The following is a 72,089-nucleotide window of genomic DNA, read 5'->3' as shown; positions in this document are numbered from 1 at the left end:
CGGATACTATGTTGCCTTCGTATATAATGTCGCCTCAACACAATGTAGCCTCATATACTATTTTCTTTCGGATAGAAAGTCGCTTTGGATACAATGTCGCATTCTGATACAATGTCGCCTTAGATATAATGTTGCCTCGGTTATAAAGTCGCCTCGGATACAATGTAGCCTCAGATACTACATTGCATTCGACTACAATGTCGCTTCGGATACTACGTTGCCTTCAGATATATTGTCCCCTTGTGGTACAATGTTGCCTCGGATACTATTTCGCTTTCCGATACAAGGTCGGTTTGGATACTATGTCGCATTCACATACAATATCCCCTCGGATATAAAGTCACCTCGGATACAATGTTGCCCTTTCGCTATAATGTCGGATCAGATACTATGTTACCTTCAGATATAATGTCTCCTCGTATACAATCTCGCCTCGGATAATATTTTCTTTCGGATACCAAGTCACTTTGGTTACTATGTCGCCTTCGTATACAATGTCACGTCGGATATAATGTTGCCTCGGATATAAAGCCGCCTCGAATACAATGTAGCCTCGGGTGTTATGTTTCCTTCGGCTACAATGTCGCTTTGGATACTATATTCCCTTCGAATATAATGTCGCCTTGGATACAATATTGCCTCGAATATAAAGTCGCGTTGGATACAATGTAGCCTCGGATACTATGTTGACTTCGCCCACAATGTCAATTCGGATATCATGTCGCTTCGGATACAATGTAGCCTCGGATATTATTTTGCTTTCGGATACAAGGTCGCTACGGATACAATGTTGCCTTCGGATATAAAGTCGCCTTAGATACAATGTTGCCTCGGATACTATGTTGCCTTCGGGTACAACGTCTCTACGGATATAATGTCGCCACAGATACAATGTAGCCTCGGATACTATTTCTCCTCCGATACACTGTTGCGTCGGATACAATGTTGCCTCGGATACATTGTTGCCTTCGGCTACAGTGTCGCATCGGATACTATGTTGCCATCAGATATAATGTCGCCTCGAATACTATTTCTTTCGGATACTAAGTCGCTTCGGATACTATGTCACCTACGGATACAATGTTGCCTCAGCTACAATGTTGCCTCGGATACAATATAGCCTTGGATACTAAGTTGCCTTCGGTACAATGTCGCATTAGATACTATGTTGAAATCGTATATAATTACGCCTCGGATACTATTTCGTTCGTATAAAAGGTCGTTTCGCATACTAATTCGTCTTTAGATACAAGTCGCCTCTGATATAAAGTCGCCTCGGATACAATGTTGCCTTGGGTACCATGCTACCTCGGATATAATGTCGCTTCAGATATAGTCGCCTCAGATATAATGTAGCCCTTCTGCTACAATGTCGTTTCGGATACTAAGTTGGCTTCGGATATAATGTCGCCTCGAAAACGATGTAGCCTCGGATACTAGTTCGGTTCGGATACTGTCGCTGTCGCATACAATGTCGCATCGGATATAATGTTGTCTCGGATATAAAGTCGCCTCTGATATAATGTAGCCTCGTTTACTACGTATCTTTTGGCTATAATGTCGCTTCAGATATTATGTTGCCTTCAGATATAATGTCGTCTAAGATACAATGTAGCCTCGTATACTATTTTCTTTCGGATAGAAGGTTGCTTTGGATGCAACGTCGCCTTCAGATATAATGTTGCTTCGGTTATAAAGTCGCCTCGGATACATTGTAGCCTCGAATACTATGTTGCCTTCGGCTAAAATGTCATGTTGGATACAATGTTGCCTTTGGATATAATGTCCCCCAATGTAGCCTCACATACTGTTTTGCTTTTCAATACTAGGTCGGTTCGGATACTAAGTCGCCTTCGGATACAATATCACCTCGGATACAATGTTGCCCTTCGGCTATAATGTCGGATCGGATACTATGTTAGCTTCGGGTATCATGTCGCCTCGGATACAATTTAGTCTCGGATACTATTTTCTTTCGGATACAAAGTCGCTTCGGTTACTTTGTCGCCTTCGGATACAATGTCGCATCGGATACAATGTTGCCTCGGATATAAAGTCGTCTCGAATAAAATGTAGTCTCGGGTATTATGTTGCGTTCGGCTACAATGTCGCTTCGGTTAGTAAATTGCCTTAGGATATAATGTCGCTGTGGGACCCGATCCCGCGAGAGGGGTGGGGCGCGAGGTGCCACGCCTTCTCTTGGTCTCTCGTACCCACGCGATTGGCGTGTGCATTTTTATTATCGATTTTAATTTATCTTTTATGTGAACTTGGGATCACTAAGGCAATCCGAATTCCACACAAAAGAGACTGACAGAGTCGCCACCTAGATGTGGGATCTAGGACCCGAAATTAACCAGAAATCTAGACTCGCTACCTGGTTACAAGAATGGAAGGTATGGGGATTTATCCACCACATGCACCATTCCTGCCCGATAATCGGTCTTCGATTCCAAAAGCTAACTCTTTTAAATTTATTTTAAATGGCTCATTCAACTCTCTGTTAATGTGCTAACTACGGGACATGCATCCTATGATCTAATTTCAATGTGAATCCTAAATGTGTATCTTGATTTCTTAATTTGTCTGGATTCATTCTAAGTGAAAGTTCTCCTAAAATTCTAATTTCATGGAAAATCCTAAGTGATTTGATTAAGCATTTACAAGAAAATTAATATACAAAACACCACAATTTGTTGTGGTGCCGACTCGCGGTTGGTATGCCATCAGACATCCAAGCTGCCTACGTACCCAAGCCTCACTGGGATCAGAGTCGAGCTTTGATGAATTGATTTTCTTCCTTCAATTCCTTCACCTGTTGGACGAGCTGGGCCAGGATTTCTGTGACATGAAAGAGTTGAAAATTTTCTATAGAATCTGCCATAGGTAGGAAAAAGTGGATAGAGAGACTTCCAAAGAAAATGGGGAATTAGCTTCTTCACTGGCCAAGAATAGATTCAAACCCAAGAAGCTTTCCTGGATTTTCAGCAGTGATCCTGACATAGAAATAAACACGAGATGTAAGCATGACATTCAGGGAATTTTTCCTTTCTATGATTGACATGATAATTATGATACGACTAGATAAGGAATGGGAAGTAAAGTGATGGTTCCTCAAAACAAATAAACACAACAATGATGACATGATAGCACGCGGGGAATGCCCCTAGCTCAAGGATTCTGAGAGTGAACTCTGAAGGACTTAGCAAAATAATCTTGAAAAATGTAGTCCCTAGAGGAGGAAGAGACCAAGGGTACAAGCAAGATTGAATCATCTGGACCAGGCATGATCAGATCATGAGATTGCATAATCGAAAGATTGTGAAATTCTGCTCCTGCCAGTTAGGGGATGGCATGAAGATACGATCGAATCGTATGACAGAAGAATGAAAGACGCACGATCAAGAGATTAGATGAGATAGCATAAGATTGCTTTCAACGGATAGATCATGAATGACTAATCCTATGAGATTTTTGGAAATGATGGGATTTATATCCTAACCCCAAAGGGAAAGTTTTTAATCTTCACACATTTTATCAGTGTTACCTTAAGGCATCAACCCTAATCCTAATCTGGCGGAGTGGAGACAGGATCTCGACTCATGACTTTGTTTGTGCACCTAAGGACCGATCGTAGCCATTGGAAGATGGACCACGGCCTAATCTAGACACAAATGGGTAGGATATCCTAAACTAGGCTCACACACGTGATGCACATGTGTTCGTATACTACATGCATGTGTGGGTTAATCTAGGGGTAAGGCCAAGAGTTCCCTTAGCGCGAATCCATGTTCGATATACTGTACCAGTGTCCGGCGTATCAGTACGTGAACAAGAGATCCGTTTACGCACCATAAGGTGCTAGGCTAAGGGTGGAATGCTTCTCTAGCACAGAGGCACCAGGTGATGAAATCCCAGTCAACCATGCTAGATAACACTCCGGGTTCCTAAAATAGGACGTGTGTGCATGTGAGATGCAGGGTTTAAATGCAAGTGATGTAAGTGTGTGCAATAAGTTCGCGTAATCTATGATGCCTTCAGGTTTTGTTAGATTAAGTTCAAGTAAAATGTGATGAGAAAATAAAGCATACAAACTAATCTAATAAGCATAGAAATGATAGAGTTTTTATGAGCCAGTTAAATTAAATTCAAATGAGTTATCTTTTGAAATTTTAATGAAGTTAGGCGGTCCCCAGCAGAGTCGCCAAACTGTGGGACCCGATCCCGCGAGAGGGGTGGGGCGCGAGCCGCCACGCATTCTCTTGGTCTCTCGTACCCACGCGATTGGCGTGTGCATTTTTATTATCGATTTTAATTCATCTTTTATGTGAACTTGGGATCACTAAGGCAATCCGAATTCCACACAAAAGAGACTGACAGAGTCGCCACCTAGATGTGGGATCTAGGACCCGAAATTAACCAGAAATCTAGACTCGCTACCTGGTTACAAGAATGGAAGGTATGGGGATTTATCCACCACATGCACCATTCCTGCCCGATAATCGGTCTTCGATTCCAAAAGCTAACTCTTTTAAATTTATTTTAAATGGCTCATTCAACTCTCTGTTAATGTGCTAACTACGGGACATGCATCCTATGATCTAATTTCAATGTGAATCCTAAATGTGTATCTTGATTTCTTAATTTGTCTGGATTCATTCTAAGTGAAAGTTCTCCTAAAATTCTAATTTCATGGAAAATCCTAAGTGATTTGATTAAGCATTTACAAGAAAATTAATATACAAAACACCACAATTTGTTGTGGTGCCGACTCGAGGTTGGTATGCCATCAGACATCCAAGCTGCTTACGTACCCAAGCCTCACTGAGATCAGAGTCGACGTAGTTCGGTGCACCTAAGCTAAGCTACTTATGCCTAACTCATCTAAGACACCGATCTAAACTGGACTGACTGTTTCAACAGTTTTGAGAGAAGTTATTTAATTCAAGTTGAAGTTTTTATTATCCTAGGACTTCATCTAAGATGTTATATGATTCTTATCTAAATGCAAGTTGTTCCTTAGACTAATGCAGGTTAGCCTACATCCTAGTTTACTAGGCTTGTCCTAGGGAAAGATTGGGTGACTAGTGTAACTAGACCTATGGCACGGTTGCTATTCATAGCAAGCGTCCGTGATGAGGCTGGACTCCTAACTCTAGGACTCCCTAAAACCTAAGACTCCCTAAAACTTAGGACACGACACGACACGACACCAGTGTTCCTAAATTGGGCTCTAATGGTTCTTACGACGGAAACCATAATCCAATGGTTCCGAGAGACACGAGATGAATCGATTTCAGCTTTTGAAGTTAGTTAATTTCAGATTTCAAGGCTTTTCAGTTTCTAGACATTCAAGGATTACCAACGGTTCTAGGGTTCACCAATTTCGACCCAGAATAGCATCCAAGGAAGGGAATCGTGCGCTCTTTCCTTGTGCAATTTAATACTTAGGTTATAGCACCTTATTGCCTGGCATATCTCAGGATTTCCGTGGACAGTAACCTCGGAGCCAACAACGTGCTATAGCTTAAATATTCAAATTGTCAAAGATCGAGTGCAATAGGGATACGATTATGAATGCACTGGCCATTTTTCCAGGGAAATCTAAAGATCCTAAGATTGCTGTTTCAATGGATTAAGGAGTAATATGTGACAGAGATTTAAGGTTCTTTAGAGATTTTCAGATGATTTTTAATTAATTTCGGATTTTCAATGAATTTTATCAATTTTAAACCATATGAGTGATTTTACAAGGGAAACCGTTGCAAATGAATTCGAAATGAGTTGAAACTTCTACAGCAGCAAGATATGATGAGATGTAGCTTATTGAGAGATTTTTACAGATTTTTACATTAAACTCATATTTAATTTTGATTTAACAATTAATTGACCAGATTGCAAAAATAACACAGAAACTACTAGAAATAGAAATTTAAATTCAGTGAAATTTCTACAGAAATAAGATATGAGTAAATATAGCATGCTGTGAGATTGTCATGAATTTTGGAAACTATTTACTATCAGCTTCGGATTTTTCAATTTTCAGCCCAGATTATGAATTAACACTACATCCCATATGAAATAAGATCTAAATCACTTGAAAATTTTACAGCAACTAGAAATATGGAATATAAGAATACTGTAAAAATTTTGAGAATTTTATCTGTGATCTGTTGTCAGTAAAAAGTCTCCCAAAATCTGATAAGTTTCAAAGAAAGTATAAAATGATATGCCAAACCAATTCCAAAAATTCCCAAAAATTTATGGTAGAATGTATCAGCATTATATTATTTTCCTACGAAATTTCATTAATTTTGGAATTCGTTTAGTATATATTTTATTTTTCTTCATCGAAAAGATATTTTTGAAGAGTTTTCTATTTTTTAAACACGATTTTCGAGAAAATTACGATTCCGGAAAACGTCCTCCGACCTTGTTCTGATGTGATGAAAGCAAGAAAAATTTAAAATTCCAAAAAATAGATCATCCTGAGATGGCTATTTTTTCGAATTTCGTAATTACTCAGCCAATATTTAAAATAAAATACCACTCTTCACTCAAATTCTAAAAAACCGTTGATTCAATGTCCGATCCGATCCGATAGTTATTTTACTCTATTCAAGTAGAACATCGTATTAAATTTTGGGACGAAACGGATTTGAAATCCTCATGCAGATCATGATTTTTAGCATACACATTTAATATTCAATTAAATTCAATTAAAGGCTAAAAATAATGCAAAATTCATAATAAATGCCAAATAATTCGGGAATAATCCGAGAATGGGGTACCAACCTGTGATAGAGTTCCCCGCCGAATCCGAGGACCGAAAAATCCAAAAATATCCCGCCGATGTGATCCGCTCCGCTTTTATTCTTCTCTTTTTCTTTATTTTTTCCTTTTATTTTTCTCACGTGAGAGAGTTGGGGAGACGAGAGAGAGTAAGAGAGGCCGAGAGATGAAGAGAGAGAGATGGAGGGAAAGGGAGAAAGAGAGAAACTGAGAGAGAGAGAGAGAGAGAGAGAGAGAGAGAAATGTGACTGCTTATGATCTCCTCTCTCCAAAAAAGAAAACAAACGTCCTCCCCTCGATTCGACAACCAAGATTTCACATAAGATGTGAGTCGGTCACAATGGTTGGGTGCTCACAAGGAGTTCAGCTACCAAGAAGGGGAGTGCAATTCAACCATATGACGAAGTGAGATAAGAAAGGGATGATGGTTCGATGAAAATGGATGTGTATAATCAAGAATTGATGGGAACTGGATATGGACGTTAGATGATGGAGATGGAGTCAGATTTAGGATGATCGGCCATGAGAAAATGGGTGTGGTATATGGGAATAGAAGTGGGATTCGAGAGCCAGGGGAGAGTGAGAAAGAGACCGAGAGGGAGAGTTAAAGAGAGCGTGAAAAAGAACAGAGCACGCGATGCTCTGTTTTTTTCACGTTTTTTTCTTTTTTTATTTTTTTTTAAAAGGCTGCTGTTGGACCAACGTAACAGCCGAGAGAGAGGGAGTGAGTACGCGGATCGTGGGGAGATGGGGGAAGCAGAGCTGGGGAGAGCTAGAGGGATGGTGCCCTGCGGGGATGATCCAGAAGAAAACCGAGCCTCTCCCCTTTTTTCTTTCTTCGTTTCTTTTTTTTTTTTCCTTAGCTGTTGCTCCCCAAAAAAAACCGAGTATCTCCTCCCTCTTTTGTGAAAGTTTTCCTACCTTAATATGTGACCTGCTTGCCCCTTTATTTCCATAGTGAAAGAATTATTTTAGACAACCTTTCTTTTGTTTACTTTATTTAGAACAATTACTAAATCTTTCAACCTGAGCTGCTTTCCATCCTCTTCTTCTTTTTCCAAGAGAGTGCAGACTTGCCTCTTTTTTTATAATGCAAGGATAGTGAGGCTTGCCTTTTAAATACAAGAGAGATAAGGGGTTGTTCGATTTGTTTTTATTGGGAAAAGAAAGTTGTCTAATTTCTTTGAAATATCTCAAAGCATCCCCAATCATACCTTTAACAGAGTTTTTTTCTTTTTCGATGGGAGATATAAGGGAGGTGAAGAATAAGAGTGGTCGGTTGGATTGCTATGGGGACGTGGGATTAACATGTGGATGTGTGATGTATAGCATATATAAAATCCTCCTCAAAATTGACCCCACCTATGATCAACCGAACATCCATTCCATTGTAAATGGGATACATGTTGTAAATGAACGTAGAATGAAATGAGTGGGGCCCTCATACAACTTGGGCACTTTTCCTATACTTATAATTTTATATTTAAAAGCTTAGCGGGCCACACAAGAGATTAAATTTTGCCAGGACTCATCCTCTAGGCATCCTTTATTTTTTTCACATGTAACTCCTAGAGAAAACAATATAATGCACTGATGTCCTTGAGTGGGCCGCACCTCATAAGATGATCTAAACCGTTCACTTTGACAGGCCATGGCATGGACAGCTTGTATCCTCCAAATATCACCCCCATGGGATGATCCAAACCATTAATTTATAAAGTTGTGCCTCAAAAATCATTTCCGAGGGTTATCCGAATAGTTCAACTTGATGGTCACAATAAAAATTGGTTGTTAAAATAACCTCCCTGAGATCTTGACCGCTCCCTTGATGGGCATCTTTATGCATTGGATCAAAGTAGGCTCAACACTCATTTTTCATTAAAACAATATACGGGCCCCCTGCTTGATCCAAATCTACACAAATGCTCAATGCGGGCCCCCAAGCGGGTCCAAATTCTCCCTGGCTTGGATTCTCGCGAATAACCCTTCTCAACACTTAGCGGAAAAATGTGAAACACGGCATAAATGATTGGAAAGATTGAGGAAATATAAGAGACGGACACGGGAATGGAAAACACCGAAGAACCGATAGAAAAACACTAACTTCTCTGTTGACTAAGGCGGAGCAAAATGGGGGTGTCTACAGATGCCCCTCTTTGGTAGAGATGACGTAGTCATCGAATACCAAAGTCAAAATGACAGAACCATTTTGCGTAGCTTTAATCGACAAACGACTCTACACAAAACGGAACCTAGACGCAAACATTTACTACCTAATGCAAGACCCTAAACGAAATCCTAGAATTGGAATGGAATAAAAAATCCCGCTGCGGTGCCGCTCACAAATGGGCAACGAGAGAAATGGGATACCATTTTCAAATGGATTTTTGAAGGGAAAGGAATATCGCTTTTGAACGGCTTCAGAGGAAATGAGACGTCATTTTCAAATGGTCTCAGAGAGAATAATGGATGACTTTCAAAAGATTTTTAATGAAAACACAGCATCATTTTTGAATGGGCTTGGGCAAGATGAAATACCGTATTTATACGGATTCCAAGAAAATGAGACATCATACTTGTATGATGTTCAAAGGGGATACGAGACCATAGTTGTATGGACTTGAAGAGAATGAAATACCGTATTTGTACGGATTCCGAGGAAATGAGACATCATAGTTGTATGATGTTCAAAGAGAATAAGAGACCATAGTTGTATGGACTCGAAGAGAATGAAATACCGTATTTGTACGGATTCCAAGGAAATGAGACATCATAGTTGTATGATGTTCAAAGGGGATAAGAGACCATAGTTGTATGGACTCGAAGAGAATGAAATACCGTATTTGTACGGATTCCAAGGAAATGAGACATCATAGTTATATGATGTTCAAAGGGGATAAGAGACCATAGTTGTATGGACTCGAAGAGAATGAAATACCGTATTTGTACGGATTCCAAGGAAATGAGACATCATAGTTATATGATGTTCAAAGGGGATAAGAGACCATAGTTGTATGGACTTGAAGAGAATGAAATACCGTATTTGTACGGATTCCGAGGAAATGAGACATCATAGTTGTATGATGTTCAAAGGGGATAAGAGACCATAGTTGTATGGACTCGAAGAGAATGAAATACCGTATTTGTACGGATTCCAAGGAAATGAGACATCATAGTTGTATGATGTTCAAAGGGGATAAGAGACCATAGTTGTATGGACTCGAAGAAAAGAGGCACCGTTCTCAAACGGGCTCGAAGAATTTAGAGATTTTTCATGAGCTTGAATTTGACGTAGGATTGGATTTTTTTTTGAATCGGGGATTGGATTTGATAAATTTTTGTTTTATTTTTTTATTTTTGGGAAATGAGGCACCGTCCACAAACGGGCTCAAGGAGAAGACGAGACCATTCACAAATGGACTCGAGAAGTGAAGCACCGTTCACAAACGGGCTCGAAGAATTTAGAGATTTTTCATGAGCTTGAATTTGACGTAGGATTGGATTTTTTTTTTTTTTTTTTGAATCGGGGATTGGATTTGATGAATTTTTTTTTAATTTTATTTTTGGGAAATGAGGCACCGTCCACAAACGGGCTCAAGGAGAAGATGAGACCATTCACAAATGGACTCGAGAAGAGAGGCACCGTTCACAAACGGGCTCAAGGAATTTTAGAGATTTTTCATTAACTTGAATTTGACGTAGGATTGGATTTTTTTGAATTGAGGATTGGATTTGATGAATTTTTTTATTTTTGGGAAATGAGGCACCGTTCACAAACGGGCTCAAGGAGAAGACGAGACCATTCACAAATGGCCTCGGGAAAAGAGGCACCGTTCACAAACGGGCTCAAAGAATTTAGAGATTTTTCATGAACTTGAATTTGACGTAGAATTAGGGTTTGATGAATTGGGGATTGGATTTGACGAATTTTTTTTAATTTTTGAGAAATGAGGCACCGTTCACAAACGGGCTCAAAGAAACAAGATAGCTTTGATTTATGAATTCAACAACGAAGAGTTTAGATATTTTTCATGAGTTTGAATTTGACGTAAGATTGGATTTGATGAATTTTAGATTTTTTTTTTTTTGAATTCAATGAAATCGGGGACATTATAGATCGTGCCCGACAAAGATAATGGAAATCAGGACTTTGACGAATGACGAAACGGCAAACCTTAGGAACGAAGAACCATTACTAACAAGAATGGATTAGGAACACTTTTATGAAACTTCAACTAGATTTTTCTCAAAGAGACAGCTGGTCTTGTCTTCTGGGGATTTTGATAGCTGAAACTTTTAACAAGATACTTGAAATTGGTAATTTAAAACAACGGCTCTCTTGGATATTAACATGGAAAAGCGGGATTTGCTTCTTGACAGGTGCTTAGATAAACATTTCTTGACTAGGATAGTATTTAACTAACTGGAAGGAAATTCTGAACTTTAATGGTTCATCTTTCTGAGAAATTGGCTCAACCACCATTGCATCTGAGGTTTTGCCAAGCTTAAGGTGCCTTCCTGGGGTATGATCTTTTTACGGAAGCTGGGCTTTCTGATGCTTCTACTTCTGAATTTTTCTGAGTTGATCTTCTTTGAAATGAAGGTGTTCTACTAGATTACCGAGCTCTTTCAGGTACGATTGTAGGGAGCTGACGAGGCCGGGCCTCCTTCATCAAGACAGTTGCATCATTTGGACATAAGAACGACGATTGACTCTTTCTAAAGAGAAAACTTAGATGAAAGGCACTACTCAAAGGATTGAGCAGCTCCGAAGGAGTGAACACAGAATGACAAAGATTGACTAACTACACTGACAGACACAGTAATGCTTCTGACTTAGTTAACGTTTTATTTGGTAAGTCTATCCTTTCGAGGAATGTTTTTTTTTCAATTGGTAAACATTGGACTTTTTCCTTAAAACAGTGATACCTCCAGGATTTAATTACAACCCCTAAGATTGCTTAGCTTCAATGTCCCCAGTTTTGAGGATGTCACTTGAATTTGCTTGAACTTCAGTTGCTCTTCAGTCTTGATACCGGCTGTAGCCTTCTTATAACGATTCTCTTACCGTGACCAAGTCACCTCTTCGAGGTTTTTAACTTGGCGGACCGTGCTAGCCTTAACTTTTGCCTGAACCGCCTTTCTAGGTTTTCGATCCAGCAGGCTATCCCCTTAGCTTTTGCCTAAGCCGCCCTTTCAGGTTTTCAACTTAGCAGGGGAATGATCTTAAATTTTGCCTAGACCGCCCTTTCAGGTTTTCAGTCTAGCAGATCTTCAAACTCCGTTCTTTTTTTTTTCATCATTTTTTTTATTACTTATTGTGTCTCGGGACCTAGATCATTAGTTCTGAACACCAGAAGGACTTTATAGGTAGGATAGGGCTTTTCAAAGAAGGGCTTAAGGTTCAACAAAGATTTCGACCGAACCTGTGAACAGGTTACCTACATATCCCAAGGTAGGAATCAGGTCGTGTGTAGTTCAGGGCGAATGCCCCTAGTTTGAAGATAAATTTTTTGAAAGTTAATTGATTTTTTCTTTTTTCTTTTCTTTCTGAAATAATTAACTTCTCTTCTATTGGAACTTGTCCCTCTTTTTTCTTTTTTCTTTTTGAAAGGATTGAATTTCTTTTCCTTTTTGAATCGACCGAACTCGGTTCAACCGAGTTGCCTACGTACCCCAGTATAGGGATCAGGTCTCACGTAGTTCGGGGCGAATGCCCCTACTTTGATGGGTTTTCAAGAAAATTTTATTCAGGCTCAAAGGGTTTGCAAACCGGTATTTGTTTTGACATCGGGTTATGATTCTGGGATTTGTTCGGCCAAAGGAGGCCTTCCAATGTTCAGGTTTGGAATTGATCTAGGTTGATGAGTTCTCTCTGGTAGTGATTATTTTTTTTTCTTTTTTTTTTACGGAGTTTGACGGCATTTCCAGGTAAGAGATAATGGATCTTCTTCTTTCAAGATTCTAATACGTGCTTTCGACTTTCATAGAGCGAAACTTGCTCTTTGACATCCTCCATCTATGAATTTGTAACTCTTGATATCTGATGATCTCTTTTCAACGCTTGCTCTTGAGCTTCTTATCTTGAATTTGTGGGCTTCATGTTATGAATTTGAGAACCAAGGTCATTGATTGGAAATATGAAAGTTGTTTCCGCTCTATGCCCCTTGTATAGCATGTGTCTTCTCACTTTATTCATTCTCTTGAGCTTTCTATCTATGTCTTGCCCCTGGTATCGGTTGTAGCTTTTCTAGACAATCTTCTTATTCTTGAAATAATTTTATCAATTCTTCACACTCTTCAGAGGGTAATGTACTTTTAATCGACATTCACTGAATCAAAGTTTCAGTGCTAGTGTTTACCACTTCAATTTCATCTTTGAAAGGCTGGGATTGGCGCTCCTCCTCTTGTTCAACTAATTGCTGTGACTCAAGTGGAGTTTCGTCAATTTTGTCCTCATTTGAGGAGGGAGTCTTACTTTAAGATCAGAAGCATACTTAAGAAACAGACACAAGTGAACTATTGGAACTGAAATTTTTATTTAAAGAAAAAGCTATTACATCTGACGACCTATCCTGAACATGCTCAGGATTCACAACTCTGAATAAAAAGAAAAGCAAAAGATAACTTGCCTGGACTAGGCATTAACCTTGAACTGTAAGACCGGACCCAACAATTATACTGACCATGATGACTGACTCAACATAAAATAGTAAACGACTAAAACTTTAACTGCCGCAACTGTCTAGCTTCGGAGGCTCGGCGAAAACTGAATCATCATCATAACAAGTGCCTTTTAACATCTGGCTCTTCTCTTTCACTGCAACTGAACCTGAGCTTCTCAAACCCCAAGTGTCTAAACATCATCCAGCGGCGGTACAACATGGTTTTGCATAGGATTATCAACAATATTTGGCACTTGCTGAAGTGGTAGCTTGCGCTCGTCGATCAACTTCTGGATCACATGCCTCAGAGTTTTACACTGATCAGTACTATGCCCCGATCCTCGATGAAAATCGCAGTGCTCTTCCGCCCTCCATGTCCTGGGGAGCGGATTAGGAGGTTCCTTAATGCGAGGTAAATAGATATTGCCGGATTCCAATCCTTGCTGCAATATAACAGATGGCGGAAGCGGGAGGGGGGCGAATTGCCTACCTGGCTTTTGCTGAGGTATAGGTCTTGGTTGATCATATTCGATTACCATAGGCTCCTGTGACCAGTTAATCCCCTTTTCCCTTTTCTTAAACCCCTTCAGGATACCAGATCGTGGGGTAGGCGAATCAGTGAATTCTTTTTTAGGAGTTTCAGATGGTGACTCTTGGTCATATTCAAGAACTAAGGGCCCAACAGAATCTTGCTGGTGCTGGGAGACAAAGTTTCCGGTAACAACATCTTGGACTTTGGTATTTTTGCTAGCGAAATGTTCAGAACCTTAGGACCGACAATACCAGGTTTGCATTTGTTGCTTCATCTGATAAACTTCTTCTGTTAGCGCCGCCATTTGTCTAGAGAGGTTCACAATTAGTTCTTCCGAACCCATAATCATGGAGAGGCTCAGATTTTTGCCCTTAGAAACAACAGTGGTTGGACCAAATTTCTCAGTAAGTTGAGCTTTGATGAATTGATTTTCTTCCTTCAATTCCTTCACCTGTTGGACGAGCTGGGCCAGGATTTCTGTGACATGAAAGAGTTGAAAATTTTCTATAGAATCTGCCATAGGTAGGAAAAAGTGGATAGAGAGACTTCCAAAGAAAATGGGGAATTAGCTTCTTCACTGGCCAAGAATAGATTCAAACCCAAGAAGCTTTCCTGGATTTTCAGCAGTGATCCTGACATAGAAATAAACACGAGATGTAAGCATGACATTCAGGGAATTTTTCCTTTCTATGATTGACATGATAATTATGATACGACTAGATAAGGAATGGGAAGTAAAGTGATGGTTCCTCAAAACAAATAAACACAACAATGATGACATGATAGCACGCGGGGAATGCCCCTAGCTCAAGGATTCTGAGAGTGAACTCTGAAGGACTTAGCAAAATAATCTTGAAAAATGTAGTCCCTAGAGGAGGAAGAGACCAAGGGTACAAGCAAGATTGAATCATCTGGACCAGGCATGATCAGATCATGAGATTGCATAATCGAAAGATTGTGAAATTCTGCTCCTGCCAGTTAGGGGATGGCATGAAGATACGATCGAATCGTATGACAGAAGAATGAAAGACGCACGATCAAGAGATTAGATGAGATAGCATAAGATTGCTTTCAACGGATAGATCATGAATGACTAATCCTATGAGATTTTTGGAAATGATGGGATTTATATCCTAACCCCAAAGGGAAAGTTTTTAATCTTCACACATTTTATCAGTGTTACCTGAAGGCATCAACCCTAATCCTAATCTGGCGGAGTGGAGACAGGATCTCGACTCATGACTTTGTTTGTGCACCTAAGGACCGATCGTAGCCATTGGAAGATGGACCACGGCCTAATCTAGACACAAATGGGTAGGATATCCTAAACTAGGCTCACACACGTGATGCACATGTGTTCGTATACTACATGCATGTGTGGGTTAATCTAGGGGTAAGGCCAAGAGTTCCCTTAGCGCGAATCCATGTTCGATATACTGTACCAGTGTCCGGCGTATCAGTACGTGAACAAGAGATCCGTTTACGCACCATAAGGTGCTAGGCTAAGGGTGGAATGCTTCTCTAGCACAGAGGCACCAGGTGATGAAATCCCAGTCAACCATGCTAGATAACACTCCGGGTTCCTAAAATAGGACGTGTGTGCATGTGAGATGCAGGGTTTAAATGCAAGTGATGTAAGTGTGTGCAATAAGTTCGCGCAATCTATGATGCCTTCAGGTTTTGTTAGATTAAGTTCAAGTAAAATGTGATGAGAAAATAAAGCATACAAACTAATCTAATAAGCATAGAAATGATAGAGTTTTTATGAGCCAGTTAAATTAAATTCAAATGAGTTATCTTTTGAAATTTTAATGAAGTTAGGCGGTCCCCAGCAGAGTCGCCAAACTGTGGGACCCGATCCCGCGAGAGGGGTGGGGCGCGAGCCGCCACGCCTTCTCTTGGTCTCTCGTACCCACGCGATTGGCGTGTGCATTTTTATTATCGATTTTAATTCATCTTTTATGTGAACTTGGGATCACTAAGGCAATCCGAATTCCACACAAAAGAGACTGACAGAGTCGCCACCTAGATGTGGGATCTAGGACCCGAAATTAACCAGAAATCTAGACTCGCTACCTGGTTACAAGAATGGAAGGTATGGGGATTTATCCACCACATGCACCATTCCTGCCCGATAATCGGTCTTCGATTCCAAAAGCTAACTCTTTTAAATTTAATTTAAATGGCTCATTCAACTCTCTGTTAATGTGCTAACTACGGGACATGCATCCTATGATCTAATTTCAATGTGAATCCTAAATGTGTATCTTGATTTCTTAATTTGTCTGGATTCATTCTAAGTGAAAGTTCTCCTAAAATTCTAATTTCATGGAAAATCCTAAGTGATTTGATTAAGCATTTACAAGAAAATTAATATACAAAACACCACAATTTGTTGTGGTGCCGACTCACGGTTGGTATGCCATCAGACATCCAAGCTGCCTACGTACCCAAGCCTCACTGGGATCAGAGTCGACGTAGTTCGGTGCACCTAAGCTAAGCTACTTATGCCTAACTCATCTAAGACACCGATCTAAACTGGACTGACTGTTTCAACAGTTTTGAGAGAAGTTATTTAATTCAAGTTGAAGTTTTTATTATCCTAGGACTTCATCTAAGATGTTATATGATTCTTATCTAAATGCAAGTTGTTCCTTAGACTAATGCAGGTTAGCCTACATCCTAGTTTACTAGGCTTGTCCTAGGGAAAGATTGGGTGACTAGTGTAACTAGACCTATGGCACGGTTGCTATTCATAGCAAGCGTCCGTGATGAGGCTGGACTCCTAACTCTAGGACTCCCTAAAACCTAAGACTCCCTAAAACTTAGGACACGACACGACACGACACCAGTGTTCCTAAATTGGGCTCTAATGGTTCTTACGACGGAAACCATAATCCAATTGTTCCGAGAGACACGAGATGAATCGATTTCAGCTTTTGAAGTTAGTTAATTTCAGATTTCAAGGCTTTTCAGTTTCTAGACATTCAAGGATTACCAATGGTTCTAGGGTTCACCAATTTCGACCCAGAATAGCATCCAAGGAAGGGAATCGTGCGCTCTTTCCTTGTGCAATTTAATACTTAGGTTATAGCACCTTATTGCCTGGCATATCTCAGGATTTCCGTGGACAGTAACCTCGGAGCCAACAACGTGCTATAGCTTAAATATTCAAATTGTCAAAGATCGAGTGCAATAGGGATACGATTATGAATGCACTGGCCATTTTTCCAGGGAAATCGAAAGATCCTAAGATTGCTGTTTCAATGGATTAAGGAGTAATATGTGACAGAGATTTAAGGTTCTTTAGAGATTTTCCGATTATTTTTAATTAATTTCGGATTTTCAATGAATTTTATCAATTTTAAACCATATGAGTGATTTTACAAGGGAAACCGTTGCAAATGAATTCGAAATGAGTTGAAACTTCTACAGAAGCAAGATATGATGAGATGTAGCTTATTGAGAGATTTTTACAGATTTTTACATTAAAATCATATTTAATTTTGATTTAACAATTAATTGACCAGATTGCAAAAATAACACAGAAACTACTAGAAATAGAAATCTAAATTCAGTGAAATTTCTACAGAAATAAGATATGAGTAAATATAGCATGCTGTGAGATTTTCATGAATTTTGGAAACTATTTACTATCAGCTTCGGATTTTTCAATTTTCAGCCCAGATTATGAATTAACACTACATCCCATATGAAATAAGATCTAAATCACTTGAAAATTTTACAGAAACTAGAAATATGGAATATAAGAATACTGTAAAAATTTTGAGAATTTTATCTGTGATCTGATGTCAGTAAAAATTCTCTCAAAATCTGATAAGTTTCAAAGAAAGTATATAATGATATGCCAAACCAATTCCAAAAATTCCCAAAACTTTATGGTAGAATGTATCAGCATTATATTATTTTCCTACGAAATATCATTAATTTTGGAATTCGTTTAGTATATATTTTATTTTTCTTCATCGAAAAGATATTTTTGAAGAGTTTTCTATTTTTTAAACACGATTTTCGAGATAATTACGATTCCGGAAAACGTCCTCCGACCTTGTTCTGATGTGATGAACGCAAGAAAATTTTAAAATTCCAAAAAATAGATCATCCTGAGATGGCTATTTTTTCGAATTTCGTAATTACTCAGCCAATATTTAAAATAAAATACCACTCTTCACTCAAATTCTAAAAAACCGTTGATTCAATGTCCGATCCGATCCGATAGTTATTTTACTCTATTCAAGTAGAACATCGTATTAAATTTTGGGACGAAACGGATTTGAAATCCTCATGCAGATCATGATTTTTAGCATACACATTTAATATTCAATTAAATTCAATTAAAGGCTAAAAATCATGCAAAATTCATAATAAATGCCAAATAATTCGGGAATAATCTGAGAATGGGGTACCAACCTGTGATAGAGTTCCCCGCCGAATCCGAGGACCGAAAAATCCGAAAATATCCCGCCGATGTGATCCGCTCCGCTTTTATTCTTCTCTTTTTCTTTATTTTTTCCTTTTATTTTTCTCACGTGAGAGAGTTGGGGAGACGAGAGAGAGTAAGAGAGGCCGAGAGATGAAGAGAGAGAGATGGAGGGAAAGGGAGAAAGAGAGAAACTGAGAGAGAGAGAGAGAGAAATGTGACTGCTTATGATCTCCTCTCTCCAAAAAAGAAAACAAACGTCCTCCCCTCGATTCGACAACCAAGATTTCACATAAGATGTGAGTCGGTCACAATGGTTGGGTGCTCACAAGGAGTTCAGCTACCAAGAAGGGGAGTGCAATTCAACCATATGACGAAGTGAGATAAGAAAGGGATGATGGTTCGATGAAAATGGATGTGTATAATCAAGAATTGATGGGAAATGGATATGGACGTTAGATGATGGAGATGGAGTCAGATTTAGGATGATCGGCCATGAGAAAATGGGTGTGTTATATGGGAATAGAAGTGGGATTCGAGAGCCAGGGGAGAGTGAGAAAGAGACCGAGAGGGAGAGTTAAAGAGAGCGTGAAAAAAAACAGAGCACGCGATGCTCTGTTTTTTTCACATTTTTTTCTTTTTTTATTTTTTTTTAAAAGGCTGCTGTTGGACCAACGTAACAGCCGAGAGAGAGGGAGTGAGTACGCGGATCGTGGGGAGATGGGGGAAGCAGAGCTGGGGAGAGCTAGAGGGATGGTGCCGTGCGGGGATGATCCAGAAGAAAACCGAGCCTCTCCCCTTTTTTCTTTCTTCGTTTCTTTTTTTTTTCTTTAGCTGTTGCTCCCCAAAAAAAACCGAGTATCTCCTCCCTCTTTTGTGAAAGTTTTCCTACCTTAATATGTGACTTGCTTGCCCCTTTATTTCCATAGTGAAAGAATTATTTTAGACAACCTTTCTTTTGTTTACTTTATTTAGAACAATTACTAAATCTTTCAACGTGAGCTGCTTTCCATCCTCTTCTTCTTTTTCCAAGAGAGTGCAGACTTGCCTCTTTTTTTATAATGCAAGGATAGTGAGGCTTGCCTTTTAAATACAAGAGAGATAAGGGGTTGTTCGATTTGTTTTTATTGGGAAAAGAAAGTTGTCTAATTTCTTTGAAATATCTCAAAGCATCCCCAATCATACCTTTAACAGAGTTTTTTTCTTTTTCGATGGGAGATATAAGGGAGGTGAAGAATAAGAGTGGTCGGTTGGATTGCTATGGGGACGTGGGATTAACATGTGGATGTGTGATGTATAGCATATATAAAATCCTCCTCAAAATTGACCCCACCTATGATCAACCGAACATCCATTCCATTGTAAATGGGATACATGTTGTAAATGAACGTAGAATGAAATGAGTGGGGCCCTCATACAACTTGGGCACTTTTCCTATACTTATAATTTTATATTTAAAAGCTTAGCGGGCCACACAAGAGATTAAATTTTGCCAGGACTCATCCTCTAGGCATCCTTTATTTTTTTCACATGTAACTCCTAGAGAAAACAATATAATGCACTGATGTCCTTGAGTGGGCCGCACCTCATAAGATGATCTAAACCGTTCACTTTGACAGGCCATGGCATGGACAGCTTGTATCCTCCAAATATCACCCCCATGGGATGATCCAAACCATTAATTTATAAAGTTGTGCCTCAAAAATTATTTCCGAGGGTTATCCGAATAGTTCAACTTGATGGTCACAATAAAAATTGGTTGTTAAAATAACCTCCCTGAGATCTTGACTGCTCCCTTGATGGGCATCTTTATGCATTGGATCAAAGTAGGCTCAACACTTATTTTTCATTAAAACAATATACGGGCCCCCTGCTTGATCCAAATCTACACAAATGCTCAATGCGGGCCCCCCCAACCGGGTCCAAATTCTCCCTGGCTTGGATTCTCGCGAATAACCCTTCTCAACACTTAGCGGAAAAATGTGAAACACGGCATAAATGATTGGAAAGATTGAGGAAATATAAGAGACGGACACGGGAATGGAAAACACCGAAGAACCGATAGAAAAACACTAACTTCTCTGTTGACTAAGGCGGAGCAAAATGGGGGTGTCTACAGTCGCCTCGGATATAAAGTCACCTTAGATACAATGTTGCCTCGGATACTATGTTGCCTTCTGGTACAACATCGCTACGGATACAATGTAGCCACGGATACTATTTCTCCTCCAATACACTGTTGCGTCGGATACAATGTTGCCTTGGATACTATGTTGCCATCAGATATAATGTCGCCTCGGATACTATTTCTTTCGGATACAAAGTCGGTTCAGATACTATGTCACCTACGGATACATTGTCGCTTCGGCTACAATGTTGCCTCGGATATAAAGTTGCCTCGGATACAATATAGCCTTGCGTACTATGTTGCCTTCGGTTCATTGTCGCATTAAATACTATGTTGAAATCATATATAATTACGCCTCGGATATAATGTTGCCTCGGATACTATTTTATTTCGGATAAAAGGTCGCTTCGGATACAATGTCGCCTTGGATATAATGTTGCCTCTGTTATAAAGTCGCCTCAGATACAATGTTGTCTCAGATATTATGTTGCCTTCGGCTACAATGTCCCTTCGGAAACTATGTTGCCTTTGAATATAATGTCGCCTCTGATAAAATATAGGAATACTATTTTCTTTCGGATACAAAGTCGCTTTGGATACTATGTCGCATCGGATACAATGTTGCCTCGGATATAGAGTCGCCTCGAATACAATCTAGCCGTGGATACTATGTTGCCTTTGGCTACAATGTTGCTTCGGATACGATGTTTCCTTCGGCTACAATGTCGCATCGGATACTATGTTGCCATCGGATATAATGTCACCTCAGACACAATGTAGCGTCGGATACTATTTCTTTCGGATACAAGGTTGCTTCGGATACTATGTCGCCTACGGATACAATCTATCATCGGATATAAAGTTGCCTAGGGTACTATCTTGGCTTCAGCTACAATGTCGCATCGGATACTATGTAGACATTAGATACTATTTCATTCGGATACAAGGTCGCTTCGGAAACTATTTCGCCTTCGGATACAATGTCACCTCGGATATTATTTCACCTTCGGATCCAATGTCGCCTCAGATACAATGTTGCTTCGGATATAAAGTTGCCTCGTATACAATGTAGCCTCGGATACTATGTTGCCTTCGGCTACAATGTCGCCTTGGATTCAATGTTGTCTCAGATACTATTTTGCCTTCGGATACAATATCGCCTTTGATAAAATGTTGTCTCGAATATAAAGTCTCCTCGGATACAATATTGCCCTTCGGCTACAATGTCGCTTCAGATACTACGTTGCCTTCGGATATAATGTCGCCTCGGATACAATGTAACATCAGATACTATTTTGCTTTCGTATACAAATTCGCTTCGGATACAATGTCGCCTTGGATACAATGTTGCATCGGATATAAAGTCGCCTCAGGTACAATGTAGCCTCGGGTACTATGCTCCCTCCCGGTACAATCTAGCTTCGGATAGTATACTGCCTTTAGATATAATGTTGCCTCGGATACAATGTAGTCTCGTAACTATTTTGCTTTCGGATACAAGGTCACTTCGGATACTTTGTCTCCTTCGGATACAATGTTCCCTCAGATATAAAGTCGCATCGGATACAATGTAGCCCTTCGGCTCCAATGTCATTTCGGATACTATATTGCCTTCGGATATAATGTCGCCTCGGATATGATGTAGCCTCGTATAATATTTTGCTTCGGATACTCTATCGTCGTCGCATACAATGTCGCATCGGATACAATGTTGCCTCGGATATAAAAACGCCCCTGATACAATGTAGCTTCGGTTACTCTGTTTCCTTCAGCTACAATGTCACTTCGGATACTATGTTGCCTTCGTATATAATGTCGCCTCAACACAATGTAGCCTCATATACTATTTTCTTTCGGATAGAAGGTCGCTTTGGATACAATGTCGCATTCTGATACAATGTCGCCTTAGATATAATGTTGCCTCGGTTATAAAGTCGCCTCGGATACAATGTAGCCTCAGATACTACGTTGCATTCGACTACAATGTCGCTTCGGATACTACGTTGCCTTCAGATATATTGTCCCCTTGTGGTACAATGTTGCCTCGGATACTATTTCGCTTTCCGATACAAGGTCGGTTTGGATACTATGTCGCATTCACATACAATATCCCCTCGGATATAAAGTCACCTCGGATACAATGTTGCCCTTTCGCTATAATGTCGGATCGGATACTATGTTACCTTCAGATATAATGTCTCCTCGTATACAATCTAGCCTCGGATACTATTTTCTTTCGGATACCAAGTCACTTTGGTTACTATGTCGCCTTCGTATACAATGTCACGTCGGATATAATGTTGCCTCGGATATAAAGCCGCCTCGAATACAATGTAGCCTCGGGTGTTATGTTCCCTTCGGCTACAATGTCGCTTTGGATACTATATTCCCTTCGAATAAAATGTCGCCTTGGATACAATATTGCCTCGAATATAAAGTCGCGTTGGATACAATGTAGCCTCGGATACTATGTTGACTTCGACCACAATGTCAATTCGGATATCATGTCGCTTCGGATACAATGTAGCCTCGGATATTATTTTGCTTTCGGATACAAGGTCGCTACGGATACAATGTTGCCTTCGGATATAAAGTCGCCTTAGATACAATGTTGCCTCGGATACTATGTTGCCTTCGGGTACAACGTCTCTACGGATATAATGTCGCCACAGATACAATGTAGCCTCGGATACTATTTCTCCTCCGATACACTGTTGCGTCGGATACAATATTGCCTCGGATACATTGTTGCCTTCGGCTACAGTGTCGCATCGGATACTATGTTGCCATCAGATATAATGTCACCTCGAATACTATTTCTTTCGGATACTAAGTCGCTTCGGATACTATGTCACCTACGGATACAATGTTGCCTCAGCTACAATGTTGCCTCGGATATAAAGTTGCCTCGGATACAATATAGCCTTGGATACTAAGTTGCCTTCGGTACAATGTCGCATTAGATACTATGTTGAAATCGTATATAATTACGCCTCGGATACTATTTCGTTCGTATAAAAGGTCGTTTCGCATACTAATTCGTCTTCGGATACAAGTCGCCTCTGATATAAAGTCGCCTCGGATACAATGTTGCCTTGGGTACCATGCTACCTCGGATAAAATGTCGCTTCAGATATAGTCGCCTCAGATATAATGTAGCCCTTCTGCTACAATGTCGTTTCGGATACTAAGTTGGCTTGGGATATAATGTCGCCTCAAAAACGATGTAGCCTCGGATACTAGTTCGGTTCGGATACTGTCGCTGTCGCATACAATGTCGCATCGGATATAATGTTGTCTCGGATATAAAGTCGCCTCTGATATAATGTAGCCTCGTTTACTACGTATCTTTTGGCTATAATGTCGCTTCAGATATTATGTTGCCTTCAGATATAATGTCGTCTCAGATACAATGTAGCCTCGTATACTATTTTCTTTCGGATAGAAGGTTGCTTTGGATGCAACGTCGCCTTCAGATATAATGTTGCTTCGGTTATAAAGTCGCCTCGGATACATTGTAGCCTCGAATACTATGTTGCCTTCGGCTAAAATGTCACGTTGGATACTATGTTGCCTTTGGATATAATGTCCCCCAATGTAGCCTCACATACTGTTTTGCTTTTCAATACTAGGTCGGTTCGGATACTAAGTCGCCTTCGGATACAATATCACCTCGGATACAATGTTGCCCTTCGGCTATAATGTCGAATCGGATACTATGTTAGCTTCGGGTATCATGTCGCCTCGGATACTATTTTCTTTCGGATACAAAGTCGCTTCGGTTACTTTGTCGCCTTCGAATACAATGTCGCATCGGATACAATGTTGCCTCGGATATAAAGTCGTCTCGAATAAAATGTAGTCTCGGGTATTATGTTGCGTTCGGCTACAATGTCGCTTCGGTTAGTAAATTGCCTTAGGATATAATGTCGCCTCGGATACAATGTTGCCTCGAATATAAAGTCGCCTTGGATACAATGTAGGCTCGGATACTATGTTGACTTCTGCTATAATGTCGCTTCGGATACTATGTTGGCTTCGGATATAATGTCGCCTCGGATACAATGTAGCCTCGAATACTATTTTGCTTTCGGAGCCAAGGTCGCTACGGATACTATGTTGTCTCAGATACATTGTTGCCTCGGATATAAAGTGGCCTTGGATACAATCATGCCTCGGATATAAAGTCGCCTTGGATACAATGTTGCATCGGATACTATGTTGCCTTCGGGTACAATGTCGCTCCGGATATAATGTCGCTACAGATACAATGTAGCCTCGGATACATTGTTGCGTCCGATACAATGTAGCCTCAGATACAATGTTGCCTTCGGCCACAATGTCGCTTCGGATACTATATAGCCATCGGATATAATGTCGCCTCGGATAATATTTCTTTCGAATGCAAAATCGCTTCAGATACAATGTCACCTACGGATACAATATTGCCTCGGCTACAATGTGGCCTCAAATATAAAGTTGCATCGGATACAATATAGCCTTGGATACGATGTTGCCTTCTGCTACAATGTCGCATCGGATATAATGTTGCCTCTGATACCATGTAACCTCTGATAATATTTTATTTCGGATAAATGGTCGCTTCGGATACAATGTCACATTTAGATACAATGTCGCTTAGGTTATAATGTTGCCTCTGTTATAAAGTTGCCTCAAATATTATGTTGCCTTCGGCTACATTGTCCCTTCGGAAACTATGTTGCCTTCGAATATAATGTCGCCTTTTATACAATATAGGAATACTATTTTCTTTCGGATACAAAGTCGCTTTGGATACTATGTCGCCTCGGATACAATGTTGCCTCGGATATAAAGTCGCCTCGAATACAATCTAGCCTTGGATACTATGTTGCCTTTGGCTACAATGTTGCTTCGGATACTATGTTGCCTTCGAATATAATGTCGCCTCGGATACACTGTTGCCTCGCATACGATGTTGCCTTCGGCTACAATGTCGCATCGGATACTATATTGCTATCAGATATAATGTCCCCTCGGACACAATGTAGCCTCAGATACTATTTGTTTAGGATACAAGGTTGCTTCGGATACTATGTCGCCTACGGATACAATGTCGCTTCGGATACAATCTATCCTCAGATATAAAGTTGCCTCGGGTACTATGTTGCCTTTGGCTACAATGTCGCATTGGATACTAGGTAGCGATCGGATACTATTTCATTTCGATACAAGGTCGCTTCGGATACTATTTCGCCTTGGGATACAAGGTCGCTTCAGATATTATTTCGCCTTCAGATACAATGTCGCCTCGGTTACAATGTTGCTTCGGATATAAAGTTGCCTCGTATACAATGTAGCCTCGGATACTATGTTGCCTTCGGGTACAATGTCGCCTCGGATACATGTTGTCTCGGATACTATTTTTCCTTCGGATACTACGTCGCCTTCGGATACAATATCGCCTTGGATAAAATGTGGCCTCGAATATAAAGTCACCTCGGATACAATATTGCCCTTCGGCTACAATGTCGCTTCAGATACTACGTTGCCTTCGGATACAATGTAACCTCATATATTATTTTGCTTTCGGATACAAATTCGCTTCGGATAGAATGTCGCCTTGGATACAATGGTACATTGGGATATAAAGTCGACTCAGGTACAATGTAGCCTCGGGTAGTATGGTCCCTCCGGGTACAATGTAGCTTCGGATAGTATACTGCCTTCGGATATAATGTTGCCTCAGAAACAATGTAGTCTCGCAACTATTTTGCTTTCAGATAAAAAATGTCACTCCGGATACTATGTGGCCTCGGATATAGTCGCCTCAGATACAATGTAGCCCTTCGGCTACAATGTCGTTTCAGATACTAAGTTGGCTTCGGATATAATGTCGCCTCGAAAATGATGTAGCCTCAGATACTAGTTCGCTTCGGATACTGTCATTGTCGCATACACTGTCGCATCGGATACAATATTGCCTCGGATATAAAGTCGTCTCTCATATAATGTAGCCTTGGTTACTATGTTTCCTTTAGCTATAATGTCATTCGGATACTATGTTGCCTTCAGATATAATTTCGCCTCAGATACAATGTAGCCTCGTATACTATTTTGTTTCGGATAGAAGGTTGCTTTGGATGCAGTGTCGCCTTCAGATATGATGTAGCTTCGGTTATAAAGTCGCCTCGGATACAATGTAGCCTCCAATACTATGTTGCCTTCGGCTACAATGTGACTTCGAATACTATGTTGCCTTCGGATGTAATGTCCCCTCGGATAGAATGTAGCCTCAGATACTATTTTACTTTTCAATACTAGGTCTGTTCGGATACTCTGTCGCCTTCGGATATAATATCACTTCGGATATAAAGTCACCTCGGATACAATGCCACTCGGTTATAATGTCGGATCGAATACTATATTACTTTCTGATATAATGTCGCCTTGGATACAATTTAGCCTCGGATACTGTTTTCTTCGGATACAAGGTCGCTTCGGCTACTTTGTCGCCTTCGGATACAATGTCGCGTCGGATACAATGTTGCCTCGGATATAAAGTCGCCTCGAATACAATGTAGTCTCGGGTAATATGTTGCCTTCGGCTACAATGTCGCTTCGGATACTATATTGCCTTCGGATATAATGTCGCCTCGGATACAATGTTGCCTCGAATATAAAGTCGCCTTGGATACAATGTAGCCTCGGATACTATGTTGACTTCTGCTATAATGTCGCTTCAGATACTATGTAGCCTCGGATACTATGTTGGCTTCGGGTATAATGTCGTCTCGGATACAATGTAGCCTCGGATACTATTTTGCTTTCGTAGCCATGGTCGCTACGGATACTATGTCGCCTTCGATACAATGTTGTCTCAGATACATTGTTGCCTTCGATATAAAGTCGCATTGGATACAATGTTGCCTCGGATATAAAGTCACCTTAGATACAATGTTGCCTTCAGGTACAACATCGTTTCGGATATAATGTCGCTACAGATACAATGTAGCCTCGGATACATTGTTGCGTCCGATACAATGTAGCCTCAAATACAATGTTGCCTTCGGCTACAATGTCGCATCAGATATAATATCGCATCAGATATAATGTCGCATCGGATACAATGTAGCCTCGGATACTTTTTATTTCTGAAAAATGGTCGCTTCTGATACTGTCACATTGGGATATAATGTCGCTACAGATACAATGTAGCCGCGGATACTATTTTTCCTCGGATACATTGTTGCGTCCGATACAATGTACCCTCGGATACAATGTTGCCTTTGGCTACAATGTCGCATCGGGTACTATATAGCCATCGGATATAACGTTGCCTCGGATACAATGTTGCCTCGGATAAATTTTTTTCGGATGCAAAATCGCTTCAGATACTATGTCACCTACGGATACAATATCCCCTCGGCTACAGTGTTGCCTCGAATATAAAGTTGCCTCGGATACAATATAGCCTTGGATACTATGTTGCCTTCGGCTACAATGTCACATCGGATATAATGTAGCCTCTGATACCATGTAGCCTCGGATACTATTTTATTTCGGATAAATGGTCACTTCTGATACTATGTCACATTTGGATCTCTTTGTTCATTTGTCTCTTGATCCACAAGCCATGTGTTGTGAAGAGTTGTGTAATGGTGATTATGACATGAAATTCCTGTCTACAACACAACACCTCAAAGCAACACATTAGTCCATAAAAGCTAATCAATTTAGTTTGCTAGCATCAAAATGAGAAGGTAAGGTGAATGATTAACCCATGGGAACCCTTGGGCTTACAATGACTGTATAAAATTTGTCCTATTATTCTTTTAAAAAAATATGTTTAACATATTGGTAACAAGCACTTTAACAATGATCATATCATTAATGATGGAGGCCTAGACATAAGAAAAAGTTTCAGACAAAAACTCATAGGACCCCAAAGCCCTAACAGGAACCTCATACCCTATACCACGACAACAACTAAAAAAAATGAATGTGAAACAATTTCATCATAACAACAAAAGAAATCAAGACAGAATATAATAAATTGGCTAAAAGAAAACTTCAAGAAATAACTTTATTATCAAAGTTTTGAATACAATAATTTTCAGGTCTCTTTTACCCATTTTACTAATACATCAAGACCTAGTTGACTCTAACTATTAATAGAATTAGTCAAGCTATCCCACAACTCAAGGATATCAATACAAATTCACATGGAGTCAAGGGAACACAATAAACAAAATTTCAACATTCGACATAATAGCAACTGAAATTTTTTATCGAAAATGTGAATGTGTGTTTTTTTTAAAAAGATGATAATAATTTATCCTATTAAAGAAAATAAGCTCAAGAACATCCACTGGACATTTAACTTGAGAACTGGAATGTCCATTCCCATTGTATAAACACATAATTGTAAGAGTACTCTTCAAATTCATTGAATTTTAACAGGTGCTTTCAAAAGTTACTCTAAACATGCAAGTGAGTCACCAAAAATTATCCCCTTGAAGCTATTTGTAAGCCCAAAGGTTCCCATGGGTTTAATCATTCACCTTACCTTCTTGTTTTGATGACATCAAACCCAAATTGATTAGAAGTGATGGACTAATGTGTTGCTTTTAGATGTTGTGCTCTATACAGGAATTTGATATGTCATATCACCATTACACAACTCAACACAACACATGGCTTGTGGGTCAAGAAGCAAAGAAGGAACCAAGAGCTTGCACCTATATTGGAAGCATCCTCATTTGGAGATGATCAAGTCAAGAAGCTCAAGATAAAGATCCCTCAAGCTACCTAGCAAGTGTCAAGAAATGTCGCTACAGATACAATGTAGCCTCGGATACTATTTTTCCTCGGATACATTGTTGCGTCCGATACAATGTAGCCTCAGATACAATGTTGCCTTCGGCTACAATGTCGCATCGGATGTAATGTCGCCTCAGATACAATGTAGCCTTGCATAATATTTCTTTCGGATGCAAAATCGCTTCGCATACTATGTCACCTACGGATACAATATCGCGTTGGCCACAAAGTTGCCTTGAATATAAAGTTGCCTCGGATACAATATAGCCTTGGATAATATGTTGCCTTCGGCTACAATGTCGCATCGGATATAATGTAGCCTCTGATACCATGTAGCCTTAGATACTATTTTATTTCGGATAAATGGTCGCTTCTGATACTATGTCACATTCGGATATAAAGTCGCTACAAATAAAATGTAGCCTTGGATACTATTTTTCCTCGGATACATTTTTGTGTCCGATACAATGTAGCCTCAGATACAATGTTGCCTTCGGCTATAGTGTCGCGTCAGATACTATTTAGCCATCGGATATAATGTCGCCTCGGATAATATTTCTTTCGGATGCAAAATCGCTTCGGATACTATGTCACCTACGGATACAATATCGCCTCGGCTAGAATGTTGCCTCAAATATAAAGTTGCCTCGGATACAATATAGCCTTGGATACTATCTTGCCTTCAGCTACAATGTCGCATCGGATATAATGTAGCCTCTTATACCATGTAGCCTCATATACTATTTTATGTCGGATAAATGGTCGCTTTGGATACAATGTCGCCTTGGGTATAATGTTGCCTATGTTATAAAGTCGCCTTAGATACAATGTAGCCTCGGATATTATGTTGCCTTCGGCTAGAATGTCGCATCGGATAATATATTGCCTTCGGCTATATTGTCGGATCGGATACTATGTTACCTTTGTATATAATGTCGCCTCGTATACAATCTAGCCTCCGATACTAGTTTCTTTCGGATACAGGTCACTTTGGTTACTATGTCGCCTCGTATACAATGTCGCGTCGGATACAATGTTGCGTCGAATATAAAGCCGCCTTCAATACAATGTAGCCTCGGGTATTATGTTGCCTTCGACTACAATGTCGCCTAAGATACAATGATGCCTTCGGATAGAAGGTCGCTTCGGATACTATGTCGCCTTGAATAAAATGTTGCCTCGAATATCAAGTCACCTCAGTAAAATGTTGCCCTTTGGCGACATTGTCGCTTCAGATAGTAGGTTCCCTTTGGATATAATGTCGTCTCGGTTACAATGTAGCCTCATATACTATTTTGCTTTCGGATACAAATTTGCTTCGGATACAATGTCGCTTGGGATACAATGTTGCCTCGGATATAAACTTGCCTCGGATATAATGTAGCGTCGGGCATTATGTTGTCTCCGGGTACAATGTAGCTTCAGTTACTCTATTGCCTTCGGATATAATGTTACCTCTTATATAGTGTAGTCTCGCAACTATTTTGCTTTCGGATATAAAGTCACTTCGGATACTATGTCGCCTTCGAGTACAATGTCGCCTTGGATAAAATGTCGCTTCAGATATAGTCGCCTTGGATACAATGTAGCCTTCAGGTACAATGTCGTTTCTGATACTAAGTTGGCTTCGGATATAATGTCGCCTCGAAAATGATGTTGCGTCAGATACTAGTTCGCTTCGGATACTGTAGCTGTCGCATACAATGTCGCATCGGATACAATGTTGCCTCGGATATAAAGTCGCCTTGGATATAATGTAGCCTCGATTACTATGTTTCCTTTGGCTATAATGTCGCTTCGGATACTATGTTGCCTTCAGATATAATGTCGCCTTAGATACAATGTAGCCTCATATACTATTTTGTTTCGGATAGAAGGTTGCTTTGGATGCAATGTCGCCTTCAGATATAATGTCGCCTTAGATACAATGTAGCCTAATATACTATTTTCGCCTCGGATACAATGTAGCCTCGAATACTATGTTGCCTTCGGCTACAATGTCACTTCGGATACTATGTTGCCTTCGGATATAATGTAGCCTTGGATACTATTTTGCTTTCCAATACTAGGTCGGTTCGGATACTATGTCGCCTTCGGATATAATATCACCTCGGATATAAAGTCGCCTCCGATACAATGTTGCCCTTCTGCTATAATGTCGGATCGGATTCGATGTTACCTTCGGATATAATGTCGCCTCGGATAAAAGGTCGCTTCGGTTACTTTGTCTCATTCGAATACAATGTCGCTCGGATATAAAATTGCCTCGAATACAATGTAGTCTCGGGTATTATGTTGCCTTCGGCTACAATGTCGCTTTGAATACTATATTGCCTTCGGATATATTGTCGCTTCGGATACAATGTTGCCTCGAATATAAAGTCGCCTTGGATACAATGTAGCCTCGGGTACTATGTTGACCTCGGCTATAATGTCGCTTCGGATACTATGTTGGCTTCGGATATAATGTCGCCTTGGATACAATGTAGCCTCAGATACAATTTTGCTTTCGAAGCCAAGGTCGCTACGGATACTTTGTGGCCTTCGGATACAATGTTGTGTCAGATACATTGTTGCCTCGGATTTAAAGTCGCCTTAGATACAATGTTGCCTCAGATACTCTGTTGCCTTCGGGTATAACGTCGCTTCGAATATAATGTCGCTACAGATACAATGTAGCCTCGGATACTATTTTTCCTCGGATACATTGTTGCGTCCTGTACAATGTAGCCTCGCATAGAATGTTGCTTCGGATATAAAGTTGCCACGTATACAATGTAGCCTCGGATACTATGTTGCCTTCGGCTACAATGTTGATTCGGATACTATGTTGCCTTCGGCTATAATGTCGCATCGGATACAATGTTGCCTCGGATACAATTTTGCCTTCGGATATTATGTCGCCTTCGGATACAATATCGCCTTGGATAAAATGTTGCCTCGAATATAAAGTCACCTTGGATACAATGTTGCCCTTCGGCTACTATGTCGGTTCAGATACTACGTTGCCTTCGGATATAATGTCGCCTCGAATACAATGTAACTTGAGATACTATTTTGCTTTCGGATACAAATTCACTTCGGATAGAATGTCGCCTTAGATACAATGTTGCATTATATACAGTCGCCTCAGGTACAGTGTAGCCTCGGGTACTATGCTCCCTCCGGGTACAATGTAGCTTCGGATAAAATATTGCCTTCGGATATAATGTTGCCTCGGATACATTGTAGTCTTGTAACTATTTTGCTTTCGGATACAAGTTTGCTTCGGATACAAGGTCGTCTCAGATATAAAGTCGCCTCGGATACAATGTAGCCCTTCGGCTCCAATGTCGCTTCAGATACTATATTGCCTTCGGATATAATGTCGCCTCGGTTACAATGTAGCCTCGCATACTATTTTGCTTTCGGATACTAGTTCGCTTCGCATACTCTGTCGTCGTCGCATACAAAGTCGCATCGGATACAATGTTGCCTTGGATATAAAGTCGCCTCTGATACAATGTAGCCTCAGCTACAACGTCACATCAGATATTATGTTGCCTTCGTATATAATGTCGCCTCAGACACAATGTTGCCTTGGATACTATTTTCTTTCGAATAGAACGTCGCTTTGGACACAATGTCGCCTTCGGATACAATGTCGTCTTATAAATAATGTTGCCTCGGGTAAAAAGTCACCTCGGATACAATATAGCCTCGGATACTACGTTGCCTTCGGATAATGTCGCCTCAAATACAATGTAACCTGAGATACTATTTTGCTTTCGGATACAAATTCGCTTCGGATATAATGTCGCATTGGATACTATGTTGCATTGGATATAAAGTCGCCTCTGGTACAATCTAGCCTCGGGTACTATGCTCCCTCCGGGTACAATGTAGCTTCAGATAGTATATTGCCTTCAGATATAATGTTGCCTCGGATACAATGTAATCTCGTAACTATTTTGCTTTCGAATAGAAGGTCGATTCGGATACCTCATCGCCTTCGGATACAATGTCGCCTTAGATTTAAAGTCGCCTCGGATAGATTGTAGCCCTTCGGCTCCAATGCCGCTTCCGATACTATATTGCCTTCAAATATAATGTTGCCTCGGATACGATGTAGCCTCGCATACTATTTTGCTTTCGGATACTAGTTCGCTTCGGATACTCTGTCGTCGTCGCATACAATGTCGGATCGGATACAATGTTGCCTCGGATAGAAAGTCGCCTCTGATACAATGTTGCCTCTGTTAGTATGTTTCCTTCGGCTACAATGTCACTTCGGATACTATGTTGCCTTCGTATATAATGTGGCCTCAGAAGCAATGTTGCCTCGGATACTATTTTCTTTCGACTAGAAGGTCGCTCTGGATACAATGTCGGCTTCGGATACAATGTCTTTTAGATATAATGTTGCCTCGGTTATAAAGTAGCCTCGGATACAATGTAGCCTTGGATACAATGTCGCTTCGGATATAATGTCCCCCGGGTACAATGTAGCCTTAGATATTATTTTGCTTTTCGACACAAGGTCGGTTCGGATACTATGTCGCATTCAGATACAACATCGCTTCGGATATAAAGTCACCTCGGATACAATGTCACCTGCGGATGTAATGTCGCCTTAGATATAATGTTGCCTCGGTTATAAAGTCGCCTCGAATACTATGTTGCATTCGGCTACAATGTCGCTTTGGATACTACGTTGGCTTTGGATATAGTGTCCCCTCGGGTACAATGTAGCCTCGGATACTATTTTGCTTTCCGATACAAGGTCGGTTCGGATACTATGTCGCATTCAGATACAATATCGCCTCGGATATAAAGTCACCTCGGATACAATGTTGCCCTTCGGCTATAATGTCGGATCGGATACTATGTTATCTTCATATATAATGTCGCCTCGTATAGAATCTAGCCTCGGATACTATTTTCTTTCGGATACCAGGTCACTTTGGTTACTATGTCGCCTCGTATACAATGTTGCCTTGAATATAAAGCCGCCTCGAATACATTGTAGCCTCGGGTATTATGTTGCCTTCGCCTACAATGTCGCGTCAGATACTTTGTCGTCGTCCGATATAATGTCGCCTCGGATACTATGTCGCCTGGAATATAAAGTCACCTCAGTACAATGTTGTCCTTCGGCGACATTGTCGCTTCAGATAGTACGTTGCCTTCGGATATAATGTCGCATCGGATGCAATGTAGCCTCAAATACTATTTTGCTTTTGGATACAAATTTGCTTCGGATACAATGTCGCCATTTGATACAATGTCGCTTAGGATACAAGGTTGGCTCGGATATAAAGTCGCCTCGGATATATTGTAACCTCGGGTATTATGCTGCCTCCGGGTACAATGTAGCTTCGGATACTATGTTGCCTTCGGATATAATGTTGCCTCTTATACAGTGTAGTCTCGCAACTATTTTGCTTTCAGATATAAATTCACTTCGGATACTATGTCGCCGTGGATAAAATGTCGCTTCAGATATAGTCGCCTTGGATACAGTGTAGCCCTTTGGCTATAATGTTGTTTCTGATACTAAGTTGGCTTCGGATATAATGTCGCCTCGAAAACGTTGTAGCCTCGGATAGTAGTTCGCTTCGGATACTGTTGCTGTCGCATACAATGTCACATTGGATACAATGTTGCCTCGGATATAAAATCGCCTCTGATATAATGTAGCCTCGGTTACTATGTTTCCTTTGGCTATAATGTCGCTTCGGATATTATGTTGCCTTCAGATATAATGTCGCATCAGATACAATGTAGCCTCGTATACTATTTTCTTTTGGATAGAAGGTTGCTTTGGATGCAATGTCGCCTTCGGATATAATGTTGCTTCGGTTATAAATTCGCCTCGGATACAATGTAGCCTCAAATACTATGTTGCCTTCGGCTATAATGTCACTTCGGATATAATGTCCCCACGGATACAATGTAGCCTCGGATATTATTTTACTTTTCAATACTAGGTCGGTTCGGATACTATGTCGCCTAAGGATACAATATCACCTCGGATACAATGTTGCCCTTCGTCTATAATGTCGGATCGGATACTATGTTACCTTCGGATATAATTTGGCCTCGGATACAAGGTCGCTTCAGTTACTTTGTCCCCTTCAAATACAATGTCGCGTTGGATATAATGTTGCCTCGGATATAAAGTCCCCTCGAATACAATGTAGTCTCGGGTATTATGTTGCCTTCGCCTACAATGTCGCTTCGGATACTATATTGCCTTCGGATATAATGTCGCCTCGGATACATTGTTGCCTCGAATATAAAGTCGCATTGGATACAATGTAGCCTCAGATACTATGTTGACTTCGGCTATAATGTCGCTTCGGATACTATTTTGCTTTCGGAGCCAAGGTCGCTACGGATACTATGTCACCTTCGGATACAATGTTGTCTCAGATACATTGTTGCCTCGGATTTAAAGTCGCCTTGGATACTATGTTTCCTTCGGGTACAACGTCGCTTCGGATATAATGTCGCTTTCAGATACAAGGTCGCTTCGGATACTGTCGCCTTCGGATACAATGTCGCTTCAGATATAAAGTCGCCTTCGGATACAATGTAGCCCTTCGGCTGCAATGTCGCTTCGGATATTATGTCGTCTCGGATACGATGTAGCCTCGCATACTATTTTACTTTCGGATACTAGTTCGCTTCGGATGCAATGTTGCCTCGGATATAAAGTCGCATCAGATACAATGTTGCCTCGGATATAAAGTCGCCTCTGATACAATGTAGCCTCGGTTACGATGTTTCCTTCGGCTATAATGTCACTTCGGATACTATGTTGCCTTCGTGTATAATGCCGCCACAGACACAATGTAGCCTCGGATACTATTTTCTTTCGAATAGAAGGTCACTTTGGATACAATGTCGCCTTAGATATGATGTTGCCTCGGTTATAAAGTCGCCTCGGATACAATGTAGCCTCGGATACTATGTTGCATTCGGCTACAATGTCGCTTCGGATACTATGTAGCCTTGGGATATAATGTCCCCTCGGGTACAATGTAGCCTCGGATACTATTTTTCTTTCGATACAAGGTCGGTTCGGATACTATGTCGCATTCAGATACAATATCGCCTCGGATATAAAGTCACCTCAGATACAATGTTAACCTTTGGCTATAATGTCGGATCGGATACTATTGTACCTTTGTATATAATGTCGCCTCGGTTCAGATATAGTCACCTCAGATACAATGTAGCCCTTTGGCTACAATGTCATTTCGGATACTAAGTTGGCTTCGGATATAATGTCGCCTCGAAAACGATGTAGCCTCTTATACTAGTTCGCTTTGGATACTGTCGCTGTCGCATACAATGTCGCATCGGATACAATGTTTCCTCGGATATAATGTAGCCTCGATTACTATGTTTCCTTTGGCGATAGTGTCGCTTCGGATACTATGTTGCCTTCAGATATAATGTCGCCTGAGACACAATGTAGCCTCATTTACTATTTTCTTTCGGATATAACGTTGCTTTGGATGCAATATCGCCTTCGGATATAATGTTGCTTCGGTTATAAAGCGCCTCGGATACAATGTAGCCTCGAATACTATTTTGCCTTCGGCTACAATGTCACTTCGGATACTATGTTGCCTTCGGATATAATGTCCCCTCGGATACAATGTAGCCTCGGATACTATTTTGCTTTTCAATTCTAGGTCTGTCCGGATACTCAGTCGCCTTCGGATATAATATTACTTCGGATATAAAGTCGCCTCGGATACAATGTTGCCCTTCGGCTATAATGTCGGATCGGATACTATATTACCTTCGGATATAATGTCGCCTTGGATACAATTTAGCCTCGGATACTATTTTCTTTCGGATACAAGGTCTCTTCGGTTACTTTGTCGCCTTCGGATACATTGTTGCGTCGGATATAAAGTCGCCTCAAATGCAATGTAGTCTCGGGTATTATGTTGCCTTCGGCTACAATGTCGTTTCGGATACTATATTGCCTTCGGATATAATGTCGCCTCGGATACAATGTTGTCTCGATTATAAAGTCGCCTTGGATACAATTTAGCCTCAGATACTATGTTGACTTCTTCTATAATGGCGCTTCGGATGCTATGTAGCTTCAGAAACTATGTTGGCTTCGGATATAATGTCACCTCGAATATAAAGTCGCATTGGATACAATGTTGCCTTGTATATAAAGTCGCCTTAGATATAATGTTGCCTTCGGGTACAATGTCGCTTCGGATATAATGTTGCTACAGATACAATGTTCCCTCGGATACTATTTTTCCTCGGACACATTGTTGCGTCTGATACAATGTAGCCTCAGATACAATGTTGCCTTCGGCTACAATGTCGCATCGGATACTATATAGCCATCGGATATAATGTCGCATCGAATAATATTTCTTTCGGATGCAAAATCGGTTCGGATACTACGTCACCTACGTATATAATATCGCCCCGGCTATAATGTTGCCTCGGATTCAATATAGCCTTGGATACTATGTTGCCTTCGGCTACAATGTCGCATCGGATATAGTGTGGCCTCTGATACCATGTAGCCTCGGATACTATTTTATTTCGGATAAATGGTCGCTTCGGATACAATGTCACATTCGGATACAATGTCGCCTTGGATATAATGTTGCCTCTGTTATAAAGTCACCATAGAAACAATGTAGCCTCGGATATTATGTTGCCTTCGGCTACAATGTCCCTTCGGAAACTATGTTGCCCTCGTCGCCTTGGATACGCTGTTGCCTCGGATACGATGTTGCCTTCGGCTACAATGTCGCATCTGATATAATGTCGCCTTAGACACAATGTTGCCTCGGATACTATTTCTTTTGGATACAAGGTAGCTTCGGATACTATGTTGCCTACGGATACAATCTATCCTCGGTTGTAAAGCTGCCTCGGGTACTATGTTGGCTTCGGCTACAATGTCCATCGGATACAAGGTCGCTTGGATATTATTTCCCCTTCGGATACGAGGTCGCTTCAGATAGTATTTCGCCTTCAGATACAATGTCGCCTCGGATACAATGTTGCTTCGGATATAAAGTTGCCTCGTATGCAATGTAGCCTCGGATACTATGCTGCCTTCGGGTACAATGTCGCTTCGGATACTATGCTACCTTCGGCTATAATGTCGCCTCGGATACAATGTTGCATCGGATACAATTTTGCCTTCTGATATTATGTCGCCTTCGGATACAATATCGCCTTAGATAAAATGTTACCTCGAATATAAAGTCACATCGGATACAATATTGCCCTTCCGCTACAACGTCGCTTCAGATACTACGTCGCCTTCGGATATAATGTCGCCTCGAATACAATGTAACCTCAGATACTATTTTGCTTTCGGAAACAAAGTCGCTTCGGAGAGAATGTCGCCTTGGATACAACGTTGCATTGGATATAAAGTCGCCTAAGGTACAATGTAGCCTCGGGTACTATGCTCCCTCCAGGTACAATGTAGCTTCGGATAGTATACTGCCTTCGGATACAATGTAGTCTCGTACCTATTTTGCTTTCGGATAGAGGGTCGATTTGGATACTTTGTCGCCTTCCGATACAATGTCGCCTCAGATTTAAAGTCGCCTCGGATACATTTTAGGCCTTCGGCTCCAATGTCGCTTCGGATACTATATTGCCTTCGGATATAATGTCGCCTCGGATACGATGTAGCCTCGCATACTATTTTGCTTTCGGATACTCTGTCGTCGTCTTATACAATGTCGCATGGGATACAATGTTGCCTCAAATATAAAGTCGTCTCTGATACAATGTAGCCTCGGTTACTATGTTTCCTTCGGCTACATGTCACTTGGGATACTATGTTGCCTTCGTATATAATGTGGCCTCAGACACAATGTAGCCTCGGATACTATTTTCTTTCGAATAGAAGGTCGCTTTGGATACAATGTCGCCTTAGATATAATGTTGCCTCGGTTATAACGTCGCCTCGGATACAATGTAGCCTCGGATACTATGTTGCATTCGGCTACGATGTCGCTTCGGATACTACGCTGCCTTCGGATATAATGTCCCCTCGGGTACAATGTAGCCTCGGATACTATTTTGCTTTCCGATACAAGGTCAATTCGGATACTATGTCGCATTCAGATACAATATCGCCTCGGATATAAAGTCACCTCGGATACAATGTTGCCCTTCGGCTCCAATGTCGGATCGGATACTATGTTACCTTCGTATATAATGTCGCCTTGTATACAATCTAGCCTCAGATACTATTTTCTTTCGGATACAGGTCACTTTGGTTACTATGTCGCCTCGTATAGAATGTCGCGTCGGATACAATGTTGCCTTGAATATAAATCCGCCTCGAATACAATGTAGCCTCGGATATTATGTTGCCTTAGGCTACAATGTCGCCTTCCGATATAATATCGCCTCGAATATAAAGTCACCTCGGATACAATATTGCCCTTCGGCTACATTGTTGCTTCAGATACTACGTTGCCTTCGGATATATTGTCGCCTCGAATACAATGTAACCTCATATACTATTTTTCTTTTGGATACAAATTCACTTCGGATATAATGTTGCCTTGGATACAATGTTGCGTTGGATATAAAGTCGCCTCAGGTACACTGTAGCCTCGGGTACCATGCTCCCTCCGGGTACAATGTAGCTTCGGATAGTATATTGCCTTCGGATATAATGTTGCCTCGGATAGAATGTAGTCTTGTAACTATTTTGCTTTCGGATACAAGATCGCTTCGGATACAATGTCATCTCAGATATAAAGTCACCTTGGATACAATGTAGCCGTTCGGCTCCAATGTCACTTCGGATACTATATTGCCTTCGGATATAATGTCGCCTCGGTTATGATGTAGCCTCGCATACTATTTTGCTTTCGATACTAGTTCGCTTCGGATTCTCTGTCGTCGTTGCATAGAAAGTCGCATCGGATACAATGTTGCCTCGGATATAAAGTCGCCTCTGATACAATGTAGCCTCGGTTACTATGTTTCCTTCGGCTACAATGTCACTTCGGATACTATGTTGCCTTCGTATATAATGTCGCCTCAGATACTATTTTCTTTCGAATAGAAGGTCGCTTTGGATACAATGTCACCTTATATATAATGTTGCCTCGGTTATAAAGTCGCCTCGGATACTATGTTGCATTCGGCTACAATGTCGGTTCGGATATAATGTCCCCTCGGGTACAATGTAGCATCAGATACTATTTTTCTTTCTGATACAAGGTCGGTTCGGATACTATGTCGCATTCGGATATAAAGTCACCTCGGATACAATGTTGCCCTTTGGCTATAATGTCGGTTCGGTTACTATGTTACCTTCGTGTATAATGTCGCCTCGTATACAATCTAGTCTCGGATACTATTTTCTTTCGGATACCAGGTCACTTTGGTTACTATGTCACCTCGTATACAATGTTGCCTCGAATATAAAGCCGCCTCGAATATAATGTAGCCTCGGGTATTATGTTGCCTTCGGCTACAATGTCGCGTCAGATACTATGTCGCCTTCTGATATAATGTCGCCTTGGATACAATGAAGCCTACGAATAGAAGGTCGCTTCGGATACTATGTCGCCTTGGATAAAATGTTGCCTTGAATATAAAGTCACCTTAGTACAATGTTGTCCTTCGGCGATATTCTCGCTTCAGATAGTACGTTGCCGTCGGATATAATGTCGCCTCGGATACTATTTTGATTTCGGATACAAATTTGCTTCGGATACTATGTCGCCATTTAATAATAAGTCGCTTAGGATACAATGTTGCCTCAGATATAATGTAGCCTCGGGTATTATGCTGCCTCCGGGTACAATGTAGCTTCGGATATAATGTTGCCTCTTATACAGGGTAGTCTAGCAACTATTTTGCTTTCGGATATAAAGTCACATCGGAGACTATGTCGCCTTGGATAAAATGTCACTTCAGATATAGTCGCGTCGGATACAATGTAACCCTTCGACTACAATGTCGTTTCGGATGTTAAGTTGGCTTCGGATATAATGTTGCCTTGGATACTAATTCGCTTCGGATACTGTCACTATCGCATTAACTATCGCATCGGATACAATGTTGCCTCAGATATAAAGTCGCCTCTGATATAATGTAGCCTCGGTTACTATATTTCCTTTGGTTATAATGTCGCTTCGGATACTATGTTGCCTTCAGATATAATGTCGCCTCAGATACAATGTAGCCTGGTATATTATTTTCTTTCAGATAGAAGGTTGCTTTGGATGCAATGTCGCCTTCGGATATAATGTTGCTTCGGTTATAAAGTAGCCTCGGATACAATGTAGCCTCGAATACTATGTAGCCTTCGGCTATAATGTACCTTCGGATACTATGTTGCCTTCGGATATAATGTCCCACCGGATACAATGTAGCCTCGGATACTATTTTGCTTTTCAATACTAGATCGGTTCGGATACTATGTCGCCTTCGGATACAATATCACCTCGGATATAAAGTCACCTCGGATACAATATTGCCCTTTGGCTATAATGTCGGATCAGATACTATCTTACCTTCGGATATAATGTCGCCTCGGATACTATTTTCTTTCGGATACAAGGTCGCTTCGGTTACTTTGTCGCCTTCGGATACAATGTCGCGTCGGATATAATGTTGCCTCGGATATAAAGTCGCCTCGAATACAAAGTAGTCTCGGGTATTAAGTTGCCTTCGGCTACAATGTCGCTTCGGATACTATATTGCCTTCGAATATAATGTCGCATCGGATACAATGTTGCCTCGAATATAAAGTCGCCTTGGATACAATGTAGCCTCGGATACTATGTTGACTTCGGCTATAATGTCGGTTCGGATACTATGTTGGCTTCGGATATAATGTCGCCTCGGATACAATGTAGCCTCGGATACTATTTTGCTTTCAGAGCCAAGGTCGCTACAGATATTATGTCGCCTTCGAATACAGTGTTGTCTCAGATACATTGTTGCCTTGAATTTAAAGTCGCCTTGGATACAATGTTGCCTCAGATACTATGTTGCCTTCGGGTACAACGTCTCTTCGGATATAATGTCGCTACAGATACAATGTAGCCTCGGATACATTGTTGCGTCCTATACAATGTAGCGTCAGGTACAATGTTGCCTTCGGCTACAATGTCGCATCTGATACTATATAGCCATCGGATATAATGTCGCCTCGGATAATATTTCTTTCGGATGCAAAATCGCTTCGAATACTATGTCACCTACGGATACAATATCGCCTCAGCTACAATGTTGCCTCGAATACAATATAGCCTTGGATACTATGTTGCCTTCAGCTACAATGTCACATTGGATATAATGTAGCCTCTGATACCATGTAGCCGCGGATACTATTTTATTTCGGATAAATGTCACATTCGGATACAATGTCGCCTTGGATATAATGTTGCTTCTGTTATAAAGTCGCCTCAGATACAATGTAGCCTCGGATATTATGTTGCCTTCGACTACAATGTCCCTTCGGAAACTATGTTGCCTTCGAATATAATGTCGCCTCTGATATAATATAGGAATACTATTTTGTTTCGGATACAAAGTCGCTTTGGATACTATATCGCCTCGGATACAATGTTGCCTCGGATACAAAGTCTACAATGTCCCTTCGGAAACTATGTCGCCTTCGGATATATTGTCGCCTCGGAACAATGATGCCTTCGGATAGAAGGTCGCTTCGAATACAATGTCGCCTTGGATAAAATGTTGCCTCGAATATAAAGTCACCTCAGTACAAGGTTTTCCTTTGGCGACATTGTCGCTTCGGATAGTACGCTGCTTTCGGATATAATGTCACCACGGATACAATGTAGCCTCAGATACTATTTTGCTTTCGGATACAAATTTGCTTCGGATACAATGTCACCATTTGATACAATGCCGCTTGGGATATTTTGCCTCGGATATAATGTAGCCTCGGGTATTTTGCTGCCTCCGGATACAATGTAGCTTCGGATAATATGTTGCCTTCAAATATAATGTTGCCTCTTATACAGTGTAGTCTCCCAACTATTTTCCTTTCGGATATAAAGTCACTTCGGATACTGTTGCCGTCGGGTATAATGTCGCCTCGGATAAAGTGTTGCTTCAGATATAGTCGCCTCGGATACAATGTCGTTTCGGATACTAAGTTGGCTTCGGATATTATGCCGCCTCGAAAACGATGTAGCCTCGGATACTAGTTCGCTTCAGATACTAACGTTGTCGCATATAATGTCGCTTCGGATACTATGCTGCCTTCAGATATAATGTCGCCTTAGATACAATGTAGCCTCGGTTACTATGTTACGTTTGGCTATAATGTCGCTTCGGATACTATGCTGCCTTCAGATATAATATCGCCTTAGATACAATGTAGCCTCGTATACTATTTTCTTTCGAATAGAAGGTTGCTTTGGATGTAATGTCGCCTTTAGATATAATGTTGCTTAGGTTATAAAGTAGCATCAGATACAATGTAGGCTCTAACACTATGTTGCCTTCGGCTACAATGTCACTTCGGATACTATGTTGCCTTCGGATACAATGTCCCCTCGGATACAATGTAGCCTTGGATACTATTTTGCTTTTCAATACTAGGTCTGTTTGGATACTATGTCGCCTTCGGATACAATATCACTTTGGATATAAAGTCGCCTTGGATACAATGTTGCCCTTCGGCTATAATGACGGATCAGATACTATGTTACCTTCGGATATAATGTCGCCTCGGATACTATTTTCTTTCGGATACAAGGTCGCTTCGGTTACTTTGTCGCCTTCTGATTCATTATCGCGTCGGATACAATGTTGCCTCGGATATAAAGTCGCCTCGAATACAATGTAGTCTCTAGTATTATCTTGCCTTCGGCTACAATGTCGCTTCGGATACTATATTGCCTTCGGATATATTGTCGCATCGGATTCAATGTTGCCTCTAATATAAAGTCGCCTTGGATACAATGTAGCCTCGGATACTATGTTGACTTCCGCTACAATGTTGCTTCGGATACTATGTTGCCTCGGATACTATTTTGCTTTCGTGGCCATGTTCGCTACGAATACTATGTCGCCTCGGATACTATTTTGCTTTCGTGGCCATGTTCGCTACGGATACTATGTCGCGTTCGGATACAATGTTGTCTCAGATACATTGTTGCCTCGGATATAAAGTCGCCTTGGATACATTGTTGCCTCGGATACAAAGTCGCCTTCGGGTACAACGTTGCTTCGGATATAATGTCGCTACAGATACAATGTAGCCTTGGATACTATTTTTCCTCGGATACATTGTTGCGTCCGATACAATATAGCCTCAGATACAATGTTGCCTTCAGCAACAATGTCACGTCGGATACTATTTGGTTCGGATGCAAAATCGCTTCTGATACTATGTCACCTACGGATATAATATCGCCTCCGGTACAATGTTGCCTCGGATACAATATAGCCTTGGATACTATGTTGCCTTCGGCTACAATGTCGCATCGGATATAATGTAGCCTCTGATACCAAGTAGCCTCGGATACTATTTTACTTCGGATAAATGGTCGCTTCTGATACTATGTCACATTCGGATATAATGTCGCTACAGATACAATGTAGCCTCGGATACTTTTTTCCTCGGATACATTGTTGCGTCTGATACAATGTAGCCTTAGATACAATGTTGCCTTCGGCTACAATGTCGCACTGGATACTATATAGCCATCGGATATAATGTCCCCTAGGATAATATTTCTTTCGGATGCAAAATCGCTTCTGATACTATGTCACCTACGGATACAATATCGCCTCTCCTACAATGTTGCCTCGAATATAAAATTGCCTCGGATACAGTATAGCCTTGGATACTATGTTGCCTTAGGCAATAATGTCGCATCGGATATAATGTAGCCTCTGATATCATGTAGCCTCGGATACTATTTTATTTCGGATAAATGGTCGCTTCTAATACTATGTCACATTCGGATATAATGTCGCTATAGATACAATGTAGCCTCGGATACATTGTTGCGTCCGATACAATGTAGCCTCAAATACAATGTTACCTTCGGCTACAATGTCGCATCGGATATAATGTCGGCTCGGATAATATTTCTTTCGGATGCAAAATCGATTCGGATACTATGTCACCTATGGATACAATATCACCTCGGCTACAATGTTGCCTCGGATACAATATAGCCTTGGATACTATGTTGCCTTCGGCTACAATGTCGCATCGGATATAATGTAACCTCTGATACCATGTAGCCTCGGATACTATTTTATTTCGGATAAATGGTCGCTTCTGATACTATGTCACATTCAGATATAATGTTGCTACAGATACAATGTAGCCTCGGATACATTATTGTGTCCGATACAATGTATCCTCACATACAATGTTGTCTTCGGCTACAATGTCGCATCGGATACTATATAGCCATCGGATATAATGTCGCCTCGGATAATATTTCTTTCAGATGCAAAATCGCTTCGGATACTATGTCACCTACGAATACAATATCGCCTCGGCTACAATGTTGACTCGAATATAAAGTGGCCTCGGATACAGTATAGCCTTGGATACTATGTTGCCTTCGGCTACAATGTCGCATCGGATATAATGTAACCTATGATACCATGTAGGCTCGGATACTATTTTATCTCGGATAAATAGTCGCTTCTGATACTATGTCACATTCGGATATAATGTCGCTACAGATACAATGTAGCTTTGGATACTATTTTTCCTCGGACACATTTTTGCGTTCGATACAATGTAGCCTCGAATACAGTATAGCTTTGGATACTATTTTTCCTCTAATACAATGTCGCATCGGATACTATATAGCCATCGGATTTAATGTCGCCTCGGATACAATGTAGCCTTGGATAATATTTCTTTCGGAAGCAAAATCGCTTGGGATAATATGTCACCTACGGATATATTATCACCTCGGCTACAACGTTGCCTTGAATATAAAGTTGCCTCGGATACAATATAGCCTTGGACACTATGTTGCTTTCGGCTACAATGTGGCATCGGATATAATGTAGCCTCTGATACCATGTAGCCTCGGATACTATTTTAGTTCGGATAAATGGTCGCTTTGGATACAATGTCGCATTGGATATAATGTTCTCTATTATAAAGTCACCTCATATACAATGTAGCCTCGGATATTATGTTGCCTTCGGCTACAATGTCCCTTCGGAAACTATGTTGCCTTCGTCGCCTCGGACACTATTTCTTTCGGATACTATGTCACCTACGGATACAATGTCGCTTCAGATAGAATCTATCCTCGGATATAAAGCTGCCTCGGGTACTATGTTGCCATCGGCTACAATGTCGCATCGGATACTATGCAGCGATCGGTTACTATTTCTTTCGGATACAAGGTCGCTTCGGATACTATTTCGCCTCGGATATACAGTTGCCTCATGTACAATGTAGCCTCGGATACTATGTTGCCTTCGGCTACAATGTCGCATCGGATACTATGTTGCCAGCAGATATAATGTCGCCTCGGATACTATTTCTTTCGGATACAAAGTTGCTTCGGATATTATATCACCTACGAATACAATGTTGCCTCGGATATAAAGGTTCCTCGAATACAATATAGCTTTGGATACTATGTTGCCTTCGGTACAATGTCGCATCAGATACTCTGTTGAAATCGTATATAATTACGGCTCGAATACAATGTAGCCTCGGATACTATTTCATTCGTATAGAAGGTGGCTTCATATAGTACTTCGTCTTCGGATACAAGTCGCCTCGGATAGAATGTTGCATCTGATATAAAGTTGGCTCGGATACAATGTAATCTTCGATACTATGTTGTCGTCGGCTACAATGTCGTGTTAGATACTATGTCGTCTTCGGATATATTGTCGCCTCGGAACAATGATGCCTTCGAATAGAAGGTCGCGGAACAATGATGCCTTCAGATAGAAGGTCGCGGAACAATGATGCCTTCGGATAGACGGTCGCTTCGGATACAATGTCGTCTTGGATAAAATGTTGCCTCAAATATAAAGTCACCTCAGTACAAGGTTGCCCTTCGACGACATTGTCACTTCAGATAGTACGTTGCCTTCGCATATAATGTCGCCACGGATACAATGTAGCCTCAGATACTATTTTGCTTTCGGATACAAATTTGCTTCGGATACAATGTCACCATTTGATACAATGTCGCTTGGGATACCATGTTGCCTCGGATATAAAATCACCTCGAATATAATGTAGCCTCGGGTATTTTGCTGTCTCCGGGTACAATGTGGCTTCGGATACTATGTTGCGTTCGGATATAATGTTGCCTCTTATACAGTGTAGTCTCCCAACTATTTTCCTTTCGGATATAAAGTCACTTCTGATACTATCGCCTTCGGGTATAATGTCGCCTCGGATAAAGTGTCGCTTCAGACATAGTCGCCTCGGATACAATGTAGCCCTTCGGCTACAATGTCGTTTCGGATACTAAGTTGGCTTCGGATATAATGTCGCCTCGAAAACATTGTAGCCTCGGATATTAGTTCTCTTTGGATACTAACGTTGTCGCATACAATGTCGCATCGGATACAATGTTGCCTCAGATATAAAGTCGCCTATGATATAATGTAGCCTCGGTTACTATGTTTCCTTTGGCTATAATGTCGCTTCGGATACTATGTTGCCTTCAGATATAATGTCGCCTTAGATAGAATGTAGCCTCGTATACTATTTTCTTTTGAATAGAAGGTTGCTTTGGATGCAATGTCGCCTTCGGATATAATGTTGCTTCGGTTATAAAGTCGCCTCGGATACAATGTAGCCTCCAATACTATGTTTCTTTCGGCTACAATGTCACTTCGGATACTATCTTGCCTTCGGATATTATGTCCCCTGGGATAAAATGTAGCCTCGGATACTATTTTACTTTTCAATACTAGGTCTGTTCGGATACTATGTCGCCTTCGGATACAATATCACTTCGGATATAAAGTCGCCTCGGATACAATGTTGCCCTTCGCCTATAATGACGTATCAGATACTATGTTACCTTCGGATATAATGTCGCCTCAGATACAATTTAGCCTCGGATACTATTTTCTTTCGGATACAAGGTCGCTTCGGTTACTTTGTCGCCTTCTTATACAATGTCGCGTCGGAGACAATGTTGCCTCGGATATAAAGTCGCCTCGAATACAATGTAGTCTCGGGTATTATGTTGTCTTCGGCTACAATGTCGCTTCGGATACTATATTGCCTTCAGATATATTGTCACATCAGATACAATGTTGGCTCGAATATAAAGTCGCCTTGGATACAATGTAGCCTCGGATACTATGTTCACTTCTGCTATAATGTCGCTTCGGATACTTTGTTGGCTTCGGATATAAAATTGCCTCAGATACAATGTAGCCTCGGAAACTATTTTGCTTTCGTAGCCTTGTTCGCTACGGATAATATGTCGCCTTCGGATACAATGTTGTCTCAGATACATTGTTGCCTCGGATATGAAGTCGCCTTGGATACATTGTTGCCTCGGATATAAACTCGCCACGGATACAATGTTGCCTCGGATACTATGTTGCCTTCGGGTACATCGTCGCTTCGAATATAATGTCGCTAGAGAAACAATGTAGCCTCGGATACTATTTTCCCTCGGATACATTGTTGCGCTGATACAATATAGCCTCAGATACAGTGTTGCCTTCGGCTACAATGTCACGTCGGATACTATAGTCATCGGATATAATGTCGCCTCGGATAATATTTCATTCGGATGCAAAATCGCTTCGGATACTATTTCACCTACGGATATAATATCGCCTCGGATACAATGTTGCCTCGGATACAATATAGCCTTGGATACTATGTTGCCTTCGGCTACAATGTCGCATCGGATATAATGTAGCCTCTGATACGATGTAGCCTCGGATACTATTTTATTTCGGATAAATGGTCACTTCTGATACTATGTCACATTCGGATATAATGTCGCTACAGATACAATGTAGCCTCGGATACTATTTTTCCTCAAATACATTGTTAAGTCCGATACAATGTAGCCTCCGATATAATGTTGCCTTCGGCTACAATGTCGCTCTGGATACTATATAGCCATTGGATATAATGTCGCCTCGGATAATATTTCTTTCAGATGAAAAATCGTTTCTGATACTATGTCACCTACGGATACAATATCACCTCGGCTACAATGTTGCCTCGAATATAAAGTTGCCTCGGATACAATATAGCCTTGGATACTATGTTGCCTTCGGCTACAATGTCGCATGGGACACTATTTTATCCCGGATAAATGGTCGCTTCTGATACTATGTCACATTCAGATATAATGTCGCTACAGATACAATGTAGCCTTGGATATTATTTTTCCTCGGATACATTTTTGCGTCCGATACAATGTAGCCTCAGATACAATGTTGCCTTCGGCTACAATGTCGCATCGGATACTATATAGCCATCGGATATAATGTCGCGTTGGATACAATGTAGCCTCGGATAATATTTCTTTCGGAAGCAAAATCGCTTTGGATACTATGTCACCTACGGATACAATATTGCCTCGGCTACAATGTTACCTCGAATATAATGTTGCCTCGAATACAATATAGCCTTGGATACTATGTTGCTTTCGGCTACAATGTCGCATCGGATATAATGTAGCCTCGGATACAATGTAGCCTCTGATACTATTTTTCCTCGGATACTATGTTGGCTTCGGATATAATGTCGCCTCAAATACTATTTTCCTTTCGAAGCCATGGTCGCTACGGATACTATGTCGCCTTCGTTACAATGTTGTCTCAGATACATTGTTGCCTCGGATATAAAGTCGCATTGGATAGAATGTTGCCTCGGATATAAAGTCGCCTTAGATACAATGTTGCCTTCGGGTACAACGTCGCTTCAGATATAATGTCGCTACAGATATAATGTTGCCTCAGATACAATGTCGAATCGGATACTATATAGCCATCGGATATAATGTCGCGTTGGATACAATGTAGCCTCGGATAATATTTCTTTCGGAAGCAAAATCGCTTTGGATACTATGTCACCTACGGATACAATATTGCCTCGGCTACAATGTTACCTCGAATATAATGTTGCCTCGAATACAATATAGCCTTGGATACTATGTTGCTTTCGGCTACAATGTCGCATCGGATATAATGTAGCCTCAGATACAATGTAGCCTCTGATACTATTTTTCCTCGGATACTATGTTGGCTTCGGATATAATGTCGCCTCAAATACTATTTTCCTTTCGAAGCCATGGTCGCTACGGATACTATGTCGCCTTCGTTACAATGTTGTCTCAGATACATTGTTGCCTCGGATATAAAGTCGCATTGGATAGAATGTTGCCTCGGATATAAAGTCGCATTGGATAGAATGTTGCCTCGGATATAAAGTCGCCTTAGATACAATGTTGCCTTCGGGTACAACGTCGCTTCAGATATAATGTCGCTACAGATATAATGTTGCCTCAGATACAATGTTGCCTTCGGCTACAATGTCGCATCGGATACTATATAGCCATCGGATATATTGTTGCATTTGATACAATGTAGCCTCGGATAATATTTCTTTCGGGTGCAAAATCGCTTCGGATACTACGTCACCTACGGATATAATATCGCCTCAGCTATAATGTTGCCTCGAATATAAAGTTGCCTCGGATACAATATAGCCTTGGGTACTATGTTGCTTTCGGCTACGATGTCGCATCGGATATAAAGTAGCCTCTGATACTATTTTATTTGGGATAAATGGTCGCTTCTAATACTATGTCACATTCGGATATAATGTCACTACAGATACAATGTAGCCGCGGATACTATTTTTCCTCGGATACATTGTTGCGTCTGATACAATGTAGCCTCATATACAACGCTGCTTTCGGCTATAATGTCGCATCAGATACTATATAGCGATCAGATATAATGTCGCCTCGGATACACTGTAGCCTCAAATAAATTTTTTTCGGATGCAAAATCGCTTCAGATACTATGTTACCTACGGATACAATATCGCCTCAGCTACAATGTTGCCTCGAATATCAAGTTGCCTCGGATACAATATAGCCTTGGATACTATCTTGCCTTCGGCTACAATCTCGCACGGATATAATGTAGCCTCTGATACCATGTAGCCTTGGATACTATTTTATTTCGGATAAATGGTCCCTTCGGATACAATGTCACATTCGGATATAATGTCGCCTTGGATAGAATGTTGCCTCTGTTATAAAGTCGCCTTGGATACAATGTAGCCTCGAATATTATGTTGCCTTCGGCTACAATGTCCCTTCGGAAACTATGTTGCCTTCGTTGCCTCGGATACGTTGGTGCTTCGGATACGATGTCGCATAGGATACTGTGTTGCGATCGGATATAATGTCGCCTCGGACACAATGTAGCCTCGGATACTATTTCTTTCGGATATAAGGTTGCTTCGGTTACTATGTCGCCTACGGATACAATGTCGCTTCGGATACAATCTATCCTCGGATATAAAGTTGCCTCGGGTACTATGTGCCTTCTGCTACAATGTCCATCGGATACTATGTAGCCATCGGATACAAGGTCGCTTCAGATACGAGGTCGCTTCTGTTACTATTTCGCCTTCAGATACAGTGTCGCCTCGGATATAATGTTGCTTCGGATATAAAGTTCTCTCGTTTACAATATAGCCTCGGATACTATGTTGCCTTCGGCTACAATGTCGCTTCGGATACTATGCTGCCTTCGGCTATAATGTCGCCTCGGATACAATGTTGCATCGGATAAAATTTTGCTTTCGGATATTATGTCGCTTTCGAATACAATATCGCCTTAAATAAAATGTTGCCTCGGATATAAAGTCACATCGGATACAATATTGCCCTTCGGCTACAACGTCGCCTCAGATACTACGTTGCCTTTGGATATAATGTCGCCTCGAATACAATGAACCTCAGATACTATTTTGCTTTCGGATATAAATTCGCTTCGGATACAATGTCGCCTTGGATAAAATGTTGCATTAGATATAAAGTCGCCTCAGGTACAACATAGCCTTGGGTATTATGCTCCCTCCGGGTATAGTGTAGCTTCGGATAGTATACTGCCTTCAGATATAATGTTGCCTCGGATACAATGTAGTCTCGTAACTATTTTGCTTTCGGATAGAAGGTCGATTCGGATACTTTGTCGCCTTCCGATACAATGTCGCTCAGATTTAAAGTCGCCTCGGATACATTTTAGCCCTTCGGCTCCAATGTCACTTCGGATACTATATTGCCTTCGGATATAATGTCGCCTCGGATACGATGTAGCCTTGCATACTATTTTGCTTTCGGATACTAGTTCGCTTCGGATACTCTGTCGTCGTCGCATACAATGTCGCATCGGATACATTGTCGCCTCGGATATAAAGTCGCCTCTGATACAATGTAGCCTCGGTTACTAAGTTTCCTTCGGCTACAATGTCACTTCGGATATATGTTGCCTTCGTATGTAATGAGGCCTCAGACACAATGTAACCTCGGATACTATTTTCTTTCGAATAGAAGGTCGCTTTGGATACAATGTCGCCTTAGATATAATGTTGCCTCGGTCATAAAGTCGCCTCGGATACTATGTTGCATTCGGCTACAATGTCGCTTCGGATATAATGTCCCCTCGGGTACATAGTAGGCTCGGATACTATTTTGCTTTCCGATACAAGGTCGGTTCGGATACTATGTCGCATTCAGATACATTATCGCCTCGGATATAAAGTCACCTCGGATACAATGTTGCCCTTCGGCTATAATGTCAGATCGGATACTATGTCGCCTTCGGGTACAATGTCGCTTCAGATATAATGTCTCCTCGAAAACGATGTAGCCCCGGATGCTAGTTCGCTTCCGATACTATCGCTGTCGCATACAATGTCGCATCGGATACAATGTTGCCTTGGATATAAAGTCGCCTCGGATATAATGTAGCCTCGATTACTATGTTTCCCTTGGCTATAATGTCGCTTCGGATACTATGTTGCCTTCAGATATAATGTCGCTTCGGATACTATGTTGCCTTCAGATATAATGTCGCCTCATATGCTATTTTCTTTCGGATAGAAGGTTGCTTTGGATGCAATGTCGCCTTCGGATATAATGTTTCTTCGGTTATAAAGTCGCATCGGATAGAATGTAGCCTCGAATACTATGTTGCCTTTGGCTATAATGTCACTTCGGATACTATGTTGCCTTCGAATATAATGTCGTCTCTGATACAATATAGGAATACTATTTTCTTTCGGATACAAAGTCGCTTTGGATACAATGTCGACTCGGATACAAAGTTGCCTCGGATATAAAGTCTACTCGAAGACATTGGATACTATTTTTCCTTTGGCTACAATGTTGCTTCGGAAACTATGCTGCCTTCGAATATAATGTCGCCTCGGATACACTGTTGCCTTGGATACGATGTTTCCATTGGCTACACTATCGCATCGGATATGTTGCCATCGGATATAATGTTGCCTCGGACACAATGTAGCCTCGGTTACTATTTCTTTCGAATACAAGGTTTCTTCGGATACGATGTCGCCTACGGATACAATGTCTCTTAGGATACAATCTATCCTGGATATAAAGCTGCCTCGGGTACTATGTTGCCTTCGGCTACAATGTCGCATCGGATACTATGTAGAGATCGGTTACTATTTCATTCGGATACAAGGTCGCTTCGGATACAAGGTCGCTTCAGATACTATTTCGCCTTCAGATACAATGTCGCCTTGGATACAATGTTGCTTCGGATATACAATGTACCCTCGGATACTATATTGCCTCCTACTACAATGTCGCATCGGATACTATGTTGCCATCCGATATAATGTCACCTCGGATACAATGTAGGCTTGGATACTATTTCTTTCGGATACAAAGTCGCTTCGGACATTAAGTCACCTACGGATACAATGTTGCCTCGGATACAATATAGCCTTGGATACTATGTTGCCTTAAGTACAATGTGGCATCAGATACTATGTTGAAATCGTATATAATTACGCCTCGGATACAATGTAGCGTCGGATACTATTTCATTCGTATACAAGGTCGCTTCGTATAGTACTTCGTCTTCGGATACAAGTCGCCTCGGATAGAATGTTGCCTCTGATATAAAGTCTCCTCGGATACAATGTAGCCTTCGATACTATTTTCCCGTCGGCTACAATGTCGCATTAGATACTATGTCGCCTTGGGATATATTGTCACCTCGAATACAATGATGCCTTCGGATAGAAGGTCGCTTCGGATACAATGTCGCCTTGGATAAAATGTTGCCTCGAATATAAAGTCACCTCAGTACAAGGTTGCCCTTCGGCGACATTGTCGCTTCAGATAGTACGTTGCCTTCGGATATAATGTCGGCACGGATACAATGTAGCCTCACATACTATTTTGCTTTCGGATACAATGTCACGATTTGATGCAATGTCGCTTGGGATACAATGTTGCCTCGGATATAAAGTCGCCTCGGATATAATGTTGCCTCGGGTATTTTGCTGCCTTCGAGTACAATGTAGCTTCGGATACTATGTTGCCTTCGGATATAATGTTGCCTCTTATACAGTGTAGTCTCCCAACTATTTTGCTTTCGGATATAAAGTCACTTCGGATACTGTTTCCTTCAGGTATAATGACGCCTCGGATAAAGTGTCACTTCAAATATAGTCGCCTCGGATACAATGTAGCCCTTCAGCTACAATGTCGTTTCGGATACTAAGTTGGCTTCGGATATAATTTCGCCTCGAAAATGATGTAGCCTCGGATACTAGTTCGCTTCGGATACTAACGTTGTCGCATACACTGTCGCATCGGGTAGAATGTTGCCTCGGATATAAAGTCGCCTCTGATATAATGTAGCCTCGGTTACTATGTTTCCTTTGGCTATAATGTCGCTTCGGATACTATGTTGCCTTCAGATATAATGTCGCCTTAGATAGAATGTAGCCTCGTATACTATTTTCTTTTGAATAGAAGGTTGCTTTGGATGCAATGTCGCCTTCGGATATAATGTTGCTTCGGTTATAAAGTCGCCTCGGATACAATGTAGCCTCCAATACTATGTTGCCTTCGGCTACAATGTCACCTCGAATACTATGTTGCCTTCGGATGTAATGTCCCCTCGGATACAATGTAGCCTCGAATACTATTTTGCTTTTCAATACTAGGTCTGTTCGGATACTATGTCACCTTCGGATGCAATATCACTTCGGATATAAAGTCGCCTTGGACACAATGTAGCCTCGGATACTATTTCTTTCGTATACAAGGTTGCTTCGGATATTATGTCGCCTACGGAGACAAGGTCGCTTCGGATACAATCTATCCTCGGATATAAAGCTGCCTCGGGTACTATGTTGCCTTCGGCTACAATGTTGCATCGGATACTATGTAGCCATCGAATATTATTTCATTAAGATACAAAGTCTCTTCGGATACTATTTCGCCTTCGGATACAAGGTCGCTTCAGATACTATTTCGCCTTCAGATACAATGTCGCCTCGGATACAATGTTGCTTCGGATATAAAGTTGCCTCGTATACAATGTAGCCTCGGAAACTATGTTGCCTTTGGCTACAATGTTGCCTCGGATCCAATGTTGCCTCGGATACAATTTTGCCTTCGGATATTATGTCGCCTTCGGATACAATATCGCCTTGGATAAAATGTTGCGTCAAATATAAAGTCACCTCGGATACAATATTGCCCTTCGGCTAGAATGTCGCTTCAGATACTACGTTGCCTTCGAATATAATGTCGCCTCGAATACAATGTAACCTCAGATACTATTTTGCTTTCGGATACAAAATCGCTTCGGATACAATGTCGCCTTGGATACAATGTTACATTTGATATAAAGTCGCCTCAGGTACAATGTAGCCTCGGGTACAAATTCGCTTCGGATACAATGTCGCCTTGGATACAATGTTACATTTGATATAAAGTCGCCTCAGGTACAATGCAGCCTCGGGTACTATGCTCCCTCCGGGTACAATGTAGCTTCCGATAGTATATTGTCTTCGGATATAATGTTGCCTCGGATACAATGTAGTCTTGTAACTATTTTGCTTTCGGATACAAGGTCGCTTCGGATACAATGTCGCCTCAGATACTATATTGCCTTTAGATATTATGTCGCCTCGGATACGAAGTAGCCTCGCATAGTATTTTCCTTTCGGATACTAATTCGCTTCGGATACTCTGCCGTCGTATTTAAAGTCGCATCGGATACAATGTTGCCTCGGATATAACGTCGCCTCTGATACAATGTAACCTCGGTTACTGTGTTTCGTTCGGTTACAATGTCACTTCGGATACTATGTTGCCTTCGTATATAATGTCGTCTCAGACACAATGTAGCCTCGGATACTATTTTCTTTCGAATAGAAGGTCGCTTTGGATACAATGGCGCCTTCCGATCCAATGTCGCCATAGATATAATGTCGCCTCGGTTATAAAGTCGCCTCGGATACAATGTAGCCTCGAATACTATGTTGCATTCGGCTACAATGTCGCATCGGATATAATGTAGCCTCTGATACGATGTAGCCTCGGATACTATTTTATTTCGGATAAATGGTCACTTCTGATACTATGTCACATTCGGATATAATGTCGCTACAGATACAATGTAGCCTCGGATACTATTTTTCCTCAATTACATTGTTGCGTCCGATACAATGTAGCCTCCGATATAATGTTGCCTTCGGCTACAATGTCGCTCTGGATACTATATAGCCATTGGATATAATGTCGCCTCGGATAATATTTCTTTCAGATGCAAAATCGTTTCTGATACTATGTCACCTACGGATACAATATCACCTCGGCTACAATGTTGCCTCGAATATAAAGTTGCCTCGGATACAATATAGCCTTGGATACTATGTTGCCTTCGGCTACAATGTCGCATGGGACACTATTTTATCCCGGATAAATGGTCGCTTCTGATACTATGTCACATTCAGATATAATGTCGCTACAGATACAATGTAGCCTTGGGTATTATTTTTCCTCGGATACATTTTTGCGTCCGATACAATGTAGCCTCAGATAGAATGTTGCCTTCGGCTACAAAGTCGCATCGGATACTATATAGCCATCGGATATAATGTCGCGTTGAATACAATGTAGCCTCGGATAATATTTCTTTCGGAAGCAAAATCGCTTTGGATACTATGTCACCTACGGATACAATATTGCCTCGGCTACAATGTTACCTCGAATATAATGTTGCCTCGAATACAATATAGCCTTGGATACTATGTTGCTTTCGGCTACAATGTCGCATCGGATATAATGTAGCCTCAGATACAATGTAGCCTCTGATACTATTTTTCCTCGGATACTATGTTGGCTTCGGATATAATGTCGCCTCAAATACTATTTTCCTTTCGAAGCCATGGTCGCTACGGATACTATGTCGCCTTCGTTACAATGTTGTCTCAGATACATTGTTACCTCGGATATAAAGTCGCATTAGATAGAATGTTGCCTCGGATATAAAGTCGCCTTAGATACAATGTTGCCTTCGGGTACAACGTCGCTTCAGATATAATGTCGCTACAGATATAATGTTGCCTCAGATACAATGTTGCCTTCGGCTACAATGTCGCATCGGATACTATATAGCCATCGGATATATTGTTGCATTTGATACAATGTAGCCTCAGATAATATTTCTTTCGGGTGCAAAATCGCTTCGGATACTACGTCACCTACGGATATAATATCGCCTCATCTATAATGTTGCCTCGAATATAAAGTTGCCTCGGATACAATATAGCCTTGGGTACTATGTTGCTTTCGGCTACGATGTCGCATCGGATATAAAGTAGCCTCTGATACTATTTTATTTGGGATAAATGGTCGCTTCTAATACTATGTCACATTCGGATATAATGTCACTACAGATACAATGTAGCCGCGGATACTATTTTTCCTCGGATACATTGTTGCGTCTGATACAATGTAGCCTCATATACAATGCTGCTTTCGGCTATAATGTCGCATCAGATACTATATAGCGATCAGATATAATGTCGCCTCGGATACACTGTAGCCTCAAATAAATTTTTTTCGGATGCAAAATCGCTTCAGATACTATGTTACCTACGGATACAATATCGCCTCAGCTACAATGTTGCCTCGAATATCAAGTTGCCTCGGATACAATATAGCCTTGGATACTATCTTGCCTTCTGCTACAATCTCGCACGGATATAATGTAGCCTCTGATACCATGTAGCCTTGGATACTATTTTATTTCGGATAAATGGTCCCTTCGGATACAATGTCACATTCGGATATAATGTCGCCTTGGATAGAATGTTGCCTCTGTTATAAAGTCGCCTTGGATACAATGTAGCCTCGAATATTATGTTGCCTTCGGCTACAATGTCCCTTCGGAAACTATGTTGCCTTCGTTGCCTCGGATACGTTGGTGCTTCGGATACGATGTCGCATAGGATACTGTGTTGCGATCGGATATAATGTCGCCTCGGACACAATGTAGCCTCGGATACTATTTCTTTCGGATATAAGGTTGCTTCGGTTACTATGTCGCCTACGGATACAATGTCGCTTCGGATACAATCTATCCTCGGATATAAAGTTGCCTCGGGTACTATGTGCCTTCTGCTACAATGTCCATCGGATACTATGTAGCCATCGGATACAAGGTCGCTTCAGATACGAGGTCGCTTCTGTTACTATTTCGCCTTCAGATACAGTGTCGCCTCGGATATAATGTTGCTTCGGATATAAAGTTCTCTCGTTTACAATATAGCCTCGGATACTATGTTGCCTTCGGCTACAATGTCGCTTCGGATACTATGCTGCCTTCGGCTATAATGTCGCCTCGGATACAATGTTGCATCGGATAAAATTTTGCTTTCGGATATTATGTCGCTTTCGAATACAATATCGCCTTAAATAAAATGTTGCCTCGGATATAAAGTCACATCGGATACAATATTGCCCTTCGGCTACAACGTCGCCTCAGATACTACGTTGCCTTTGGATATAATGTCGCCTCGAATACAATGAACCTCAGATACTATTTTGCTTTCGGATATAAATTCGCTTCGGATACAATGTCGCCTTGGATAAAATGTTGCATTAGATATAAAGTCGCCTCAGGTACAACATAGCCTTGGGTATTATGCTCCCTCCGGGTATAGTGTAGCTTCGGATAGTATACTGCCTTCAGATATAATGTTGCCTCGGATACAATGTAGTCTCGTAACTATTTTGCTTTCGGATAGAAGGTCGATTCGGATACTTTGTCGCCTTCCGATACAATGTCGCTCAGATTTAAAGTCGCCTCGGATACATTTTAGCCCTTCGGCTCCAATGTCACTTCGGATACTATATTGCCTTCTGATATAATGTCGCCTCGGATACGATGTAGCCTTGCATACTATTTTGCTTTCGGATACTAGTTCGCTTCGGATACTCTGTCGTCGTCGCATACAATGTCGCATCGGATACATTGTCGCCTCGGATATAAAGTCGCCTCTGATACAATGTAGCCTCGTTACTAAGTTTCCTTCGGCTACAATCTCACTTCGGATATATGTTGCCTTCGTTTGTAATGAGGCCTCAGACACAATGTAACCTCGGACGGATACTATTTTCTTTCGAATAGAAGGTCGCTTTGGATACAATGTCGCCTCGGATAATATTTCTTTCAGATGCAAAATCGTTTCTGATACTATGTCACCTACGGATACAATATCACCTCGGCTACAATGTTGCCTCGAATATAAAGTTGCCTCGGATACAATATAGCCTTGGATACTATGTTGCCTTCGGCTACAATGTCGCATGGCACACTATTTTATCCCGGATAAATGGTCGCTTCTGATACTATGTCACATTCAGATATAATGTCGCTACAGATACAATGTAGCCTTGGGTATTATTTTTCCTCGGATACATTTTTGCGTCCGATACAATGTAGCCTCAGATACAATGTTGCCTTCGGCTACAAAGTCGCATCGGATACTATATAGCCATCGGATATAATGTCGCGTTGGATACAATGTAGCCTCGGATAATATTTCTTTCGGAAGCAAAATCGCTTTGGATACTATGTCACCTACGGATACAATATTGCCTCGGCTACAATGTTACCTCGAATATAATGTTGCCTCGAATACAATATAGCCTTGGATACTATGTTGCTTTCGGCTACAATGTCGCATCGGATATAATGTAGCCTCAGATACAATGTAGCCTCTGATACTATTTTTCCTCGGATACTATGTTGGCTTCGGATATAATGTCGCCTCAAATACTATTTTCCTTTCGAAGCCATGGTCGCTACGGATACTATGTCGCCTTCGTTACAATGTTGTCTCAGATACATTGTTGCCTCGGATATAAAGTCGCATTGAATAGAATGTTGCCTCGGATATAAAGTCGCCTTAGATACAATGTTGCCTTCGGGTACAACGTCGCTTCAGATATAATGTCGCTACAGATATAATGTTGCCTCAGATACAATGTTGCCTTCGGCTACAATGTCGCATCGGATACTATATAGCCATCGGATATATTGTTGCATTTGATACAATGTAGCCTCGGATAATATTTCTTTCGGGTGCAAAATCGCTTCGGATACTACGTCACCTACGGATATAATATCGCCTCAGCTATAATGTTGCCTCGAATATAAAGTTGCCTCGGATACAATATAGCCTTGGGTACTATGTTGCTTTCGGCTACGATGTCGCATCGGATATAAAGTAGCCTCTGATACTATTTTATTTGGGATAAATGGTCGCTTCTAATACTATGTCACATTCGGATATAATGTCACTACAGATACAATGTAGCCGCGGATACTATTTTTCCTCGGATACATTGTTGCGTCTGATACAGTGTAGCCTCATATACAATGCTGCTTTCGGCTATAATGTCCCATCAGATACTATATAGCGATCAGATATAATGTCGCCTCGGATACACTGTAGCCTCAAATAAATTTTTTTCGGATGCAAAATCGCTTCAGATACTATGTTACCTACGGATACAATATCGCCTCAGCTACAATGTTGCCTCGAATATCAAGTTGCCTCGGATACAATATAGCCTTGGATACTATCTTGCCTTCGGCTACAATCTCGCACGGATATAATGTAGCCTCTGATACCATGTAGCCTTGGATACTATTTTATTTCGGATAAATGGTCCCTTCGGATACAATGTCACATTCGAATATAATGTCGCCTTGGATAGAATGTTGCCTCTGTTATAAAGTCGCCTTGGATACAATGTAGCCTCGAATATTATGTTGCCTTCGGCTACAATGTCCCTTCGGAAACTATGTTGCCTTCGTTGCCTCGGATACGTTGGTGCTTCGGATACGATGTCGCATAGGATACTGTGTTGCGATCGGATATAATGTCGCCTCGGACACAATGTAGCCTCGGATACTATTTCTTTCGGATATAAGGTTGCTTCGGTTACTATGTCGCCTACGGATACAATGTCGCTTCGGATACAATCTATCCTCGGATATAAAGTTGCCTCGGGTACTATGTGCCTTCTGCTACAATGTCCATCGTATACTATGTAGCCATCGGATACAAGGTCGCTTCAGATACGAGGTCGCTTCTGTTACTATTTCGCCTTCAGATACAGTGTCGCCTCGGATATAATGTTGCTTCGGATATAAAGTTCTCTCGTTTACAATATAGCCTCGGATACTATGTTGCCTTCGGCTACAATGTCGCTTCGGATACTATGCTGCCTTCGGCTATAATGTCGCCTCGGATACAATGTTGCATCGGATAAAATTTTGCCTTCGGATACAATGTCGCCTTGGATAAAATGTTGCATTAGATATAAAGTCGCCTCAGGTACAACATAGCCTTGGGTATTATGCTCCCTCCGGGTATAGTGTAGCTTCGGATAGTATACTGCCTTCAGATATAATGTTGCCTCGGATACAATGTAGTCTCGTAACTATTTTGCTTTCGGATAGAAGGTCGATTCAGATACTTTGTCGCCTTCCGATACAATGTCGCTCAGATTTAAAGTCGCCTCGGATACATTTTAGCCCTTCGGCTCCAATGTCACTTCGGATACTATATTGCCTTCGGATATAATGTCGCCTCGGATACGATGTAGCCTTGCATACTATTTTGCTTTCGGATACTAGTTCGCTTCGGATACTCTGTCGTCGTCGCATACAATGTCGCATCGGATACATTGTCGCCTCGGATATAAAGTCGCCTCTGATACAATGTAGCCTCGGTTACTAAGTTTCCTTCGGCTACAATGTCACTTCGGATATATGTTGCCTTCGTATGTAATGAGGCCTCAGACACAATGTAACCTCGGATACTATTTTCTTTCGAATAGAAGGTCGCTTTGGATACAATGTCGCCTTAGATATAATGTTGCCTCGGTCATAAAGTCGCCTCGGATACTATGTTGCATTCGGCTACAATGTCGCTTCGGATATAATGTCCCCTCGGGTACATAGTAGGCTCGGATACTATTTTGCTTTCCGATACAAGGTCGGTTCGGATACTATGTCGCATTCAGATACATTATCGCCTCGGATATAAAGTCACCTCGGATACAATGTTGCCCTTCGGCTATAATGTCAGATCGGATACTATGTCGCCTTCGGGTACAATGTCGCTTCATATATAATGTCTCCTCAAAAACGATGTAGCCCCGGATGCTAGTTCGCTTCCGATACTATCGCTGTCGCATACAATGTCGCATCGGATACAATGTTGCCTTGGATATAAAGTCGCCTCGGATATAATGTAGCCTCGATTACTATGTTTCCCTTGGCTATAATGTCGCTTCGGATACTATGTTGCCTTCAGATATAATGTCGCTTCGGATACTATGTTGCCTTCAGATATAATGTCGCCTCATATGCTATTTTCTTTCGGATAGAAGGTTGCTTTGGATGCAATGTCGCCTTCGGATATAATGTTTCTTCGGTTATAAAGTCGCATCGGATAGAATGTAGCCTCGAATACTATGTTGCCTTTGGCTATAATGTCACTTCGGATACTATGTTGCCTTCGAATATAATGTCGCCTCTGATACAATATAGGAATACTATTTTCTTTCGGATACAAAGTCGCTTTGGATACAATGTCGACTCGGATACAAAGTTGCCTCGGATATAAAGTCTACTCGAAGACATTGGATACTATTTTGCCTTTGACTACAATGTTGCTTCGGAAACTATGCTGCCTTCGAATATAATGTCGCCTCGGATACACTGTTGCCTTGGATACGATGTTTCCATTGGCTACACTATCGCATCGGATATGTTGCCATCGGATATAATGTTGCCTCGGACACAATGTAGCCTCGGTTACTATTTCTTTCGAATACAAGGTTTCTTCGGATACTATGTCGCCTACGGATACAATGTCTCTTAGGATACAATCTATCCTCGGATATAAAGCTGCCTCGGGTACTATGTTGCCTTCGGCTACAATGTCGCATCGGATACTATGTAGAGATCGGTTACTATTTCATTCGGATACAAGGTCGCTTCGGATACAAGGTCGCTTCAGATACTATTTCGCCTTCAGATACAATGTCGCCTTGGATACAATGTTGCTTCGGATATACAATGTACCCTCGGATACTATGTTGCCTCCTACTACAATGTTGCATCGGATACTATGTTGCCATCCGATATAATGTCACCTCGGATACAATGTAGGCTTGGATACTATTTCTTTCGGATACAAAGTCGCTTCGGACATTAAGTCACCTACGGATACAATGTTGCCTCGGATACAATATAGCCTTGGATACTATGTTGCCTTAAGTACAATGTGGCATCAGATACTATGTTGAAATCGTATATAATTACGCCTCGGATACAATGTAGCGTCGGATACTATTTCATTCGTATACAAGGTCGCTTCGTATAGTACTTCGTCTTCGGATACAAGTCGCCTCGGATAGAATGTTGCCTCTGATATAAAGTCTCCTCGGATACAATGTAGCCTTCGATACTATTTTCCCGTCGGCTACAATGTCGCATTAGATACTATGTCGCCTTGGGATATATTGTCACCTCGAATACAATGATGCCTTCGGATAGAAGGTCGCTTCGGATACAATGTCGCCTTGGATAAAATGTTGCCTCGAATATAAAGTCACCTCAGTACAAGGTTGCCCTTCGGCGACATTGTCGCTTCAGATAGTACGTTGCCTTCGGATATAATGTCGGCACGGATACAATGTAGCCTCACATACTATTTTGCTTTCGGATACAAATTTGCTTCGGATACAATGTCACGATTTGATGCAATGTCGCTTGGGATACAATGTTGCCTCGGATATAAAGTCGCCTCGGATATAATGTTGCCTCGGGTATTTTGCTGCCTTCGGGTACAATGTAGCTTCGGATACTATGTTGCCTTCGGATATAATGTTGCCTCTTATATACTGTAGTCTCCCAACTATTTTGCTTTCGGATATAAAGTCACTTCGGATACTGTTTCCTTCGGGTATAATGTCGCCTCGGATAAAGTGTCACTTCAGATATAGTCGCCTCGGATACAATGTAGCCCTTCGGCTACAATGTCGTTTCGGATACTAAGTTGGCTTCGGATATAATGTCGCCTCGAAAATGATGTAGCCTCGGATACTAGTTCGCTTCGGATACTAACGTTGTCGCATACACTGTCGCATCGGGTATAATGTTGCCTCGGATATAAAGTCGCCTATGATATAATGTAGCCTCGGTTACTATGTTTCCATTGGCTATAATGTCGCTTCGGATACTATGTTGCCTTCAGATATAATGTCGCCTTAGATAGAATGTAGCCTCGTATACTATTTTCTTTTGAATAGAAGGTTGCTTTGGATGTAATGTCGCCTTCGGATATAATGTTGCTTCGGTTATAAAGTCGCCTCGGATACAATGTAGCCTCCAATACTATGTTGCCTTCGGCTACAATGTCACCTCGGATACTATGTTGCCTTCGGATGTAATGTCCCCTCGGATACAATGTAGCCTCGGATACTATTTTACTTTTCAATACTAGGTCTGTTCGGATACTATGTCGCCTTCGGATGCAATATCACTTCGGATATAAAGTCGCCTTGGACACAATGTAGCCTCGGATACTATTTCTTTCGTATACAAGGTTGCTTCGGATATTATGTCGCCTACGGAGACAAGGTCGCTTCGGATACAATCTATCCTCGGATATAAAGCTGCCTCGGGTACTATGTTGCCTTCGGCTACAATGTCGCATCGGATACTATGTAGCCATCGAATATTATTTCATTAAGATACAAAGTCTCTTCGGATACTATTTCGCCTTCGGATACAAGGTCGCTTCAGATACTATTTCGCCTTCAGATACAATGTCGCCTCGGATACAATGTTGCTTCGGATATAAAGTTGCCCCGTATACAATGTAGCCTCGGATACTATGTTGCCTTTGGCTACAATGTTGCCTCGGATCCAATGTTGCCTCGGATACAATTTTGCCTTCGGATATTATGTCGCCTTCGGATACAATATCGCCTTGGATAAAATGTTGCGTCAAATATAAAGTCACCTCGGATACAATATTGCCCTTCGGCTAGAACGTCGCTTCAGATACTACGTTGCCTTCGAATATAATGTCGCCTCGAATACAATGTAACCTCAGATACTATTTTGCTTTCGGATACAAAATCGCTTCGGATACAATGTCGCCTTGGATACAATGTTACATTTGATATAAAGTCGCCTCAGGTACAATGTAGCCTCGGGTACAAATTCGCTTCGGATACAATGTCGCCTTGGATACAATGTTAAATTCGATATAAAGTCGCCTCAGGTACAATGTAGCCTCGGGTACTATGCTCCCTCCGGGTACAATGTAGCTTCGGATAGTATATTGTCTTCGGATATAATGTTGCCTCGGATACAATGTAGTCTTGTAACTATTTTGCTTTCGGATACAAGGTCGCTTCGGATACAATGTCGCCTCAGATACTATATTGCCTTTAGATATTATGTCGCCTCGGATACGAAGTAGCCTCGCATAGTATTTTCCTTTCGGATACTAATTCGCTTCGGATACTCTGTCGTCGTATATAAAGTCGCATCGGATACAATGTTGCCTCGGATATAACGTCGCCTCTGATACAATGTAACCTCGGTTACTATGTTTCCTTCGGTTACAATGTCACTTCGGATACTATGTTGCCTTCGTATATAATGTCGCCTCAGACACAATGTAGCCTCGGATACTATTTTCTTTCGAATAGAAGGTCGCTTTGGATACAATGGCGCCTTCCGATCCAATGTCGCCATAGATATAATGTTGCCTCGGTTATAAAGTCGCCTCGGATACAATGTAGCCTCGAATACTATGTTGCATTCGGCTACAATGTCGCTTCGGATACTATGTTGCCTTCGGATATAATGTCCTCTCGGGTACAATGTAGCCTCAGATACTATTTTTCTTTCCGATAGAAGGTCGGTTCGGATATTATGTCGCATTCAAATACAATATCGCCTCAGATACAATGTTGCCCTTTGGCTATAATGTCGGATCGGATACTATGTTTCCTTTGTATATAATGTCGCCTCGTATAGAATCTATTCTCGGATACTATTTTCTTCAGATACCAGGTCACTTTGGTTCCTATGTCGCCTCGTATACAATGTCGTGTTGGATACAATGTTGCCTTGAATATAAAGCCGCCTTGAAAACATTGTAGCCTCGGGTATTATGTTGCCTTCGGCTACAATGTCGCGTCAGATACTATGTCGCCTTCCGATATAATGTCGCCTTCCGATATAATGTCGCCTCGGATACAATGATGCCTTCGGATAGAAGGTCGCTTCGGGTACTATGTCGCCTTCGGATACAGTGTCGCCTTGGATAAAATGTTGCCTCGAATATAAAGTCACCTCAGTACAATGTTACCCTTCGGCGACATTGTCACTTCATAGTACGTTGCCTTCGGATATAATGTCGCCTCGGATACAATGTAGCCTCAGATACTATTGTCCTTTTGGATACAAATTTGCTTCGGATACAATGTCGCCATTTGATACAATGTCGCTTAGGATACAATGTTGCCTCGGATATAAAGTCGCCTCGGATATAATGTAGCCTCGGGTATTATGCTGCCTCCGGGTACAATGTAGCTTCGGATATAATGTTGCCTCTTATGCAGTGTAGTCTCGCAACTATTTTGCTTTCGGATATAAAGTCACTTCGGATATTATGTCTCCTTCGGGTACTATGACGCCTTAGATAAAATGTCGCTCCAGATATAGTCTCTTCGGATACAAGGTAGCCCTTTGGCTATACTGTCGTTTCGGATTCTAAGTTGGGTTCAGATATTATGTCGCCTCGAAAACGTTGTAGTCTCGGATACTACTTCGCTTCGGATACTGTCGCATACAATGTCGCATCGAATACAATGTTGCCTCGGATATAAAGTCGCCTCTGATATAATGTAGCCTCGGTTACTATGTTTCCTTTGGCTATAATGTCGCTTCGGAGACTATGTTGCCTTCAGATATAATGTCGCCTCAGATACAATGTAGCCTCGTATACTATTTTCTTTCGGATAGAAGGTTGCTTTGGATGCAATGTCGCCTTCGGATATAATGTTGCTTCGGTTATAAAGTCGCCTCGGATACAATGTAGCCTCCAATACTATGTTGCCTTCGGCTACAATGTCACCTCGGATACTATGTTGCCTTCGGATGTAATGTCCCCTCGGATACAATGTAGCCTCGGATACTATTTTGCTTTTCAATACTAGGTCTGTTCGGATACTATGTCGCCTTCGGATGCAATATCACTTCGGATATAAAGTCGCCTTGGACACAATGTAGCCTCGGATACTATTTCTTTCGTATACAAGGTTGCTTCGGATATTATGTCGCCTACGGAGACAAGGTCGCTTCGGATACAATGTAGGCTCGTATACTATTTTCTTTCAGATAGAAGGTTGCTTTTGATGCAATGTCGCCTTCGGATATAATGTTGCTTCGGTTATAAAGTCGCCTCGGATACAATGTAGCCTCAAATACTATGTTGCCTTCGGCTACAATGTCACTTCGGATACTATGTTGCCTTCGGATAAAATGTCCCCACGGATACAATGTAGCCTCGGATACTATTTTGCTTTTCAATACTAGGTCGGTTCGGATACTATGTCGCCTTCGGATACAATATCACCTCGGATATAAAGTTGCCTCGGATACAATGTTGGCCTTCGGCTATAATGTCAGATCGGATACTATGCTAGCTTTGGATATAATGTCGCCTCGGATACAATTTGGCCTTGGAGACAAGGTCGCTTCTGTTACATTGTCCCCTTCAGATACAATGTCGCGTCGGATATAAGGTTGCCTTGGATATAAGGTCGCCTCGAATACAATGTAGTCTCGGGTATTATGTTGCCTTCTCCTACAATGTCGCTTCGGATACTATATTGCCTTTGGATATAATGTCGCCTCGGATACAATGTTGCCTCGAATGTTAAGTCGCATTGGGTACAATGTAGTCTCAGATACTATGTTGACTTCGGCTATAATGTCGCTTCGGATACTATATTAGCTTTGGATATAATGTCGCCTCGGATACTGTTTTGCTTTCGGAGCCAAGGTCGCTACGGATACAATGTTGTCTCAGATACATTGTTGCCTTGGATTGAAATTCGCCTTGGATACAATGTTGCCTCGGATATAAAGTCGCCTTGGATACAATGTTGCCTCGGATACTATGTTGCCTTCGGGTACAACGTCGCTTCGGATATAATGTCCCTACAGATACAATATAGCCTCGGATACTATTTTTCCTCGGATACATTGTTGCGTCCTATACAATGTAGCCTCAGATACAATGTTGCCTTCGGCTTCGTATACAATGTCACATTCGGATACAATGTCGCCTCTGTTATAAAGTCGCCTCAGATACAATGTAGCCTCGGATATTATGTTGCCTTCGGCTACAATGTCCCTTTGAAAACTATGTTGCCTTTGAATACAATATAGGAATACTATTTTCTCTCGGATATAAAGTCGCCTCAGATACAATGTTGCCTCGGATATAAAGTCGCCTCGAATACAATCTAGCCTTGGATAGTATTTTGCCTTTAACTACAATGTTGCTTCGGAAACTATGCTGTGTTCGAATATAATGTCGCCTCGGATACACTGTTGCCTCGGATACGATGTTGCCTCGGATACGATGTTGCCTTTGGCTACAATGTCGCATCGGATACTATGTTGCCATCGGATATAATGTCGCCTCCGACACAATGCAGCCTCGGATAGTATTTCTTTCAGATACAAGGTTGCTTCGGATACTATGTCGCCTACGGAGACAAATCTCGCTTCGGATACAATCTATCCTCGGATATAAAGCTGCCTCGGGTACTATGTTGCCTTCGGCTACAATGTCGCATCGGATACTATGTAGCTATCGGATACTATTTCATTCAGATACAAGGTCGCTTTGGATACTATTTCGCCTTCGGATACAAGGTCGCCTCGGATACAATGTTGCTTCGGATATAAAGTTGCCTCGTATACAATATAGCCTCAGATACTATGTTGCCTTCGACTACAATGTCGCTTCGGATACAATGTTGCCTTTGGCTATAATGTCGCCTCGGATACAATGTTTTCTCGGATTTAATTTTGCCTTCGGTTATTATGTCGCCTTCGGATACAATATCTTCTTGGATAAAATGTTGCCTCGATTATAAAGTCACCTCGGTTACATTATTGCCCTTCGGCTACAATGTCGCTTCAGATACTACGTTGCCTTCGGATATAATGTCGCCTCGAATACAATGTAACCTCAGATACTATTTTGCTTTCGGATACAAATTCGCTTCGGATACAATGTCGCCTTGGATACAATGTTGCATTGGATATAAAGTTGCCTCTGGTACAATGTAGCCTCGAATACTATACTACCTTCGGATATAATGTTGCCTTGGATACAATGTAGTGTCGTAACTATTTTGCTTCTGGATAGAAGGTCGATTCGGATAATTTGTCGCCTTCGGATACAATGTCCCCTCAGATTTAAAGTCGCCTCGGATATATTGTAGCCCTTCGGCTCCAATGTCGCTTCGGATACTATATTGCCTTCGGATATAATGTCGGCTCGGATACGATTTAGCTTCGCATACTATTTTGCTTTCGGATACTAGTTCGCTTCGGATACTCTGTCGTCGTCGCATTCAATGTCGCGTCGGATACAATGTTGCCTCGGATATAAAGACGCCTCTGATACAATGTAGCCTCGATTACTATGATTCCTTCGGCTACAATGTCACTTCGGATACTATGTTGCCTTCATGTATAATGTCGCCTCAGACAAAATGTAGCCTCGGACACTATTTTCTTTTGAATAGGTTGCCTTCGGATACAATGTCGCCTTGGTTATAAAGTCAGCTCGGATACAATGTAGCCTCGGATACTATGTTATATCGGCTACAATGTCTGCCTTCGGATATAATCTCCCCTCGGGTACAATATAGCCTCAGATATAATGTCGCCTCGAAAACATTGTAGCCTCGGATACTGTCGCTGTCGCATATAATGTCGCATCGGATACAATGTTGCCCTAAAGTCGCCTCTGATATAATGAAGCCTCGGCTACTATGTTTCCTTTGGCTATAATGTCGCTTCGGATACTATGCTGCCTTCAGATATAATGTCGCCTCAGATACAATGTAGGCTCGTATACTATTTTCTTTCGGATAGAAAATTGCTTTGTATGCAATGTCGCCTTCGGATATAATGTTGCTTCGGTTATAAAGTCGCCTCGGATGCAATGTAGCCTCGAATACTATGTTGCCTTCGGCTACAATCTCACTTCGGACACTATGTTGCCTTCGGATATAATGCCCCCTCGGATACAATGTTGCCCTTCCGCTATAAGGTTGGATCGGATACTATGTTCCCTTCAGATATAATGTCGCCTCGGATACTATTTTCTTTCGGATGGAAGGTCGCTTCGGTTACTATGTCGCCTTCGGATACAATGTCGCGTCGGATATAAAGTCGCCTCGAATACAATGTAGTCTCGGGTATTATGTTGCCTTCGGCTACAATGTCGCTTCAGATACTATATTGCCTTCGGATATAATGTCTCCTCGGATACAATGTTTCCTCGAATATGAAGTCGCCTTGGATACAATGTTGCCTCGGATACTATGTTGACTTCGGCTATAATGTCGCTTCAGATACTATGTTGGCTTCGGATATAATGTCGCCTCGGATACAATGTAGCCTCAGATACTATTTTGCTTTCGGTACCAAGGTCGCTACGGATACTATGTCGCCTTCGGATACAGTGTTGTCTCAGATACATTTTTGCCTCGGATTTAATGTCGCCTTGGATACAATGTTGCCTCAGATACATTTTTGCCTCGGATTTAATGTCGCCTTGGTACAATGTTGCCTTCGGGTGCAACCTCGCTTCGGATATAATGTCGCTGCAGATACAATGTAGCCTCGAATATTATTTTTCCTCGGATATACTGTTCTGTCCTATGCAATGTAGCCTCAGATACAATGTTGCCTTTGGCTACAATGTCGCATTGGATACTATATAGGCATCGGATATAATTACGCCTCGGATACAATGTAGCCTCAGATAACATTTCTTTCGGATGCAAAATCACTTCGGATACTGTCACC

The sequence above is a fragment of the Tasmannia lanceolata genome, unplaced genomic scaffold (genome assembly GCF_043159265.1).
Source record: "Tasmannia lanceolata isolate RefF3 unplaced genomic scaffold, GAP_Taslan_0.1 ptg000024l, whole genome shotgun sequence".
In the NCBI taxonomy this organism is placed as follows: Eukaryota; Viridiplantae; Streptophyta; class Magnoliopsida; order Canellales; family Winteraceae; genus Tasmannia; species Tasmannia lanceolata.
This window is presented reverse-complemented; position numbering follows the sequence as displayed.